The following is a 72,089-nucleotide window of genomic DNA, read 5'->3' on the forward strand; positions in this document are numbered from 1 at the left end:
GGTGACGCACACTTGTCGAGGACAAGTGGGAGATTGTTGGGAAATGTGTCCTCAACAATAGTGCGATCATATGATTTAAATATCATTATTAAATCTCATTTTAAGAATACAATTGGGAAGTAATATTGTTACTGTCAACTGGTCAACATATATCGGTAATGATTGGCTGACTAGAGTTTGACATTACTGTCGTGCGACGGTGGTGACCAGTTGATCCCCTTAGGTCATACCTATAGGGAAATACTCTTAATTGATTATTTAATTAATCGAATACTGATACGAGTTAATTAAATTGCTTAAAATTGACGGATGATTTTGTGAGTATAATTTACGTATCTTATTGTAAATATGATTAAATAAGACACGGTCCAAGTAATCGAATTATTTTATTACTTGGATGAAATTATTGTTTACAGAAACAATTGAAACGGAATGAATAATTTATTATAAATACAGATTGTTGTAGTTTATAATTTGGAAATATTTTTGGTACAAGTAATTACGAATTACTAGTCGATTTTGTAAATGACATATTTTATGAGTATGTTGATTTTTAATATGTTAAAAATACATTACATTGTGACATTTCATGTAACATGTCACATGTGACAAATTTGACAAATGACAAAAATAAAATGGATTCTCCATTTTATGTCTTAAAACCGAAAATGTGGGTGGGCATATAGTTTATATTGTGTTATTTATTTTAAATGAAAACACAATCATAACAATAGGTAGTTGGCTTTGCATGCTTGGTCTCTTGTGAAGAGCAAAAATGAAAGCTATTGGGCAACCTACCCAATGCCATTATTTCGGCCATATGAAGAGAAAAGAAAGAGTTTTTCTTTTCCTAATCAATTCATTCATTCTTCATCTTATTTTCTAGTGTAAGAAAATCTATATGCTCTCTACAATCTTATGAGATTTCTAGAGAAATAAAATCACAAAATTCCTCCTCTCTCCACCGAAATATGTGAGAGTACAAAAACATTTTTTGTGTTATATTTTAAGTAAGACTAATTTTAATACTAGATCATATTATATTAGTCTTTAAGATGTATTCCTTGGGTATATGCTTTTGGGAGGGATTCTACACTTGAATCCTTGTTCTTCCATTTGGAAAGCTCAAGAACAAAAGAGAAGGAGATCTCTTTTGTGCCCATAAAACCGAATCATCCATTGTAAGAATATGATTTCTTCTCCTTTTGTTTATTTGTTTGCATGCATAAAATCCGTATTTAATTTTATGACAAATTAATTTTAACATATATGAGTATGTTAAATATGTATATAGATCTACTTTTCCTTCACCCCTAACAGTTCTTACCCGGGTTTCATTTTATTAGACACATATTAAAATCATTATTGTTCATTAGTTAGGCCTGAAGATCGTTTGGCACTGATACCACTTTATAACACCCCTATTTATCTAAGAGCCTTAACTAGGCCTTCCTAGGTAAATGAGACTGTTACCATCTCGGAATGTCCGAGGTAGTGAATAAACGAATTTAGCAAACCAAGGCAATTTAAATAAATTAAACTCAAATGTCTTATACATATTTTCCTTTTCTTCTAAAAAAAAAATACAATACAATCTTGCAGCGAAATTTAAAAGACAACTTGTGGTGATAAGTAACTAAATAGTAAGCTGAAGCTAAGTCGTCCAGTCCATATCCTCACACGCCGCCTCCCAAGCTCCTAGCCAACTATTCTCAAGTACCTGTCAAGTCTGCTTCCCAGTTATGGTTCATCACAGGTGTTCACAAATACACTGTCAACCACGAGGTTAAGTAGGAATAAACTAAACAACTATAATTAATCAATATAAAACACAACCAACCGATCCCCAGACATTGTCAACTCATCAAACTATACCGTAACTAACTCAATGATTTCACTGGCATTAGCACAACTCCCTTAACACCTTGCCATGCTCAACTCAACTGGTAGTGGTACTCTCATACCATGCTCAACTGGCAGTCATACCCATTGTACTATGCACATCTGGCAGTAACAAATCTCTTGTTATGCACAACTGGCAGTAACATCTCTCCCGCTATGCACAACTTATCACAATACTCGTATGACTTATCAATAATAATCGCAACAGTATAAATAACAGTGACATCCATCTCAACATTTAATATAATACTCTTAACCACAATTATTTATAAAACTTATCTCAGACATAACTCCGTCATATAAGAACATAACAGCAGGTTGAGTAGGATATTCCTACCTTTTCACAAATTCGAGCGCGTAAGCCATATCAATAATAATCCTCTACTAAAAGCATATCTACAATATAAAGCATATCAATATCAATTAATAATTAAACTAAATAATTCTAAACTATCTAGTCATTCATTAAACTATCGTAATTAATTACTTAAAGTCATGGTCATAAACCAATTAATTATGATTGTGTATCCTAGCAATCATTACGTCAATTCCATATAAGATCCATCACAAACTAGTAAACTAGCTCACACACACCTCCTAAAATACAAGGCCCTGAACGCACGTACCCCAACTTCTAGATGCACATTCAATCTCGCTCAATTATACCCTTACCGTATATATGGCGGCCTGCCCGAAATCAGTACACCATCCAAACCCGATAATCATGACTCGAAATTACTAAAGACTGGACAGAACCGCTACCTTTACTCACCCATAATTTAACACCCAAAACAGAGGATAGTAGCTGGTCCCGCTCCGACAACAATGAAACGACTTGTTAATACTACCACTATGTTTCCAATTATGAAAACAAGGGCCTGGCATAAGATTCGGAAATCATCTTTGTAAATAGAAAACGTAAACATCCATGAGAACTCGCCGTTACGGCGCAAAACAGAGCACGACGTGCTACTTCTGTCCAGCCATCTTCCGAACTATTAAACACTGTATAAAACCCCTCAAAGACGCCTTAACTACCACCCTAAGACCATCCATTGACTCACTATCAAGCCTACCCAAACCTGACCCAAAACGGCTCAAAAGCGAGCCTATAAGAAGAACAATAACATGATGATTCTATGTCGAAGTCGTACAACAATAGAGCAGCCTACTACCCTATTCTTTATGTTTCCAATGGCACAAACAAGCCTCTATGGCTAATTATTATCGACTCAAAGCAGACCTTAAACTATCTTAAACAACCTGTTAGATTAGGTGTGACATAACTATCAATTGTGACGTAAAACAATTTGATAATCTATATAAAAACATATAGTTTTCGAAACGTAGTACCTTCGTTGCTTAAAGAAAAAGTGGATGGAAATTAAGACTTAAAGCACGACTAGGCTAGCAGCAGATTGAGGATGATGACTCTCTTGTCCTCTCGTTAGTAGTCGGCACGCCGTTCTATACCTTATAACATTTATTTGGCAATTTTGGGGAAACAAATACGGGGGAAGGGGTTGAACTTATATAACCTAGGCTTAGTTAATATTTTATTGTTAACTAATATTCCATGATAATTATTATAATATTATATAATACAAGTATTACTATTATCCATCATCTTTATCAATTTGGTATCGTTTTCTATTCACCACTTAATAACTGATTTATTATATCGTATAACCTCATACCGAATAATTCTATTATTTATTTATTATTCCGTCTCATAACATAAACACATTAATTATAAATAATATTTATAAAATATAAAATGCTCATTTATTATTTATAAAACACATTTCCACTATTGACTAGCCACTGACCATGTCACTAAAATATCGGGTATTACAACCTTACTACTCTTTTAAAAATAATACTCTCTCCATTACTTTATATATGACGTTTTCGTTTTACGAGTTAAGCCTTTGACTTTCAATTATATAAAAATATAATCTAGAAAAAATTATGAAAATTATATCATTATATTTGTCATAAAATTTCCTTTCAAAAGAGTATGAATCCCTTATTTACTAAATGAATCGAATTCTCACATTCCCCTCCCCCCCCCCCCCCCCAAAAGAGCATCTTTTAAGGAAGGTAACTAAAATTATGTGCGTTTACTAAAAAAGGAAACTAATAATTACATTTTTATAACATTAAATGATTATCTTTTAATTAAAAATTAATCTTTTCATCAAATTATATTATTTTCACCTCTAACTCCAAACTATAAGATCTTAATGAAAATATAAATAAAATTTATATAAACCTATAAATTGCTAAATCTTTTATTGATACTATTATTTAAGAATGACTAATACATGCTACATAAAAAAAAAACATAATCGAATCACTGTTATTACTTTCGTGACAAAAAAACTTTGAGATGACTAAAAAATTGATTTCATTAGCTTTGTGGGTAAAAAAAAATATTTTGTTTTAAAATACATTTCAGCAAAAAATAATCTCTTGATTAATAGTCAACAAATCAAAATACAATAATGAGAAATATGGACAATTAATGAAATATTACTATTTTATAAGTTTTTTATTTATAAAAAAATACTATATATACCGTGCATTTATTACACGGGGTCTAAAGTAGTATCATATTATTAACTTATATATTTTGAGAGATATTGAAGAGAGAAGTGAGTGTCTCGAAATGTGAGAATGACATATACTCCCTCATATTCTCAATAACTCTCCCTATTCATAGAGGACACGAGAATTAGAGGAGGGAGTATTATATGGTAAAGTATTATAGTGGGGGTAGGAGATTGGAGAGAGTGAAGGTATTGTGTAATATTATTGTGGGGTGAACTGATTTAAATAAGTATTATTGTGGGGTAAGATGATTAAAATAAGATAAAGTATGAATATTGTGGGGTATTGTTGTGGGGTGTGGTGATTAAAATAAGTATAAAAGTTTGTCAAATAAGGAAATAGGGAAAGTATTGTGAATAGACGAAAAAAGAAATAGGGAGAGTTATTGAGAATATGAGGGCGTATAAAATAATGGAGGGAGTATTAAATTTTATTTGTTTAGTTATTAGATTCTATAAAATCTTTATCTAAAAAACCACGCATTTGCGCAGGATTCACACTAGTTATTGATTATAGCCTTAAGGTTGCACTCATATCCCATCCATTTCTTTAGCTTTGTTAAATATTTCTCATAAAAATATGTGAATAATTGAATTAAATAGAGGAAATATATATGATAAATCTTAATATATATATATATATATATATATATATATATATATATATATATATATATATATATATATATATATATATATATATATATATATATATATATATATATATATATATATATATACACACACACATTAACTAATAATAAGAACTAATATTCTTTTTTCAACAACGTAATTAATCAATAAAATTGAGATTCTTGAATTTATATTTTAGGATCTTACAAATCACAATGACAATATGTTGGTCCTGATGGATGCATAGAGTTGCCATGTAAGGTTGCTACGGATGATGCAAGGAAAGGTATCAATCGACAATTAGTCTTGCTTGTGACGGATAGTATCCGTCACAAGCTTGCGACGGATTGAATAGTATTGTATTGTGTGTAAATGGTTAAAAACTCACCCATGAATAGTGTGTAGGTCTTAGGCGGCATAATTAGTGTAGGAAAGAGAGTCACTTGAAAAGTGAGGATTGAATTGACAATTTTAATTAAAAAAACCCATTTTATTATTTTTCCAAGGCTTGCTCTTTACCACATAATTTGTGGTTAGTTGAAAATGCACATTAAAGTTAATCAATCATCCATTTCATCTTTCCGTTCATTTTCATCTCCTTTTTCTCTCTTTTCAAATTCCAAAATTCAAAACCTACCTCCAAAACTCCGTACGACCCATCTTCACCTTACAAATCAACTACAAACCCAAAAATTAACACAATAATTGCAAACAAGGCAAAAAAAAGTGGCAGCAAAAAGAAAATCCATTTTTTCAAAACCTAGATCATAAACCCAAACCCCATGTTCATCTTCTTCCTTACAATTTAATAAAAAAAACCACAATAATATCACTTTTAATGCAAGCAACAAGGAGGACACCGCCAATTATTTAATTTTTAGATTAACGTTTGAAGTTTTTTTTTTTTGCTACGATAAATATCTTGTCGTGTTGTTGTCTTTTTTTTTTTTATCAAAAATTGTGACAAATTCCATGATTGTTACAATTTTTAGCTTGATTTTTTATACATTTTTAGTTCATTTTTACATTTTGAATTTTGGTAAATTCACTTGGCATTCCTAGTGTTGAATTTTTATTGGTGATTGTTACCAAATTTTGTTTGCGAGATTACATTTCTTTTAGGAAAAATCTATACTTTCTGATCGAAATGACAAAATCACCTTCACAAAATTCGAAAAACAGCAAACATCCTATAAGTTATGCTGGTACTTCGGATTTCTTTATTCGCCCTCTGAATAAGGGTCCAAGTAGCGTAGATAAGGGTATAGCAAAAAGTGTTAATGAGATAGTTGGTCTTCAACCGTATTATTTAACTGCAAGTGTTGGGGATTTGGAGATTCAGGTTATATCAGTACTGTAGGAGACTACTAGGCTGAAGCCAATTGCGGAGGAAACATCTCAGCTACTTCGGTTAGCCAAAGAGGAAGTGAAATCAGAACTTAATTTTTGGAAGAATTCGGTGTATTGCTTCATTTTTGGAGCTAATCCTCCATTGAAAACTATAGAGGGTTCATTCATCGAATTTGGGCTAACATATGAGGTAGTTTATATTTCATTCCTTCCCTCTGGAGTATTTATGGTTCATTTTAAAGGCCGAATTGCAAAAGAAAATCGTAATACCCCCATTTACCAAGGAGCCTTAACAAGACCATCCCTAGCAGATACAGGCATTACCATCTCGGTTGCCCGAGGAATAGTATATTATAACGTTAATAAAAGAACTATTAAAGTTTATTTATAGTTTAAACTCCACAAAAGAAAGATACAACTGATGAATAAAACAACTACAGTGAGACTACTCCATGCCAACACTCAGTGAAAGACTTGTTGATGCGAGTCCGTTTCGTGTTCACAAATTAAGATGTGGTCGTTGGGTCACGGTCGAATCAAAACACAATTTATAGCTTCACAAACAACTCTACAATTAGTAAAGAGGCAAGTAAAGGTCGGATCCCAAGAGACGGGTATTGAAATGAGATTTCTATTGCAACTAGTGGTGTCTAAGGGGTGTCACAAATTGGGTTGATGTAGAAGGTCACTAAACTAAAATAACAATGAAAATAAACAAGCAAGATGAATTAAAGGGGTGTAAACAATTGATGAAGACGCTCGGATTTGCTTGACACGGGACGGGCGGGTTTGCCTGAAGACGGACGGATTTCAGTCCAGAAAATTTTGCTTGTTTTCCTCAGCTGCAAAGACGGACGTCTTTCTTTTAAGATGGGCGCATTCTTCAAGACGGGCGGATTTACTGCTCGGGGCGCCGGATTCGATCACGATCAAGAAATTTTCAAAATTCAGCTCGATTGGGACGGGCGTCTTTTGCATAATACGCTCGGATTATCGAAGACGGGCGGATTCGATGGAATCCGCTCGGATTCTTCCCCCAATGTACACGGATTGATTCCATCCATGCAAAATGCATTTCCCTTACCATTCTTCCATTCTTTCTTCAAGTCTTGTGTTCTTCATTGTGGGGGCACTACTAGGCATGGATAGCCTAGGCAATTGTCATCCCCACACTAAGCTAAAAGCACTACACATCAATTGAAATTGTTAGTCCCTCCCTCACTTCTCTCAAACATGACAATTATTTTGATCAAGGTAAATAAAAATCCAAAGATGACAAAAAATGCAATACAAGAATTGAAATGTAAGTTAGGAAGTTAGAAATATTTACAAGTGGTGGTTTAGGGAGGACTCCACCAAACTCTCATTCTTGATGAGATGTCAAGGGGGCATGTCCAAGGTGTTGTTGATGTTGCTCAACACCTTGAAGAAGTAATCAAAGGCTTGTTCATTATCATGGTAGAGGTCTTCAATAGACCTTGGCCTTTGTTGTTGATCTTGATCGATGGCATTACCAATGTAGGGATTAAAAATCCCTTCAAATTCGTCGTCCCAAAGACCACAAACTTCATTAAGTTGATCATTGAAAATCTCTTGCTTAGATGGAGACAACTCTCCCAATTTCTTCTCTTGGCCAATGAGGCCATCCTCTTCTTCCTTGATTGATTTTGATAAGCTTTGCAAGCTCTCTTTCTCACAATTTACTTGCTCTTTGAATGGAGCATCTTCAATTTTCTTCTTCCATTGGAGTTCCGATTTCTTCCTCTCATCCTTTCGGCTATAATGATCAATCATGAAACATGGTTCATGCAAACGAGGAGCTCTCATAGTCTTGTCAAGATTAAAAGTTATGCTTTCATCTCCCACTTCTAGAGTGAGCTCACCATGTTTCACATCAATCACCGCACCCGCGGTGTGTAGGAAAGGTCTTCTTAGGATGATTGGAATGTTGGAATCTTCCTCCATATCAACAATGACAAAGTCCACCGGGATGAAAAACTTCCCAATTCGCACGGGGACATCTTCCCATATCCCTAACGGTGTCTTCGTCGATCTATCGGCCATTTTGAGTGTGATGTTGGTGCATTTAAGCTCTCCCATCCCCAACCTTTTACTCACCGAGTACGGCATGACACTCACACTAGCCCCTAGATCACATAAGGCTTTGTTGATCGTCGTGTCGCCAATGGTACACGGTATTGAGAAACTTCCCGGATCCTTTAACTTTGGAGGTGAACTCCCTTGAAGTATTGCACTACTCACCTTAGTGAAGGCGATAGTCTCAAGTTTCAGGATCGACTTCTTCTTTGTGAGGATATCTTTCATGTATTTCGCATAGGCCGGCACGTGATTGATTAATTCCGTGAAAGGAATTGAGACTTCCAAATTCTTCACAATTTCCATGAACTTTCCAAGTTGATCATCAAATTTGGGCTTGGCTTGACGACTTGGAAAAGGGAGTCTAATCACAATGGGCTCCTTCTCCTTGGCCTTGTCTTCATTTTTCTTTGAACTTTCTTCTTTTGATGATTCTCCATCTTTGGAGTTTTGCACAATTTCTTCCTTTTCACTAGTTTCCACAACTTCATCCTCAACTTGCTTCTTCGGTGCTTCATACCTTGTACCACTTCTCAAGTGAATGGCACTAACCGGTTCATGTCTAGGGGGATTACTTTGAGGTGGTAATTGCCCCTTTTGTCTTTGTGAGCTTGAAGACGCTAGTTGAGTCAATTGTGTTTCTAACATCTTGGTGTGAGCTAGAATGTTGTTGATGGTGGTTTCCTTTGCTTGGCTATCTTTTTGCATTTGAGTGAAAAATTCTTGTTGATTCTTTTGCATTTGGAGGACCGCTTTTTGGACATCGAAACCTTGGTCATTTTGGTGATTGTATGGATTTTGATTTTGGTAACCTTGGTTTTGATTGTAAAAGGGTCTTTGATTTTGGTTTCTCATGGGTGGTGGAGTGTATGTTGTTTGAGGGTTTTGAACATTTTGGCTTTTGTATGAGAGATTTGGATGGAATTTGGTGTTTTCATTGTAAAAGTTGGAATAAGGGGTACCACTCTTGTATGCTTGGAAAGCATTCACTTGTTCATTTGTTCCCCTACATTCACCTTGGTCATGTCCCAAAGTTCCACAATTCTCACATATCCCACTTGGGATTGATGAGGATGCCGTCATGGCATTAACATGATGCTTTGATGATTGTGAGTTTTCCTCAAGTCTAGCCATAGCTTGTTCAAACTTCAAGTTGATTGTGTCAATGTGAGCACTAAGTTGAGCACCCAATTGAGTAACGGAGTCCACTTCATGCTTTCCTCCTCTAGTAGCCTTGCGAGGTCTACTATATTGTGAGTTATGGACCGCCATTTCCTCAATCTTGTTCCATGTTTGATTGTCATCAACTTCGGTGAACATTCCATTTGATCCCATATTGAGAATGTTCCTAGAATCTTCATATAAACCATTCCAAAATTGTTGTACCAAAAACCATTCGCTAAGTCCATGGTGAGGACATGAGCGACAAATTCCCTTAAACCGCTCCCAAGCTTCATACAAAGACTCTTCATCCCTTTGCTTAAAACCCATAATTTGAGCTCTTAGCATGTTAGTCTTTTCCGGTGGGTAGAATTTTTTGTAGAAAGCTAGAGCCAACTTCTTCCAAGAATCTATTCCGAGGGTGGCCTTATCAAGGCCCTTCAACCATTGCTTCGTGGTGACGATTAAAGAAAAAGGAAATAAGACCCATCTAATTTGGTCTTGAGTCACGCCCGTTTGAGAGATTGCATCACAATAGTCGCAAAAGGTTTCCATATGAGAATGAGGGTCCTCACTTGGCATCCCCCCAAATTGGCTCCTCTCAACTAATTGGATGAAGGCGGACTTGGCAATAAAATTTCCGGTTAGATGTTGCGGTGTAGGAATACCATTTGGTAGATTCTCCTCGGTGGGTACGGAGTGTGACGAGAATTTAGGCATTGTAGGTGGATTTTGTGGGGTATTGTGTAATGGGTTCTCTTCCCCTTCTATTGCGAAAGGATTGACAAACTCACTAGTGGGTTGAACAACTTCACTAATACCTCTTAAATTCCTCCTAACAAGTCTCCTATTGTTCGTCAAGGTTCTTTCGATTTCACGGTCAAAAGGTAACCAATCACCTTGTAACCTTCCAGACATGCAAAATATCAAACAACTCGAAAACAATTAGAACAAACCTTGAGGAGTTTTACTTCCCCAAGGCGAAGAAAGACACAACTAATAACAATAAAAAGAAATCTAAATCAAGTAAACACCGTCCCCGGCAACGGCGCCATTTTTGATGCGAGTCCGTTTCGTGTTCACAAATTAAGATGTGGTCGTTGGGTCACGGTCGAATCAAAACACAATTTATAGCTTCACAAACAACTCTACAATTAGTAAAGAGGCAAGTAAAGGTCGGATCCCAAGGGACGGTTATTGAAATGAGATTTCTATTGCAACTAGTGGTGTCTAAGGGGTGTCACAAATTGGGTTGATGTAGAAGGTCACTAAACTAAAATAGCAATGAAAATAAACAAGCAAGATGAATTAAAGGGGTGTAAACAATTGATTAAAGGCACTAGGGTGTCATGGGATCATAGGGGAATCATGGGATATGATCATACAAACATGTTCTCAAATTATAAGCAAGCAATTATTGTTGTGATGGATTGAGTTGGGTTATATCTTACAATCCTAGGAAAGTTTGGGTCCCGGAGCCGAATCGATTAGATTGTACAACACCTACAAGTCGACTTAATCTTCCCTACTCAACAACATGCATGGTCTAATGAGACTCGAGTTGGGTTATGTCTTACAAGTCTCATTGAAAAGATAGAAGATGATAGTAAATGCAAGGATTCATAGGCTTAGCATTTCATCAAATATAACATGTGCATGAGTTGAGATCAAAACAAGCAAGCAAATAAAACATGAAAGCATATTAAATTAAGCATGAATCATTCCCCATGTTGGTTTCCCCTAATCACCCATTAACCCTAGCTAAGAGACTACTCACTCATTATCATGTTGATCATGCTAGCAAGGTTGTCAATCATACCAACAATATGAAACATGATGAATAAATGAAAGTAATTAACAATAATTAAAAAGCGATTAAGAGATTATACCTACTAATGATTCCAATAATAAAGCAAAGATAAAAGAAGTACTTGAATGCTTGATTGAGAGGTTGTCAATCTCCCAACAATAACCCAAATAATCTTCAATAACCCAAAATAAAGGATGAACAAAAGAGAGATTAAAGAACTAAAACTTGGATTAAAACTTGATTAATACTTGATTACAATATTAAAGAGAGATTTGATTGATATTAACTACACTAATTATTGATAAGAAGAACATGCTCCTCTAATTAGACTAATGGGGTATTTATAGTGGAAATTAGGGAGGATGCATTAGGGTTAACGAAGGGCTAAACTAGTAATTACACTTTTTAGATTGAGCAAGGAGGAGCCGGTATTTTTCGAGAGAAGGACTTCTTTCTTTGTAGCTTGGAGAAGAGAATTCGTGCTGGAGCCGAATCCGGGCGGAATAAGGTCGGGACGGGCGGAATCTGGCGTTGGAATCCGAGCGGATTCAAGGGAATCCGGTCGGATTGTGGAGGTGGAATCCGAGCGGATTAGAGCAAAGCCGCTCGGATTGTGCGGCAATGGGGACGGACGGATTGGTGACAATCCGCTCGGATTGTCACTCAGCAACATATCTTCTTCTTTTCTTCCCTTTTCTTCATAAATTCCTTGGGGATTTCCTTGGGGACTCAAGGATCCTTTCTCAACATTGCTCTTCTACTATAATATGTACAAAGGCCTTCTAATCTTGTCTCTCCTTGATGCTCGGTCATTGAATTCGATCAATTTAGTCTCGTTTTGCCATGAAAATGCAAGATTCTTATTCCTTCCCTACCAAGGGATCAAAATCTCAATGAATATGCAAAACAAAGAACTAAAGATAAGAAATGACCCAAATATGCACTAAAAAGCATGGGAACAAGGCTAATTCGGGGGCTAAATATGCGCTAATTATGGTCACATCAAATATCCCCAAACCGAACCTTTGCTCGTCCCGAGTAAAGAGGTGACAAAGACTAGGACCAATACTAACCTATCCTAATAATATAGCCGATATGAGACAATTAGCGGGTCTCACTCCGCCCCTTCAACTCATAACAAGACAACCATGAGGTAGGATGCCTTCTTGCAAGGCAAGGTGGGTCTTGCCAAAATGGCGACACATCCCAACATTAAGCACACAAAAACACATAACGGATGCATCTACAAAAAGAATAGCCACTTCCTCATCAAGTGGCGGAGGCACTAAAGAGGAACAAATTTAAGAGCATGTAATCCTTCACAAATACTAGTTCAACAAATTACTATGTCTAAGAGGATGGCACTAAATCACCTCCAAATGGTGTTAAACTAGACTACTTTCCTCCTCAATTTCCAAATGCTTTCGGCAAGAGCGATCGGATAGTGGTGGAATGATGATCAATATGATGCTAGTAGCATATGACATGACAAGTCTCGAATTCTCTACAAAAGTAAAGGTCATGGATCATCCCAAACTCGACCAAGTGGCTTGGCAAAAGGCTTTTTGGGAATGAAATGCTCAAATCTTTATTCACAACGGGTGGATATGACTAGTATTCAAAATTGACCTCATTTCACTTTCACATTTCAAAAATTTAAGATGGGGTTTGTCCCTTCCGGGCTAGTGTCCTTTGCTTTCGCCAATCGCTTATTAGGCAACCGGTTAACCTCTAGACAATAGCTTTTCGGGGTGATAGTCACTCTGTCTCTGGGCGGACGAATTCACAACCGTATGGGGGCTCAATTCAATGGATCCCGCACCAAAGCACATCGAAGTGGTACGCCTCCATCAAAACAACTTAAATTTCTCAATTTTCAACAATTCATAACATTTGAGGTTTCCTTGGCATTACATTACTTCCACATGACAAAATTTCTTTGAAATGAGCACTTCAAGCTTATTGATAGAAAATATTTTTGGGTTGCCTTACCACAAGGTCAAACAAGGTCACCTAGACAAGTTAACCAAGTCCACATCGCATCACGGGGTTGGATAGGTGACTCACATGCAAACCCTTGACTAGACTTTGGGTCATGGGTCAAAAGACACTAGTATGACACTATCTAGGGTGTTTTACAACCATTCTAATAGGCGAAGTCTTAAGTTGAACAAGTATTTGTAATGGCTCAGTTGCTCTTGTCAAAATTCCTAAATAGGCATTTTTCAAAACATTTCTAACATGCAACTACATGCCATGATGCAACTAATATAAACATCCTAATGCAAGTGATTCTATCAACTAATATGTCAGATAAACTAAATGCAAGTCCTAAGTTCACATTGTTATACCGCATCAATCAAAATAAAGCCACATAGTCATCAACATAAAGAGGAAAAAGGAGATTGGAAAGATCATACCATGCGGTCTTCAATATCCTCATGTCTCGGATGTGGCGTAGTCAATCAATGTGAACAAGGATAGAACAAACACAATATATACAAGACAATATATACAAGACTACAAAAATAAATAAACATGTTTTTGGGTTTTCAATTTTCAAATTTTTATGATTTTTGAGATTTTTCAATTTTTTGGATTTTTGAATAAGAGTTAAATGTTAGAATTCCCATCCCCACACTAATATGGGCATTGTCCTCAATGACCAAAATGATGGAAATTATGCAAAGATGATGTATGATTTCTATACTAAATGCAATCTATACTAAGCTACACTACATGATGCATGGTTTTTGTTATGACGGAGAGGATAATTTAGATTACCTCCCGTTGTGTATGCATTAACTTCCCCAAACCGAGTGAGACACTATTGCTAATGTCCAAGGATGGGTGTAGTTCATGCACACACTATGCTATGCATGAAACTAATTTGTCATTTTGGATTTTGAAAATGGGAACAATAAAATGAGAACACCTCAATGGTACCGAGGCGTGAGTCCTCTAATGGTGCTAGGACTACTCCAACAATGATCAAAATTATATTTAAAACAAAGAGAGAAATAGACAAACCATGAGAGGGTAGGAGTCTCCAAGGCTTGCTAATCTTCCATCATGTTATCACCATCACTTTCCTCATTAGAAGTGGCCACATTGCCACTTCCCTTGTCATTTGCTTCTTCACTTTCTTCCTCATCTTCCTCATCATCATCTTCACCATCCTTTTCTCCTTCACTTGCTTCTTCATCAATGTTGTCATCAACTTCTTCATCATTACCAACAACCTCATTGTCACCCAAAACGACCCTAGATGCACCCGAAAATAGGACTTCTCTATCCGCCCAACTAGGCAAAGGACAAGATGGATCAAGTAGTCCTTGCCTAGCTAAGTGTAGGAGGGGTGGATATTGAGCCAAGTAAGCATTTTTCCGATCTTCAAAGGCTTGCTTGTGCATTGCTTGCATGAGAAGAGTCACATAGTCTTTTGTAGCTTCAACTCCTTCCGGCTTGAACTCTTCATACTCAAATGGGTAAGGTGGTATGACAATGGAAGAGGAGGGCATTTCAAGATCACCCTTTTGTTGTTGAATAATATACTCGGCCTCTTTAGAAAGGGGAAGTAGATAATTGGTCCGGTGGACGCTTAGACGACAAATCTTCAAAGTCAAGGTGAACGATCAAGCTTCACTAGTGAGCCATCCATACTTAGTGTCAAGGGGGTTATGGGCAACCCACTTAAACTTGTGTATCATAGTATGCATATCAACAAGATGGCCACCCTCCTTTGCTTTGTACTTGTTATCCTTATTGAAGTTAGGATCAAAGTGCTTAGCTAGGATAGTGACTAGGCCGCCATTGACAATAACGGTTGTACCCTTCTTCCCACAATCAATGTTGAGCCATCTATCTACCAAGAGCCTCAAAGAATTGTAAGGCTTGGTGTGTACTCTTCCAATGTTCAAAGCCGATTCAAGGAGAATAAAATCAAGTTTGGTGAAATGATTGGTATCTTTCCTTGCAATTATGGTGTTACCCACGACCTTGTGCCATACTCTTATGCCCGGATGGTGGACCAAAAGAGCACGACTCGCATGAAAATCCTCAAATTTCTTCCCGGAGATTGCCTCCCTAAGAGGTTCGGGGTCATACTTTCCATAATTCTTAAAATAACGCGGTTCATCACTAAGACCCAAAATTTCACTCAATTCCCTAAAGGTAATGCGTCTACTAACATTAGCTAGACGAAACTCGAGATTCTCCCTATTCTCAACTTTGGTGACTTTCAAGGAACTCAAAAATTCCAAGGTAAGGGAGGGGTATGTCAATTCCTTTGTTTCAAACAATTTCTTCAACCCCATGGCATTGAAAAAGGCTCTAGTTTGCTCAAGAACACCCAATTTTTCTAAGGTATCTTCACATATAAATTTGGTGGATTGTAATGACTTCATAGCAAACTTGACAAAGGTATTTCTATGGGTATCGGAAATAAAAGTTACCTCCGGATAATGCAAAAGTTGATCAATTTCCGGAGTAGAAGGTGTTGTAGCTCCCATAGAAGGTTGTTGTTGTTGTTGCACTTCCAAGTTTGGTGTTGTACCACCATAGCCAATGCTTTCTTTATTTGAAGAGCCTTTTGCCTTTGTGAGAGTGCCTTAGCCTTTGGTGCCTTTGTTGCCTTTGTTGCTCCCTTAGTCCTTGCCATTGATGAACTAACCAAGAAAAGAATGAAAAATCTTCAATTTGTAGTATACCCAAATCGATTTGAAGGTGAAAGGCTTTACCTTTATGAAATCAAAAATCGACTCAAAGGTTGAAGATTTTGTGCTTGGTTTTGATTTTTATTGAGGAAGGAGTGATTGATTTGTTGTTGGAAGGATGATTTGATTTGTTTTTGGTGAATGTTGTTTAGGGTTTTTGTTTTTGTGATGGAGAGGATGAGGGTTTTGATGTTGTGGGTAGTGTTTATGAATGAATGAATGAAGGTGGGAGGGGTTTTAAAGAGACCGAAATTTTCAAATCTGCAGGGGCAATCCGTGCGGATTCTGCCCAATCCGTGCGGATTCTGCTCTTTCTGGGCTTTAGAAAACTCGCCTAAAGACGGGCGAATTCTGATGAAGACGCTCGGATTTGCTTGACACGGGACGGGCGGATTTGCCTGAAGACGGACGGATTTCAGTCCAGAAAATTTTGCTTGTTTTCCTCAGCTGCAAAGACGGACGTCTTTCTTTCAAGACGGGCGCATTCTTCAAGACGGGCGGATTTCTGCTCAGGACGCCCGGATTCGATCCAATCAAGAAATTTTCAAAATTCAGCTCGATTCAGGACGGGCGTCTTTTACATAATACGCTCGGATTATCAAGACGGGCGGATTCGATGGAATCCGCTCGACATCAAGACGGGCGGATTCAGTGGAATACGCTCGGATTCTTCCCCTGTGTACACGGATTCAGTTCCATCCCTGCAAAATGCATTTCCCTTACCATTCTTCCATTCTTTCTTCAAGTCTTGTGTTCTTCATTGTGGGGGCACTACTAGGCATGGATAGCCTAGGCAATTGTCATCCCCACACTAAGCTAAAAGCACTACACATCAATTGAAATTGTTAGTCCCTCCCCCACTTCTCTCAAACATGACAATTATTTTGATCAAGGTAAATAAAAATCCAAAGATGACAAAAAATGCAATACAAGAATTGAAATGTAAGTTAGGGAGTTAGAAATATTTACAAGTGGTGCTTTAGGGAGGACTCCACCAAACTTTCATTCTTGATGAGATGTCAAGGGGGCATGTCTAAGGTGTTGTTGATGTTGCTCAACACCTTGAAGAAGTAATCAAAGGCTTGTTCATTATCATGGTAGAGGTCTTCAATAGACCTTGGCCTTTGTTTTTGGTCTTGATCGATGGCATTACCAATGTAGGGATTAAAAATCCCTTCAAATTCGTCGTCCCAAAGACCACAAACTTCATTAAGTTGATCATTGAAAATCTATTGCTTAGATGGAGACAACTCTCCCAATTTCTTCTCTTGGCCAATGAGGCCATCCTCTTCTTCCTTGATTGATTTTGATGAGCTTTGCAAGCTCTCTTTGTCACAATTCACTTGCTCTTTGAATGGAGCATCTTCAATTTTCTTCTTCCATTGGAGTTCCGATTTCTTCCTTTCATCCTTTCGGCTATAATGATCAATCATGAAACATGGTTCATGCAAACGAGGAGCTCTCATAGTCTTGTCAAGATTAAAAGTTATGCTTTCATCTCCCACTTCTAGAGTGAGCTCACCATGTTTCACATCAATCACCGCACCCGCGGTGTGTAGGAAAGGTCTTCCTAGGATGATTGGAATGTTGGAATCTTCCTCCATATCAACAATGACAAAGTCCACCGGGATGAAAAACTTCCCAATTCGCACGGGGAAATCTTCCCATATCCCTAACGGTGTCTTCGTCGATCTATCGGCCATTTGGAGTGTGATGTTGGTGCATTTAAGCTCTCCCATCCCCAACCTTTTACTTACCGAGTACGGCATGACACTCACACTAGCCCCTAGATCACATAAGGCTTTGTTGATCGTCGTGTCGCCAATGGTACACGGTATTGAGAAGCTTCCCGGATCCTTTAACTTTGGAGGTGAACTCCCTTGAAGTATTGCACTACTCACCTTAGTGAAGGCGATAGTCTCAAGTTTCCGGATCGACTTCTTCTTTGTGAGGATATCTTTCATGTATTTCGCATAGGCCGGCACGTGATTGATTAATTCCGTGAAAGGAATTGAGACTTCCAAATTATTCACAATTTCCATGAACTTTCCAAGTTGATCATCAAATTTGGGCTTGGCTTGACGACTTGGAAAAGGGAGTCTAATCACAATGGGCTCCTTCTCCTTGGCCTTGTCTTCATTTTTCTTTGAACTTTCTTCTTTTGATGATTCTCCATCTTTGGAGTTTTGCACAATTTCTTCCTTTTCACTAGTTTCCACAACTTCATCCTCAACTTGCTTCTTCGGTGCTTCATACCTTGTACCACTTCTCAAGTGAATGGCACTAACCGTTTCATATCTAGGGGGATTACTTCGAGGTGGTAATTGCCCCTTTTGTCTTTGTGAGCTTGAAGACGCTAGTTGAGTCAATTGTGTTTCCAACATCTTGGTGTGAGCTAGAATGTTGTTGATAGTGGTTTCCTTTGCTTGGCTATCTTTTTGCATTTGAGTGAAAAATTCTTGTTGATTCTTTTGCATTTGGAGGACCGCTTTTTGGACATCGAAACCTTGGTCATTTTGGTGATTGTATGGATTTTGATTTTGGTAACCTTGGTTTTGATTGTAAAAGGGTCTTTGATTTTTGTTTCTCATGGGTGGTGGAGTGTATGTTGTTTTAGGGTTTTGAACATTTTGGCTTTTGTATGAGAGATTTGGATGGAATTTGGTGTTTTCATTGTAAAAGTTGGAATAAGGGGTACCACTCTTGTATGCTTGGAAAGCATTCACTTGTTCATTTGTTCCCCTACATTCACCTTGGTCATGTCCCAAAGTTCCACAATTCTCACATATCCCACTTGGGATTGATGAGGATGCCGTCATGGCATTAGCATGATGCTTTGATGATTGTGAGTTTTCCTCAAGTCTAGCCATAGCTTGTTCAAACTTCAAGTTGATTGTGTCAATGTGAGCACTAAGTTGAGCACCCAATTGAGTAACGGAGTCCACTTCATGCTTTCCTCCTCTAGTAGCCTTGCGAGGTCTACTATATTGTGAGTTATGGACCGCCATTTCCTCAATCTTGTTCCATGTTTGATTGTCATCAACTTCGGTGAACATTCCATTTGATCCCATATTGAGAATGTTCCTAAAATCTTCATATAAACCATTCCAAAATTGTTGTACCAAAAACCATTCGCTAAGTCCATGGTGAGGACATGAGCGACAAATTACCTTAAACCGCTCCCAAGCTTCATACAAAGACTCTTCATCCCTTTGCTTAAAACCCGTAATTTGAGCTCTTAGCATGTTAGTCTTTTCCGGTGGGTAGAATTTTTTGTAGAAAGCTAGAGCCAACTTCTTCCAAGAATCTATTCCGAGGGTGGCCTTATCAAGGCCCTTCAACCATTGCTTCGCGGTGCCGATTAAAGAAAAAGGAAATAAGACCCATCTAATTTGGTCTTGAGTCACGCCCGTTTGAGAGATTGCATCACAATAGTCGCAAAAGGTTTCCATATGAGAATGAGGGTCCTCACTAGGCATCCCCCCAAGTTGGCTCCTCTCAACTAATTGGATGAAGGCGGACTTGGCAATAAAATTTCCGGTTAGATGTTGCGGTGTAGGAATACCATTTGGTAGATTCTCCTCGGTGGGTACGGAGTGTGACGAGAATTTAGGCATTGTAGGTGGATTTTGTGGGGTATTGTGTAATGGGTTCTCTTCCCCTTCTATTGCGAAAGGATTGACAAACTCACTAGTGGGTTGAACAACTTCACTAATACCTCTTAAATTCTTCCTAACAAGTCTCCTATTGTTCGTCAAGGTTCTTTCGATTTCACGGTCAAAAGGTAAAAAATCACCTTGTAACCTTCTAGACATGCAAAATATCAAACAACTCGAAAACAATTAGAACAAACCTTGAGGAGTTTTACTTCCCCAAGGCGAAGAAAGACACAACTAATAACAATAAAAAGAAATCTAAATCAAGTAAACACCGTCCCCGGCAACGGCGCCATTTTTGATGCGAGTCCGTTTCGTGTTCACAAATTAAGATGTGGTCGTTGGGTCACGGTCGAATCAAAACACAATTTATAGCTTCACAAACAACTCTACAATTAGTAAAGAGGCAAGTAAAGGTCGGATCCCAAGGGACGGTTATTAAAATGAGATTTCTATTGCAACTAGTGGTGTCTAAGGGGTGTCACAAATTGGGTTGATGTAGAAGGTCACTAAACTAAAATAGCAATGAAAATAAACAAGCAAGATGAATTAAAGGGGTGTAAACAATTGATTAAAGGCACTAGGGTGTCATGGGATCATAGGGGAATCATGGAATATGATCATACAAACATGTTCTCAAATTATAAGCAAGCAATTATTGTTGTGATGGATTGAGTTGGGTTATATCTTACAATCCAAGGAAAGTTTGGGTCCCGGAGCCGAATCGATTAGATTGTACAACACCTACAAGTCGACTTAATCTTCCCTACTCAACAACATGCATGGTCTAATGAGACTCGAGTTGGGTTATGTCTTACAAGTCTCATTGAAAAGATAGAAGATGATAGTAAATGCAAGGATTCATAGGCTTAGCATTTCATCAAATATAACATGTGCATGAGTTGAGATCAAAACAAGCAAGCAAATAAAACATGAAAGCATATTAAATTAAGCATGAATCATTCCCCATGTTGGTTTCCCCTAATCACCCATTAACCCTAGCTAAGAGACTACTCACTCATTATCATGTTGATCATGCTAGCAAGATTGTCAATCATACCAACAATATGAAACATGATGAATAAATGAAAGTAATTAACAATAATTAAAAAGGGATTAAAAGATTATACCTACTAATGATTCCAATAATAAAGCAAAGATAAAAGAAGTACTTGAATGCTTGATTGAGAGGTTGTCAATCTCCCAACAATAACCCAAATAATCTTCAATTACCCAAAATAAAGGATGAACAAAAGAGAGATTAAAGAACTAAAACTTGGATTAAAACTTGATTAATACTTAATTACAATATTAAAGAGAGATTTGATTGATATTAAGTACACTAATTATTGATAAGAAGAACATGCTCCTCTAATTAGACTAATGGGGTATTTATAGTGGAAATTAGGGAGGATGCATTAGGGTTACCTAAGGGCTAAACTAGTAATTAAACTTTTTAGATTGAGCAAGGAGGAGCCGGTATTTTTCGAGAGAAGGGCTTCTTTCTTTGTAGCTTGGAGAAGAGAATTCGTGCTGGAGCCGAATCCAGGCGGAATAAGGTCGGGACGGGCGGAATCTGGCGTTGGAATCCGAGCGGATTCAAGGGAATCCGGTCGGATTGTGGAGGTGGAATCCGAGCGGATTAGAGCAAAGCCGCTCGGATTGTGCAGCTGTGGGACGGACGGATTGGTGACAATCCGCTCGGATTGTCACTCAGCAACATATCTTCTTCTTTTCTTCCCTTTTCTTCATAAATTCCTTGGGGACTCAAGGATCCTTTCTCAACATTGCTCTTCTACTATAATATGTACAAAGGCCTTCTAATCTTGTCTCTCCTTGATGCTCGGTCATTGAATTCGATCCATTTAGTCTCGTTTTGCCATGAAAATGCAAGATTCTTACTCCTTTCCTACCAAGGGATCAAAATCTCAAAGAATATGCAAAACAAAGAACTAAAGATAAGAAATGACCCAAATATGCACTAAAAAGCATGGGAACAAGGCTAATTCGGGGGCTAAATATGCGCTAATTATGGTCACATCAAGTATCCCCAAACCGAACCTTTGCTCGTCCCGAGTAAAGAGGTGACAAAGACTAGGACCAATACTAACCTATCCTAATAATATAGCCGATATGAGACAATTAGCGGGTCTCACTCCGCCCCTTCAACTCACAACAAGACAACCATGAGGTAGGATGCCTTCTTGCAAGGCAAGGTGGGTCTTGCCAAAATGGCGACACATCCAAACATTAAGCACACAAAAACACATAACGGATGCATCTACAAAAAGAATAGCCACTTGCTCATCAAGTGGCGGAGGCACTAAAGAGGAACAAATTTAAGAGCATGTAATCCTTCACAAATACTAGTTCAACAAATTACTAAGTCTAAGAGGATGGCACTAAATCACCTCCAAATGGTGTTAAACTAGACTACTTTCGTCCTCAATTTCCAAATACTTTCGTCAAGAGCGATCGGATGGTGGTGGAATGATGATCCCTATGATGCTAGTAGCATATGACATGACAAGTCTCGAATTCTCTACAAAAGTAAAGGTCATGGATCGTCCCAAACTCGACCAAGTGGCTTGGAAAAAGGCTTTTTGGGAATGAAATGCTCAAATCTTTATTCACAACGGGTGGATATGACTAGTATTCAAAATTGACCTCATTTCACTTTCACATTTCAAAAATTTAAGATGGGATTTGTCCCTTCCGGGCTAGTGTCCTTTGCTTTCGCCAATCGCTTATTAGGCAACCGGTTAACCTCTAGACAATAGCTTTTCGGGGTGATAGTCACTCTGTCTCTAGGCGGCCGAATTCACAACCGTATGGGGGCCCAATTCAATGGATCCCGCACCAAAGCACATCGAAGTGGTACGCCTCCATCAAAACAACTTAAATTTCTCAACTTTCAACAATTCATAACATTTGAGGTTTCCTTGGCATTACATTACTTCCACATGACAAAATTTCTTTGAAATGAGCACTTCAAGCTTATTGATAGAAAATATTTTTGGGTTGCCTTACCACAAGGTCAAACAAGGTCACCTAGACAAGTTAACCAAGTCCACATCGCATCACGGGGTTGGATAGGTGACTCACATGCAAACCCTTGACTAGGATTTGGGTCATGGGTCAAAAGACACTAGTATGACACTATCTAGGGTGTTTTACAACCATTCTAGTAGGCGAAGTCTTAAGTTGAACAAGTATTTGTAATGGCTTAGTTGCTCTTGTCAAAATTCCTAAATAGGCATTTTTCAAAACATTTCTAACATGCAACTACATGCCATGATGCAACTAATATAAACATCCTAATACAAGTGATTCTATCAACTAATATGTCATATAAACTAAATGCAAGTCCTAAGTTCACATTGTTATACCGCATCAATCAAAATAAAGCCACATAGTCATCAACATAAAGAGGAAAAAGGAGATTGGAAAGATCATACCATGCGGTCTTCAATATCCTCATGTCTCGGATGTGGCGCAGTCAATCAATGTGAACAAGGATAGAACAAACACAATATATACAAGACAATATATACAAGACTACAAAAAGAAATAAACATGTTTTTGGGTTTTCAATTTTCAAATTTTTATGATTTTTGAGATTTTTCAATTTTTTGGATTTTTGAATAAGAGTTAAATGTTAGAACTAAAGATAAGAAATGACCCAAATATGCACTAAAAAGCATGGGAACAAAGCTAATTCGGGGGCTAAATATGCGCTAATTATGGTCACATCACTTGTCCCTCCAACGCACCAGATAAGCTCCACGTATCAACACCTGCTAAAACTGACTTCTCACCATAAAAGATCATTGTAGACACATAACAAGAAAAAAACACAAACAAAACCACAGAAGGTCAGTAACTGAAGATCAACATACAAAACATAGTTCAACAAGCACAAACCTCCAACTCCAATAATCCATCAATCACCCGACTAATCCGAAGGTATAGTCCTACCGGAATATCCATCGCAACAGATATTCAACACCGTCAGTGGGGACCGCAGCCGTACTACCTAAGCCCCGCTCAAAATCATATAGCGAATAACCCATGTCCAGTAATGTGCACATCCCCCTTGTGACAGGTGTTGGGGCTGGTGTCCTCTACAAGTAGTGCAATAACATTTAAATCTCTAAAAGGATCAAAGGGTATACTTTTGTATTATAATCAGTTGGTCCACGTTTATCAATAACGGTTGGCTTGCTAGATAAGTTTGACGTTATTGTCATACAGATGGCGGTGATCAACTGGTCCCTAAAAGTCACACCTATATGATACGTTTAAGAGATGTGACGGTATGAAAATACAGTCATGTTGATGCCAGAAAATTGACTAAGCAGTTAGTCCGAGTTATTTGACTAATAATTAGTCAAAATGCGATGTTGAGATAATTATTTAATACGGATTAAATAATAATGGCTAAGGCGAATTAAGCAGTTAATTCGTAAATTAAATATAAACGATTATATTTAATTAATGTATATTGAATATAATTATACAATATTGTCATTGTCGGACAAGTATTAATATATCGACTGAGTCATGTTACTAGTTGATATTTTTAATAACCGATAACCGAAGACGATTTATAATAAAATCGCGTCATATACATTTAGCGAGTTTCGAGTCGGACCACGAGTTAAATGAGGAGAAATTGGAAAGCCCACTCCCTCCCCATTGCTAGCCCACGGCCGAACCAAAAGAGAACAAAAGGAGAGTTTTCTCTCCTTTTGACCTAAGCAATTCGTTTGCAAAAATATTAGGGTTTTGAGAACACTTTTCTCTCAATAACCTAGATCTCACATCTACCAAAACTCACGCAAAATTCTCTCGATATTGCAAGGCAATTAGAGAATACATTCTAGCACAAGGGCATAGTCTCAGACGGTCTTGGGTGCAACAATTAGGAGGAAATCTACGTTGATTTCTATTCATTTTGCCGAATTGCACTAGGACCCGAGGTTGATTCTTTACCTTTATCGTTTCTATTGTATTTTCGTTTATGACCATAAATCACATGTCAATTTTGCGTTATAGTCCTAAAATTTAAGGGTTTTATACGGATATTACCCTACAAGTGGTATCAGAGCGAGGCCACGTAAAATTTTCTTTGTGATTTTCATAAAACGATTTGAATCGATATTTTTAGCCTTGAAAACCGTGACCTGTTCTTCACGGCTGCTTTCTGTTTTTTTTGTGCTTTGAAAACCGTGACTGCTGTACAACGCTCTTTAATTTTTTTTTTCGTCTTTGTTGTAAACAGTCAGCCGGACTGTTCAGGTCTGATCGATCGATCGAGGACTGTTAGTGTCTCGATCGATTGGTCTTGTTTTCGATTTGATTTTGCATATTGTTATTATCATTGATCTTTTTAGCAATATGTTATGGTTTTGACAATTGTAGATTTAATTTTATACGGATAATGTCTAAATTACAATTGTTTTTTTTGTCAAATCGATTTTTTTGGGGTTTGTTGCTCTCGGTTTGAGCATCTATAAAATAAAATAAAAAAATTCCCCTTGCCGTGCTGAAAAGAAAAAAAAAAAAAAAAATTTGTGTTTTTATTTTCTTTTTCGGCCATAATGTGCATAATACGGATTTTGTGCATTTGCTTGATAGTGGAACGGTTCACTCACGTACCATTTAGTTACTTTAAAGCGATTTTAAAGTAACGGATTGTAATGAATTAAAATTAAGTTGATTAAAGCGGTTTTATCACATAATTTTAATTATCTTTGGTGGTTTGGATAAATTTAACATAATTACGGAATTATGTCACGAATAAATTTTTTTTAGTTGATGCATTTTTATTTATCGTTATTTTGAATGCCTTGTATGTTTAAATTACGTATTTAATTTTACAAACAGTTGTAACTTAGTGTGACCTTAGTAGAACGTGTTACCGTAATGATGGAACACGGTCTTGGTTGTATTTTGAGATCTCGTATCTCCATTTTGATTTTTCCCTCGTAATTACAGTTATTATTTAGAATGTAAATAGGTTTATTTTTGTAAATTTTAATTGTAATTTTGAGAAGACCAAAGATGGAGATCGGATGCTCACTCCCGCTACATGGACAAAGATGGAACATCAAGACAAGCTTCTCGGGTCCAACGGTGGATTCCAAAGTTGTATTATGTTCTTTTTACTAGGATAGGCCACACTAGGACTTTTTATTTACGTTTTGCATTCTTTTATTTATTTTATCGTAACGATAGATTGCATCATATTCCGCCTAAAAACCAAACCACCTAATATTTGCATGAAAACTGACTCATATAGAGGTCACGCGTTAGTTTTCTATGACATTCTTATGTCACACGATCTTTTTTTTAAGCCATCGCCTAAGTTAATTCATTCACGTAATGCTAGTTATTCGTTCACTTAAAATGAATTAAAACTAAGTTGATGGGATCTTCCTCGTATAACCAAAAATTGAGAATAGTCTTTATAGGTCAAACTCCAATGAATCCCTTCTTCGTCGGTAGGCATAATATGACCCCTTCTACGTCGGGTAAGTTGGAACCGATTGACCTATTTTATCTCAACACTATGGTCACTCGTACGATCCTGTGATTATGGTGGACTATAGATAGGATTTACGGAAATCTATCGACCAAGAGTTTTTACGGAAGAACTAGCTAAACAGTTGGCTTATCAATTTACAGAAATTGAGTCTTGGGATCACTTGTATTATTCTTGAGGGAGATCAATTATGCAAGTGCAATGAGTCTACACGATTAAAATGAATTTTAATAGACCTAAATCACCTCGATGAGTTGCTTATTTCGTTTTTGTTTTCCTTTCTTTTTCAGTGTAGATCACGAACTTTTAAACTGCTAATAACAATATGGTCAAGTCCTACTAACGACCCAATGCCAAGTGCCACATTGGACCGTGAGTCCCGGCTTCGGATCTTCATGAATCGGATGAATCGCTACTCGATCAAGAATGATGGATCAAACTTCGCGGACCGGGAGGCGGCATTACGGAATGCCGCCGCCGACGACGGAAGCTCAAATATCTAATAGAGCCCATCCCGCCAAACCCAGGTCCCACGGCTAGAGCTAACGAGATCGCCAAGTTTAACGATTTCTGTATGGAAGCGGGTGCGGTGAAGAACGTACTCATTTTTGCAATGGAACCCAATTTGCAGAAACGCTTCATAGCCCAAGGTGCAAACAAGATTTTCACCACGCTCACTAAGGAATTCTCGAAAGCACCGAGAATCGTGACCTATGAGCATACCACTCGCTTCTTTGATGCGAGACTCCGAGAAGGGCCAACTGGTTAGCCCACACATTCTCAAAGATGATTGAGAATGTCGAGAGACCGGAGGCGCTTGATTGTAAAATCAGCGAGAACATTGTGATTGACCGCATGCTTCATTCACTCCACGATGGTTTTGCGCTCTTTAGAGCCAATTACTATATGAATGATTTGAAGAAAAGTCCCCATGAATCGCACTCCCTTCTCGTACGGACCAGAAGGACATGAAGTTCAGTGGGAGCATGAAACAAGATGTTCTCGTTGTGACAAACAAGGGCAAGGGTAAGGGCAAAGCTCAAGCGACCCTAGCAAGAGGCAAACCGAAGTTCAAGAAGTCGGGGTCGGGTAAGAGTGGGCCTTGTGAGGCAAGTAACTCATCAGGCACGACAAAGAGCAAAACCGATAACATGGAATGCCATCATTGCCACAAGACTGGGCATTGGAGGCGTACATGTCCTGTTTACCATGAGGACATAAAAGCAGGTCGCGTTAAACCTGTTGGTATGTCTTCATCCTTTTGTACTTTTATTCATATGATTGAGATTAACCACGCAAGTTACGGAACTTGGGTACTAGATACTGGTTGTGGTTCTCATCTGTGTAATCATGTGCAGGGGCTCCGGAACATCGAACCCCTCGTAAAGGGTGAGGTGGACCTGCGTATCGGGAATGGAGCACGATTGGCTGCCGTCTCGAGGGAAACATACGTGATCCAGCTTCCTAGCGGATTTGAGTTATTTTTATATAACTGCTATTATGTACCCAGTCTTTCTAAAACATTATTTCAGTTTCTGCACTTGACAATCTTGGTTTTTCATTTGTAATAGAGAATAATAATTGCATTTTCTCATTACACGATATGATTTTTGACAAGGCAGTCTCCATGAATGGAATTTATGTTATAGATCAGACCACCGAAATATTATACGTAATGAATAAAAAGTTAAAGGTTGGTGACAAAGATCAAACGTATCTATGGCACTGCCGTATGGGACACATTAATGAGAAACGCGTAAAACAGCTCATAAAGAATGGAGCTATCTGGGCCTTTGATTTTCAATCATTTGGCACGTGTGAATCATGTCTCATCGGTAAGATGACTCGAATTTCCTTCAAAGGTGTTGGAATGCGCGCTGCTGACCTATTAGGACTCATACATACGGATGTGTGTGGGCCTATGTCAATCACCGCACGAGAAGGCTATAGGTATTTCATCACTTTCACGGACGATTTAAGTAGAGATGGCTATGTCTACTTAATGAAGCACAAAAGTGAATCCTTTGAGAAATTCAAGGAATACCAGAATCGGGTACAGAACCTACTGGGAAGAAAGATTAAAACACTGCGCTCAGACCGTGGTGGCGAGTATCTTTCTCACGAGTTTGATCAACACCTTAAGGACTGTGGGATTGCCCTACAGTTAACTCCACCTGGAACACCTCAGTTGAATGGTGTGTCCGAACGGAGAAATCGAACACTACTTGATATGGTTCGATCCATGATGAGTCACACCGTGTTGCCTGACTCATTATGGGGTTATGCTCTTCTCTTCATCACCGCTCTAATACTTAACCGAAGTCCGTCTAAAGCTGTTGACAAGACTCCATATGAACTATGGAAGGGAACGGTCCCTGACTTGTCCTTTATACGGGTTTGGGGCTGCGAGGCTTATGTCAAGTGGAGACACGAGGATAAGCTCAGCCCGCGATCGGTCAAGACATACTTTATAGGTTATCCTAAACGAACACTTGGTCATTACTTCTATTCGCCAACCGAACAACGTGTATTTGTTGCGGCTAGTGCGACATTCTTAGAGAAGGACTTTCTCGAGAATGCAAAGAGTGATAGAACCTTCGACCTGTCGGAGATTCCAGAACCAAATACCGAGCAACCATTGGAGGAACCAGTTCCTTCAATCCCGGCTGCGGTTAATATTCCTGGGGAACCTAGGAGGTCGGGTAGAGTCTCTATTCCTCCGGACAGATACATTGGTATGGTCGAGGAACATGACATAGATGACATTCTACTCCTGATTGGGAATGACATACCTCTCTTAACTTCGGTAAAAGTATGGTTGAAGAACCATTTCCAGATGAAAGATCTGGGTGAGGCACAAAGAATTTTGGGCATCCGTATCTATAGAGATAGATCACGTCGGATGTTATCTCTCGGTCAGAGTCTTACATAGACAAGATCCTAGAGAGATTCAAAGATGACTAACTCCAAAAGGGGTTTCTTCCTATGGCTCCGGGGGTGCATTTGAGCAAGTCTCGTGCACCGAGAGACACCGGAAGAGAAAGAGCGCATGACACGGATTCCTTATGCCTCGGCTATAGGATCAATCATGTATGCCATGATATGCACACGTCCCGACGTGGCATATGCATTGAGTATGACAAGTCGATTCCAACAAAGATCCAGGTGTATCACATTGGATGGCTCAAAAGAACATTCTTAAGTACCTACGGAGGACTAAAGATTGGGCATTGACTTATGGATCGAGATGACTCGAAATCTCGATGCGGATTCGTTTTTACTCTTAATGGCGCCGCAATCACCGGAAGAGTTCCAAACAAAGTGTTACAAAGATATTCTACGACGAGTCCGAGTACTATGTCGCGTCTAGACATGTACAACGGAAAGCTCATCTAATCCGAGATTACGTGGAGCAAAAGGAAGTAGTGATAGAAAACATTGCTACACATGATAATATAGCAGATTCTCTCACTAAACCATTACGACAAGATAAGCATGAAGGGCATGTTAATTCCATGGGAATTAAACGTGTTCCTGAGTTGTAGTACTCTTTTATGGATTAGATTCATTTTCTTGTGTACTCTATACGACATCATCGTTTTGATATTTATATATTTTGTTTTTCATGTGGAATTGTACGACAATTTTGAACACCACAAAGTGAACTGAACAAACATTGTAATTTTAGTCCTTAATTGCCCACGTGAGCTGATAACTCAAGGTAATTATTTTGTGACGTTGGTTGATGGTGGGTTCAACGAGCCATAAGTCATACGTTTGACTGACCAATCACAGAGGCGGGTTATACGGATATCTCATAGGACACAATTATGACATCGACGTGGAGTCCTAAATGTCTTATAACATTCGGTGCCAGGTCGTGGATAGGACCTCCATGGTGATCCTAAGAGTCGATTCTTTTGACTATCGACTGTCTCTTGAGACTAAGGCAGATTTTGGGTGACTTTGGTTTCTTTCTCACGGTCATCCGTAACAGGGGGCCAAGTAGATTTTTTCTGGGTCATTTCATGTTGTGCTTAGTTCGGAAGGAGTCGAGTTGAAGGAAATATTCAGCCTTTATCAGGTACTCGATATTTCTCAGGGCCACAAGGGGCGAATCAAGGGCGTGAAGCCATTCCCGACGATGACTCCACTCAGCTATGGACGCACCCGCTTACAAACACAATGATACTATTACACAATTACACAATCAGAGATACCATGCACCACACATGACAACCAATCGTCAGTACTAAGTAGGAAAACCTACCTTTAGCAATCAGCAGCCAACAACGCATACATCCATAAGAAGGCAAGACAACCTCCATCAACACCTATCACAACCAGTAGGAAAAACCCCTATAACTAACAACCATAACTACAACGAAACTTAGGTATGATGATGATGACTTACCTATGCTCGACATTCCGGCGACAAGACCGCGACCCGACTCAAATCTCCGTCCCCATGGTATTTCCAAGTGTAAGGGATCTCAAGAAGTTAAAAAATGGTGAGGGAGAAGGTGTATCGTCGATTAGGTTTTGGGAGAAAATAAAATGAAAACTGATTTGGGTTTACGACTTTACGATTTATAACTTAACGCTAAACTCGCCATACTCGATCGAATATGGAACCTACTCGATCGAGTATGGAACCTACTCAATCGAGTGGCCTCTACTCAATCAAGTAGCCTACGCTAGATCGAGTTGTCCACTCCTAAAGGTAACCAAATTCCAAGTCCATTTGTATAAAAGGTTCCAAGGGGTCTAACATGTGTCTAAGGTCAGTCTACAGGTAGTCAACGGGTCTCTTACAGGGCGGGTATTACAGTCTTCCTCCCTTAAAAAGGAACTTCGTCCCCGAAGTTCAACTCATCACCTCCTGCAAACCAAAAGTGTATCCTAAGCCAAGATAACTAACAACAACCCAACCCGACAAGAACCACTATAACCATACCCAAACATACCACTCAACCTCCCATGTCGACTTATCATCATCATCCTCTCTTGCGAACATAACTATCAAAACACAACTCCATCATGAGTCATCATCCAAATGCTGACAATCGAAAATATACATAGATACAACCAATTACTTCCATTTTACTAAGAAGATTCAACACCAAACAAGTTCAACACAATTAAATTGCTCAACATAAGCAGATTCAGCACCATACAACACCAAACAATTTCAACGCAATTAAATTGCTCAACATAATTCATATCTCCATAATAATGCAACAACTAAAATTACTCCACAATTGATTAAATCATTTAAACAGCATTTTGATTAATTAAAAGAAATAACAATTAGATTACTGATAAATTACTTAAAGGATGATGTTTTTGGTATTTTTTCACGCGCGACATTACTCTTCCCCTCTTAAAAGGAACTGCGTCCCCGAATTTCACCCTTAAGATGAGTTATATTACGATAAAACGAAAACCATCACCTATCCTTGACATTACAAGAAATGCATTCAAGTGGGCATATAAGATGAAAATAAACAACACAAAAATGAATATGTCATGCCCAGCAATATCACTTGATATATAGAAATTAAAAGTAATCCGTCTATGTAACATCATGATATCATTGCATTCAACATAGCGCCAACATAATCAATCCCAAAATGATTACCAATATATTATATAAACTTATCAACCTCATAGAATGACAATTAAAGAAGATTAGTAACCGCATAGCATTAATATTACTGCATACTTCCTAGATACAAACCATACACAAGTATAAAACACAAGGTAATAATCAACGATCATGATAACGACATATAACATCAACAAATATTCTCCCATGACCCCAAGTAAAACGGGAAAAATGGTCTCTAAGTACATGCAGGGGCACTTGATCAAGTTGTAATACTACGGTTTTCTATGTCTATGGGTACTCTATCGAGTAAGAATGTTTTTACGCAAAATAGTAGGTGACATGATGGGTAGTCGATCGAGTACGTGTGACACTCGATCGAGTAAGAGGCACTCGATCGAGTAAGTCACTTACTCGATCGAGTAAGTCACTTACTCGATCGAGTAAGTGTGTCTTACGGGTTATTTTAGCCGGATTTTGTTAGCAACGCGTGATTAATATAAAAAATTTCCGTCATTCTCTTTAATCACTTTTTCACCTTTCTAAAACCTTTCAAAAGAAAAAAAGTTACGTAGTTCTCTCTCGTCGCGTTGTTAGCAAATCTCAAGGGCTAGGATCGTCGGATTGTCTTGTTCTTTACACTGTTGTGATCATCGTCTCAAGGGTAAGCTTCTTGTATAATTTTTATAACGTTTCGTTGAGTTTGGTTAAAACCCTAATTGGTAGTTTTAGGGGTTTTGGGTGTATTGTGTGGTTTTGGTGGTAATTATATGTATATGTGTTATAGGAGGAGGATTCGTAGAGGAACGTTATCGATTAGTCATTTGACGGTCTTGTGGTTGCTATTACAGGTAGGGTTTCCTACTCGATTGTTTACATGGAATGGTTGATAATTGATCGTTGTTGTTAATTTACATCATATCGGATTCGGATTTGGTGACTGTTGATTGTATAGTTGGTTGTATATCTGTCTGTGGTTTGCGAGGTGCATCCTCGGCTGAGTGGAGTCACTTGCGGGAGTGGCTTCACGCCCTTGATTCGCCTTCTGTGGAACCCACCACAAAAGGGATGTGCACATTTAGGAACTTGGGTTTATCGCTTGGATGAGATGAGCGGGCTTATGTGGGAACGACTGCAGTCCCCCACTGGCGGTGTGGAATACTTGTTGCGATGGGTATTTCAGCGGGACTACACACTTTAGTGTGTAGTCAGGTGTGTGGAGTTGTGAAGGAGATTGGTTGGTTAGTTTGGATTGTATATTATTTCACTCTATTGTTTTATGTAATCGATCGACCCCGTTTAATTGTTTTAAAAACTGTGGTAATCCATTCAGGGATGGTGAGTAGTTATTGAGCAAGTATGAGTTGATGCACATGGGATAGCTGGGTTGTGTCGCCACGAGCTGTTTTGAAGTCTTCCGCTGTGTCATAAATATTCTTTTACATTATTTCAGTTGGTTTGACAGTTTTGAGAAATAGTTGTATTTACTTTATCAGTTTTGGTTTTTGGACTTGTATCGCTTTAAACATATTTAATAAAGTAGGTTTCTTTATTGTCTATTTCATATACATTGCATCGGGTAACCGAGATGATAGCTCTTCCATGGTTTAAGTGGTCCTGGTAAGGCACTTGGGGTATGGGGGTGTTACAAAGTGGTATCAAAGCGACGATTTTGGAACCTGTAACTAATGAACCCAATGAACTTAGGGAGTCAAAATAAAATGAACCCGTGTAGGAGTTGCTAGGAGCTAATGCAAAAACTTGGGAGACGTCCTAAAGTCGCGTTCTCGCCCTACAACTTTAAACCGGACACTGTGGGGTGTGTCTTGGGATTGTTATGTGTTTATCTAAGTATGTTGCATATCTATATAGAAATGTGTTGTATGAATTGGTGGATGAATGCATGTGGAGGATGGAGAATGTTGTCGAAAAAGGTGCTAAGTAATATGAGTTTATGTGTTAATTTGAATGGTGGAAATGGCATGATAAGTGATTTCTAATGTGGCTTATTAGAAACATGTGAAATAAGGTGTTTTTTGTTATGTATACACATATGTTATCGCTTTATATATATCTATAGTTGGTTGGAAAGTGTTAAGATAAGCATGCGAGTAGTATACTAGTCAGCATGACTCGATTGAGTGGGGGGCACTCGATCGAGTAGGTGAGTGACTCAATCGAGTGGGTGTGACTCGATCGAGTGGGGTTGTTTTTCGTTTCTGGACAGTGTACTGTTTTTGGGCACTCGATCGAGTAAGTAGGGGGACTCCCTCCCCATTGCTAGCCCACGGCCGAACCAAAAGAGAACAAAAGGAGAGTTTTCTCTCCTTTTGACCTAAGCAATTCATTTGCAAAAATATTAGGGTTTTGAGAACACTTTTCTCTCAATAACCTAGATCTCACATCTACCAAAACTCACACAAAATTCTCTCGATATTGCAAGGCAATTAGAGAATACATTCTAGCACAAGGGCATAGTCTCAGACGGTCTTGGGTGCAACAATTAGGAGGAAATCTACGTTGATTTCTATTCATTTTGCCGAATTGCACTAGGACCCGAGGTTGATTCTTTACCTTTATCGTTTCTATTGTATTTTCGTTTATGACCATAAATCACATGTCAATTTTGCGTTATAGTCCTAAAATTTAAGGGTTTTATACGGATATTACCCTACAAGTGGTATCAGAGCGAGGCCACGTAAAATTTTCTTTGTGATTTTCATAAAACGATTTGAATCGATATTTTTAGCCTTGAAAACCGTGACCTGTTCTTCACGGCTGCTTTCTTTTTTTTGTGCTTTGAAAACCGTGACCTGTTGTACACTGCTCTTTAATTTTTTTTTCGTGCTGTTGTAAACAGTCAGCCGGACTGTTCAGGTCTGATCAGTCGATCGAGGATTGTTAGTGTCTCAATCGATTGGTCTTGTTTTCGATTTGATTTTGCATATTGTTATTATCATTGATCTTTTTAGCAATATGTTATGGTTTTGACAATTGTAGATTTAATTTTATACGGATAATGTCTAAATTACAATTGTGTTTTTTGTCAAATCGATTTTTTTGGGGTTTGTTGCTCTCGGTTTGAGCTTCTATAAAATAAAAAAAAAATTTCCCCTTGCCGTGCTGAAAAGAAAAAAATAAAAAAATAAAAATTTTGTGTTTTTATTTTCTTTTTCGGCCATAATGTGCATAATACGGATTTTGTGCATTTGCTTGATAGTGAAACGGTTCACTCACGTACCATTTAGTTACTTTAAAGCGATTTTAAAGTAACGGATTGTAATGAATTAAAATTAAGTTGATTAAAGCGGTTTTATCACATAATTTTAATTATCTTTGGTGGTTTGGATAAATTTAACATAATTACGGAATTATGTCACGAATAAATTTTTTTTAGTTGATGCATTTTTATTTATCGTTATTTTAAATGCCTTGTATGTTTAAATTACGTATTTAATTTTACAAACAGTTGTAACTTAGTGTGGCCTTAGTAGAACGTGTTACCGTAATGATGGAACACGGTCTTGGTTGTATTTTGAGATCTCGTATCTCCATTTTGATTTTTCCCTCGTAATTACAGTTATTATTTAGAATGTAAATAGGTTTATTTTTGTAAATTTTAATTGTAATTTTGAGAAGACCAAAGATGGAGATCGGATGCTCACTCCCGCTACATGGATAAAGATGGAACATCAAGACAAGCTTCTCGGGTCCAACGGTGGATTCCAAAGTTGTATTATGTTCTTTTTACTAGGATAGGCCACACTAGGACTTTTTATTTACGTTTTGCATTCTTTTATTTATTTTATCGTAACGATAGATTGCATCATATTCCGCCTAAAAACCAAACCACCTAATATTTGCATGAAAACTGACTCATATAGAGGTCACGCGTTAGTTTTCTATGACATTCTTATGTCACACGATCTTTTTTTTAAGCCATCGCCTAAGTTAATTCATTCACGTAATGCTAGTTATTCGTTCACTTAAAATGAATTAAAACTAAGTTGATGGGATCTTCCTCGTATAACCAAAAATTGAGAATAGTCTTTATAGGTCAAACTCCAATGAATCCCTTCTTCGTCGGTAGGCATAATATGACCCCTTCTACGTCGGGTAAGTTGGAACCGATTGACCTATTTTATCTCAACACTATGGTCACTCGTACGATCCTGTGATTATGGTGGACTATATATAGGATTTACGGAAATCTATCGACCAAGAGTTTTTACGGAAGAACTAGCTAAACAGTTGGCTTATCAATTTACAGAAATTGAGTCTTGGGATCACTTGTATTATTCTTGAAGGAGATCAATTATGCAAGTGCAATGAGTCTACACGATTAAAATGAATTTTAATAGACCTAAATCACCTCGATGAGTTGCTTATTTCGTTTTTGTTTTCCTTTCTTTTTCAGTGTAGATCACGAACTTTTAAACTGCTAATAACAATATGGCTAGTCCTACTAACGACCCAATGCCAAGTGCCACATTGGACCGTGAGTCCTGGCTTCGGATCTTCATGTATCAGATGAATCAGTCTACTCGACTGAAGAATGATGGATCAAACTTCGCGGACTGGGAGGCGGCATTACGGAATGCTGCCGCTACTGACGGGAAGCTCAAATATCTAATAGAGCCCATCCTGCCAAACCCAGGTCCCACGGCTAGAGCTAACGAGATCGCCAAGTTTAATTATTTCTGTATGGAAGCGGGTGCGGTGAAGAACGTACTCATTTTTGCAATGGAACCCAATTTGCAGAAACGCTTCATAGCCCAAGGTGCAAACAAGATTTTCACCACGCTCACTAAGGAATTCTCGAAACCACCGAGAATCGTGACCTATGAGCATACCACTCGCTTCTTTGATGCGAGACTCCAGAAGGGCCAACCGGTTAGCCCACACATTCTCAACATGATTGAGAATGTCGAGAGACTGGAGGCGCTTGATTGTAAAATCAGCGAGAACATTGTGATTGACCGCATGCTTCATTCACTCCACGATGGTTTTGCGCTCTTTAGAGCTAATTACTATATGAATGATTTGAAGAAAAGTCCCCATGAATCGCACTCCCTTCTCGTATGCACCGAGAAGGACATGAAGTTCAGTGGGAGCATGAAACAAGATGTTCTCGTTGTAACAAACAAGGGCAAGGGTAAGGGCAAAGCTCAAGCAGACCTAGCAGTAGGCAAACCGAAGTTCAAGAAGTCAGGGTCAGGTAAGAGTGGGCCTGGTGAGGCAAGTAACTCATCAGGCACGACAAAGAGCAAAACCGATAACATGGAATGCCATCATTGCCACAAGACTGGGCATTGGAGGCGTACATGTCCTATTTACCATGAGGACATAAAAGCAGGTCGCGTTAAACCTGTTGGTATGTCTTCATCCTTTTGTACTTTTATTCATATGATTGAGATTAACCACGCAAGTTACGGAACTTGGGTACTAGATACTGGTTTTGGTTCTCATCTGTGTAATCATGTGCAGGGGCTCCGGAACATCGAACCCCTCGTAAAGGGTGAGGTGGACCTGCGTATCGGGAATGGAGCACGATTGGCTGCCGTCTCGAGGGAAACATACGTGATCCAGCTTCCTAGCGGATTTGAGTTATTTTTATATAACTGCTATTATGTACCCAGTCTTTCTAAAACATTATTTCAGTTTCTGCACTTGACAAACTTGGTTTTTCATTTGTAATAGAGAATAATAATTGCATTTTCTCATTACACGATATGATTTTTGGCTTGCAGTCTCCATGAATGGAATTTATGTTATAGATCAGACCACCGAAATATTATACGTAATGAATAAAAAGTTAAAGGTTGGTGACAAAGATCAAACGTATCTATGGCACTGCCGTATGGGACACATTAATGAGAAACGCGTAAAACAGCTCATAAAGAATGGAGCTATCTCGGCCTTTGATTTTCAATCATTTGGCACGTGTGAATCATGTCTCATCGGTAAGATGACTCGAATTTCCTTCAAAGGTTTTGGAATGCGCGCTGCTGACCTATTAGGACTCAGACATACGGATGTGTGTGGGCCTATGTCAATCACCGCACGAGAAGGCTATAGGTATTTCATCAATTTCACGGACGATTTAAGTAGAGATGGCTATGTCTACTTAATAAAGCAAAAAAGTGAATCCTTTGAGAAATTCAAGGAATACCAGAATCGGGTACAGAACCTACTGGGAAGAAAGATTAAAACACTGCGCTCAGACCGTGGTGGCGAGTATCTTTCTCACGAGTTTGATCAACACCTTAAGGACTGTGGGATTGCCCTACAGTTAACTCCACCTGGAACACCTCAGTTGAATGGTGTGTCCGAACGGAGAAATCGAACACTACTTGATATGGTTCGATCCATGATGAGTCACACCGTGTTGCCTGACTCATTATGGGGTTATGCTCTTCTGTCGGCTGCTCTAATACTTAACCGAAGTCCGTCTAAAGCTGTTGACAAGACTCCATATGAACTATGGAAGGGAACGGTCCCTGACTTGTCCTTTATACGGGTTTGGGGCTGCGAGGCTTATGTCAAGTGGAGATACGAGGATAAGCTCAGCCCGCGATCGGTCAAGACATACTTTATAGGTTATCCTAAAGGAACACTTGGTCATTACTTCTATTCGCCAACCGAACAACGTGTATTTGTTGCGGCTAGTGCGACATTCTTAGAGAAGGACTTTCTTGAGAATGCAAAGAGTGATAGAACCTTCGACTTGTCGGAGATTCCAGAACCAAATACCGAGCAACCATTGGAGGAACCAGTTCCTTCAGTCCCGGCTGCGGTTAATATTCCTGGGGAACCTAGGAGGTCGGGTAGAGTCTCTATTCCTCCGGACAGATACATTGGTATGGTCGAGGAACATGACATAGATGACATTCTACTCCTGATTGGGAATGACATACCTCTCTTAACTTCGGTAAAAGTATGGTTGAAGAACCATTTCCAGATGAAAGATCTGGGTGAGGCACAAAGAATTTTGGGCATCCGTATCTATCGAGATAGATCACGTCGGATGTTATCTCTCGCCAGAGTCTTACATAGACAAGATCCTAGAGAGATTCAGCATGACTAACTCCAAAAAGGGGTTTCTTCCTATGGCTCCAGGGGTGCATTTGAGCAAGTCTCAGGCACCAGAGACACCGGAAGAGAAAGAGCGCATGACACGGATTCCTTATGCCTCAGCTATAGGATCAATCATGTATGCCATGATATGCTGATGTGACCATAATTGGCACATATTTAGCCCCCGAATTACCCTTGTTTCCATGCTTTTTAGTGCTTATTTGGGTCATTTCTTATCTTTAGTTCTTTGTTTTGCATATTCCTTGAGATTTTGATCCCTTGGCAGGAAAGGAGTAAGAATCTTGCATTTTCATGGCAAATCAAGACTAAATTGATCAAATTCAATGACCAAGCATCAAGGAGGGACAAGATTAGAAGGCCTTTGTACATATCATGGTAGAAGAGCAATGTTGAGAAAAGATCCTTGAGTCCCCAAGGAAATCCCCAAGGAATTTATGAAGAAAAGGGAAGAAAAGAAGGAGTTACCACGCTGACTGACAATCCGAGCGGATTGTCAACAATCCGCCCGTCCCGCCCTTGCACAATCCGAAGCGTCCCAGCTGAATCCGCTCGGATTCCCCTCAAAGAATCCGCTCGGATTCCCCTCAAAGAATCCGCCCGGATTCCCCAGAATCCGCTCGGATTCCATCGCCCAAATCCGGCCGTCCCGACCTTAATCCGCCCGGATTCCTTCACAGCACGGTTTGTCTTCTTCAAGCTACAAAAAGAGAAGCCCTTCTCTCCAAAAATACCGGCTTCTCCTTGCTCAACTTAAAAAGTGTAATTACTAGTTTAGCCCTTAGTTAACCCTAATGCATCCTCCCTAATTTTCACTATAAATACCCCATTAGTCTAATTAGAGGAGCATGTTCTGCTTATCAATAATTAGTGTAGTTAATATCAATCAAATCTCTCTTCAATATTGTAATCAAGTATTAATCAAGTTTTAATCCAAGTTTTAGTTCTTTAATCTCTCTTTTGTTCATCCTTTATTTTGGGTAATTGAAGATTATTTGGGTTATTATTGGGAGATTGACAACCTCTCAATCTAGCATTCAAGTACTTCTATTATTCTTGCTTTACTATTGGAATCACTAGTAGGTATAATCTCTTAATCCCTTTTTAATTATTGTTAATTACTTCCATTTATTCATCATGTTTCACTATGTTGGTATGATTGGCAACCTTGCTAGCATGTTCAAAATGATGATGAGTGAGTAGTCTCTTAGCTAGGGTTAATGGGTGATTAGGGGAAACCAACATGGGGAATGATTCATGCTTAAATTAATATGCTTTCATGTTTTATTTGCTTGCTTGTTTTGATCTCAACTCATGCACACGTTATGTTTGATGAAATGCTAAGCCTATGAATCCTTGCATTTACTATCATCTCCTATCTTTTCAATGAGGCTTGTAAGACATAACCCAACTTGAGTCTCATTAGACCATGCATGTTGTTGAGTAGGGAAGATTAAGTCGACTTGTAGGTGTTGTACAATCTAATCGATTCGGCTCCGGGACCCAAACTTTCCTAGGATTGTAAGATATAACCCAACTCAATCCATCACAACAATAATTGCTTGCTTATAATTTGAGAACATGTTTGTATGATCATATCCCATGATTCCCCTATGATCCCATGACACCCTAGTGCCTTTAATCAATTGTTTACACCCCCTTTAATTTATCTTGCTTGTTTATTTTCATTGTTATTCTAGTTTAGTAACCTTCTACATCAACCCAATTTGTGACACCCCTTAGACACCACTAGTTACAATAGAAATCTCATTTCATCTCCCGTCCCTTGGGATCCGACCTTTACTTGCCTCTTTACTAATTGTAGAGTTGCTTGTTAAGCTATAAATTGTATTTTGATTCGACCGTGACCAACGACCACATCTATTTATTTGTGAATACGAAACGGACCGATCAAAAAATGGCGTCGTTGCCGGGGACGGTGTTTGTTTGATTTAGATTTCCTTTTTGTTATTAGTTGTGTCTTTATTCGCCTTGAGGAAGTAAAACTCCTCAAGGTTTGTTCTAATTATTTTTGAGTTGTTTGATATTTTGCATGTCTAGAAGGTTACAAAGTGAATTGTTACCTTTTGACCGTGAAATCGAAAGAACCTTGACGAACAATAGGAGACTTGTTAGGAGGAATTTGAGAGGTGTTGGTGAAGTTGTTCAACCCATTAGTGAGTTTGTCAATCCTTTCGCAATAGAAGGAGAAGAAAACCCATTACACAATACCCCACAAAATCCACCTACAATGCCAAAATTCTCGTCACACTCCGTACCCACCGAGGAGAATCTACCAAATGGTACTCCTACACCGCAACATCTCACCGGAAATTTTATTGCCAAGTCCGCCTTCATCCAACTAGTTGAGAGGAGCCAATTTGGGGGGATGCCTAGTAAGGACCCTCATTCTCATATGGAAACCTTTTGTGATTATTGTGATGCTATCTCTCAAACGGGCGTGACTCAAGACCAAATTAGATGGGTCTTATTTCCTTTTTCCTTAATCGGCACCGCAAAGCAATGGTTGAAGGGCCTTAATAAGGCCACCCTTGGAATAGATTCTTGGAAGAAGTTGGCTCTAGCTTTCTACAAAAAATTCTACCCACCGGAAAAGACCAACATGCTAAGAGCTCAAATTACGGGTTTTAAGCAAAGGGATGAAGAGTCTTTGTATGAAGCTTGGGAGCGGTTCAAGGGAATTTGTCGCTCATGTCCTCACCATGGACTTAGCGAATGGTTTTTGGTGCAACAATTTTGGAATGGTTTATATGAAGATTCTAGGAACATTCTCAATATGGGATCCAATGGAATGTTCACCGAAGTTGATGACAATCAAACATGGAACAAGATTGAGGAAATGGCGGTCCATAACTCACAATATAGTAGACCTCGCAAGGCTACTAGAGGAGGAAAGCATGAAGTGGACTCCGTTACTCAATTGGGTGCTCAACTTAGTGCTCACATTGACACAATCAACTTGAAGTTTGAACAAGCTATGGCTAGACTTGAGGAAAACTCAAAATCATCGAAGCATCATGTCAATGCCATGACGGCATCCTCATCAATCCCAAGCGGGATATGTGAGAATTGTGGAACTTTGGGTCATGACTCAAGTGAGTGTAGGGGAACAACCGAACAAGTGAATGCTTTCCAAGCTTACAAAAGTGGTACCCCTTATTCAAATTTTTACAATGAAAACACCAAGTTCCATCCAAATCTCTCATACAAAAGCCAAAATGTTCAAAACCCTCAAACAACATACACTCCACCACCCATGAGAAACCAAAATCAAAGACCCTTTTACAATCAAAACCAAGGTTACCAAAATCAAAATCCATACAATCACAAAAGTGACCAAGGTTTTGATGTCCAAAAAGCGGTCCTCCAAATGCAAAAGAATCAACAAGAATTTTTCACCCAAATGCAAAAAGATAGCCAAGCAAAAGAAACCACCATCAACAACATTCTAGCTCACACCAAGATGTTGGAAACACAATTGACTCAACTAGCATCTTCAAGCTCACAAAGACAAAAGGGGCAATTACCACCTCAAAGTAATCCCCTAGACATGAAACGTTAGTGCCATTCACTTGAGAAGTGGTACAAGGTATGAAGCAATCAAGAAGCAAGTTGAGGATGAAGTTGTGGAAGCTAGTGAAAAGGAAGAAATTGTGCAAAACTCCAAAGATGGAGAATCATCAAAAGAAGAAAGTTCAAAGAAAAATGAAGACAAGGCCAAAGAGAAGGAGCCCATTGTGATTAGACTTCCTTTTCCAAGTCGTCAAGCCAAGCCCAAATTTGATGATCAACTTGGAAAGTTCATGGAAATTGCGAAGAATTTAGAAGTCTCAATTCCTTTCACGGAATTAATCAATCACGTTCAGGCCTATGCAAAGTACATGAAAGATATCCTCACAAAGAAGAAGTCGATCCGGAAACTTGAGACTATCGCCTTCACTAAGGTGAGTAGTGCAATACTTCAAGGGAGTTCACCTCCAAAGTTAAAGGATCCGGGAAGCTTCTCAATACCGTGTACCATTGGCGACACGACGATCAACAAAGCCTTATGTGATCTAGGGGCTAGTGTAAGTGTCATGCCGTACTCGGTAAGTAAAAGGTTGGGAATGGGAGAGCTTAAATGCACCAACATCACACTCCAAATGGCCGATAGATCGACGAAGACACCATTAGGGATATGGGAAGATGTCCCCGTGCGAATTGGGAAGTTTTTCATCCCGGTGGACTTTGTCATTGTTGATATGGAGGAAGATTCCAACATTCCAATCATCCTAGGAAGACCTTTCCTACACACCGCGGGTGCGGTGATTGATGTGAAACATGGAAAGCTCACTCTAGAAGTGGGAGATGAAAGCATAACTTTTAATCTTGACAAGACCATGAGAGCTCCTCGTTTGCATGAGCCATGTTTCATGATTGATCATTATAGCCGAAAAGATGAAAGGAAGAAATCGGAACTCCAATGGAGGAAGAAAATTGAAGATGCTCCATTCAAAGGACAAGTAAATTGTGACAAGGAGAGCTTGCAAGGCTCATCAAAATAAACCAAGGAAGAAGAGGATGGCCTCATTGGCCAAGGGAAGAAATTGGGAGAGTTGTCTCCATCTAAGCAAGAGATTTTCACTGATCAACTTAATGAAGTTTGTGGTCTTTGGGACGACGAGTTTGAAGGGATTTTTAATCCCTACATTGGGCATGCCATCGATCATGATCAACAACAAGGGCCACGGTCTATTGAGGACCTCTACCATAATAATGAACAAGCTTTTGATTACTTCTTCAAGGTGTTGAGCAACATCAACAACACCTTGAACATGCCCCCTTGACATCTCATCAAGAATGAGAGTTTGGTGGAGTCCTCCCTAAACCACCACTTGTAAATATTTCTAACTCCCTAACTTGCATTTAAATTCTTGTATTGTATTTTTGTCATTTTTGGATTTTTATTTACTTTGATCAAAATAATTGTCATGTAAGAGAGAAGTGAGGGAGGGACTAACAACTTCAATTGATGTGTAGTGCTTTACCTTAGTGTGGGGATGGCAATTGCCTAGGCTATCCATGCCTTAGTAATGCCCCCACAATGAAGAACACAAGCCTTGAAAGAAAGAATGGAGGAATGATAAAGGGAATGCGCTGTGCACGGGTGGAACTGAATCCGTGCACATAGGGGAAGAATCCGAGCGGATTCCCAAGAATCCGCCCGTCTTATGCAATCCGAGCGTCCTGCGAAAAAGACGCCCGTCTTGAATCGAGCTGAATTTTGGAATTTTCTTGATCATCAAAGAATCCGAGCGGATTCCAAAAAATCCGCCCGTCTTGAAGAATCCGCCGTCTTGTAAAAAAGACGCCCGTCTTTGCAAACTGAAGAAAACAAGCAAAAATCTCTGGATCAAATCCGTCCGTCTTTGAAGAAATCCGCCCGTCCGTGTTCAAGAAATCCGAGCGGATTGTACCAAATCCACCCGTCTTTAGGCGAGCTTTTGCAAAGATTGAAGAAGCAGAATCCGCACGGATTGAGCCTAATCCGCACGGATTGCCCCTGCAGTTTTGAAAAATTTCGGCCTCTTTATAACCCCTCCCACCTTCATTCATTCATTCATTCATTCATAAACACTACCCACAACATCAAAACCCTCATCCTCTCCATCATAAAAACAAAAACCCTCAACAACATTCAACAAAAACAAATCAAACCATCCTTCCAACAACAAATTAATCACTCCTTCTTCAACAAAAATCAAAACCAAGAACAAAATCTTCAACCTTTGAGTCGATTTTTGTTTTCATAAAGGCAAAGCCTTTCACCTTCAAATCGATTTGGGCATACTACAAAGTGAAGATTTTTCATTCTTTTCTTGGTTAGTTAATCAATGGCAAGGACTAAGGGACCAACAAAGGCAACAAAGGCACCAAAGGCTAAGGCTCTCTCACAAAGGCAAAAGGCTCTTCAAACAAAGAAAGCTTTGGCTATGGTGGTGGCAACACCAAACATGGAAGTGCAACAACAACAACAACCTTCTATGGGACCATCAACATCTTCTACTCCGGTAATTAATCAACTTTTGCATTATCCGGAGGTAACTTTTATTTCCGATACCCATAGAAATACCTTTGTCAAGTTTGCTATGAAATCTATTCAATCCACCAAATTCATATGTGAAGATGCCTTGGAAAAATTTGATGTTCTTGAACAAACAAAAGCCTTTTTCAAAGCCATGGGGTTGAAGAAATTGTTTGAAACAAAGGAATTGACATACCCCTCCCTTGTCTTGGAATTTTTAAGTTCTTTGAAATCACCAAAGTTGAGAATAGAGAAAATATCGAGTTTCGTCTAGCTAATGTTAGTAGACGCATTACCTTTAAGGAATTGGGTGAAATTTTGGGTCTTAGTGATGAATCGAGTTATTTCAAGAGTTATGGAAAGTATGACCCCGAACCTCTTTGGGAGGCAACCTCCGGGAAGAAATTTGAGGACTTTCATGCATGTCGTGCTCTCTTGGTCCATCATCCGGGCATAAGAGTATGGCACAAGGTTGTGGGAAATACCATAATTGCTAGGAAAGACACCAATCATTTCACAAGACTCGATTTTATTCTCCTTGAATCGGCTTTGAATATCGGAAGAATTCACACCAAGCCTTACAATTCTTTGAGGCTATTGGTTGATAGATGGCTTAATGTTGATAATGGGAAGAAGGGCACGACCGTTATTGTCAATGGCGGCCTAGTCACGGTCCTAGCTAAGCACTTTGATCCTAATTTCAATAAGGATAAGAAGTACAAAGCAAAGGAAGGTGGCCATCTTATTGATATGCATATTATGATTCACAAGTTCAAGTGGGTTGCCCATAACCCCCTTGACACTAAGTATGGATGGCTAACTAGTGAAGCTAGATCGTTCACCTTGCCCTCGAAGATTTGTCGCCTAAGCGTCCACCGGACCAATTATCTACTTCCCCTTTCTGAAGAAGCCGAATATATCATTCAAAAACAAAAGGGTGATCTTGAAACCCCCTCCTCTTCCATTGTCATACCACCTTACCCCTTTGAGTATGAAGAGTTCAAGCCGGAAGGAATTGAAATTGGGAAAGACTATGTGACTCTTCTCATGCAAGCAATGCACAAGCAAGCCCATGAAGATCGGAAAAATGCGTATTTGGCTCAATATCCACCCCTCCTACATCTAGCTAGGCAAGGACTCCTTGATCCATCTTGTCCTTTGCCTAGTTGGGCGGATAGAGAAGTCTTATTTCCGGGTGCATCTAGGGACGTGGTGGGAGATAATGAGGTTGTTGGAAATGATGAAGAAGTTGATGATAATATTGAGGAAGAAGCAATGGAAGGAGAAAGAAATGGTGAAGATGATAATGAGCAAGATGAGGAAGAAAGTGAAGAAGCAAATGACAAGGAAAGCGGCAATGTGACCACTTCTCATGAGGGAAGTGGTGATGATGATAGCATGATGGAAGACTAGCAAGCCTTGGAGACTCCTACACTCCCATGGTTTGTCTATATCTCTTTGTATTTTATTTCATTTTGATCATTGTTGGTTTAGTCCTAGCAACATCAAAGGACTCACACCTCGGTACCATTGAGGTGTTCTTATTGTTCCCATTTGTAAAATCCAAAATGACAAAACTAGTTTCATGCATAGCATAGTGTGTGCATGAACTATACCCATCCTTGGACATTAGCAATAGTGTCTCACTCGGTTTGGGGATGTTAATGCATACACAACGGGAGGTAATATAAATTATCCTCTCCGTCATAACAAAAACCATGCATCATGTAGTGTAGCTTAGTATAGAATTGCATTTAGTATAGAAATCATGCATCATCTTTGCATAATTTCCATCATTTTGGCCATTGAGGACAATGCCCATATTAGTGTGGGGATGGGAATTCTAACATTTAACTCTTATTCAAAAACCCATAAAAATTGAAAAAATTAAAAATCCAAAAACAAGTTCATTTCCTTTGTATATATTGTCTTGTATATATTGTGTTTGTTTTATCCTTGTTCACATTGATCGACTACGCCACATCCGAGACATGAGGATATTGAAGACCGCATGGTATGATCTTTCCAATCTCCTTTTTCCTCTTTATGTTAATGACTATGTGGCTTTATTTTGATTGATGCGGTATAAACAATGTGAACTTAGGATTGCATTTAGATTAAATGTCATATTAGTTGGTATAATCACTTGCATTAGGATGTTGATATGTTAGTTGCATCATGGCATGTAGTTGCATGTTAGAAAATTTTTGCGAAACCGTCTACTTGAGAAACTTGACAAGTGTATATAGGCCCTAGTAGATGCTTTTTCTTCTTAAGACTTTGCTTGTTAGAATGCTTGTAAAACACCCTAGGATGTGTCATGCTAGTATCATTTGACCCATGGATTAAGGCCGAGTCAAGAGTACCTTGTGGTGTGATAACTCCTTGGCTACCGTTTATTCCAAGGTGACCCTTGAAACCATGCATACATCCATCATCCATGTTCTACCATATATTTTTGTCATCAAAGGGAATGGGCACAAAAAGAAATCAATTTGAGTTCAAAGAAATGAAAAGTGAAAGAAAGTTTGCAAAAAAATGCATCAAAAGAAAAGAGGAGCAAAAATAGACTCCTAAGCTTCAAATACAAGGCACCCTCGTTACTAATTGGGGTGACTTTGAAAATATTCAAAAAGAAATGCAAAAAGTTGTCAAGTATTGAAATGCCAAAAATAAAAAAGAAATGGCAAAGAAAGTGTTCTCAAATGTCAAATGCCAAAAGAAATTGGGGGGAAAACAAAAACAAAAGCAAAATCCCAAAGTGAAACTCAAATATCTATTGATCCCTTTCATCCATCATATCCATTTTTGTGCATGGTAGAGAGGGGACGACCCTTCTTCTTGTCTAGGTAAGAGGGGGAATTCCGCGATCCTCCAGTGTTTCTAACACCATAGGGAGTCTACTCTTGACAAAAGCATTTAACGATTGAGGACAAAGGTACCCTAGCTTGACACATTTTGGAGGTGATTTATTGGTATCCTTCTAGGCTTAGTAGTTTGAACAAATTGCATCTATGAAGGATTGTGTACCCTTGAATTGCTTCCCTTGTAGATAATTTCCGCCACTTGATGAGGGAGTGGCTATTCTTTTTGTAGATGCATCCATTATGTGTTTTTGTGTGCTTAATGTTTGGATGTGTCGCCATTTTGGCAAGACCCACCTTGCCTTGCAAGAAGGCATCCTACCTCATGGTTGTCTTGTTGTGAGTTGAAGGGGCGGAGTGAGACCCGCTAATTGTCTCATATCGGCTATATTATTAGGATAGGTTAGTATTGGTCCTAGTCTTTGTCACCTCTTTACTCGGGACGAGCAAAGGTTCGGTTTGGGGATATTTGATGTGACCATAATTGGCGCATATTTAGCCCCCGAATTACCCTTGCTTCCATGCTTTTTAGTGCTTATTTGGGTCATTTCTTATCTTTAGTTCTTTGTTTTGCATATTCTTTGAGATTTTGATCCCTTGGTAGGAAAGGAGTAAGAATCTTGCATTTTCATGGCAAATCAAGACTAAATTGATCAAATTCAATGACCAAGCATCAAGGAGGGACAAGATTAGAAGGCCTTTGTACATATCATGGTAGAGCAATGTTGAGAAAAGATCCTTGAGTCCCCAAGGAAATCCCCAAGGAATTTATGAAGAAAAGGGAAGAAAAGAAGGAGTTACCACGCTGACTGACAATCCGAGCGGATTTTCAACAATCCGCCCGTCCTGCCCTTGCACAATCCGAGCGTCCCAGTGAATCCGCTCGGATTCCCCTCAAGAATCCCGGATTCCCCAGAATCCGCTCGGATTCCATCGCCCAAATCCGGCCGTCCCGACCTTAATCCGCCCAGATTCCTTCACAGCACGGGTTGTCTTCTTCAAGCTACGAAAACAGAAGCCCTTCTCTCCAAAAATACCGTCTTCTCCTTGCTCAACTTAAAAAGAGTAACTACTAGTTTAGCCCTTAGTTAACCCTAATGCATCCTCCCTAATTTTCACTATAAATACCCCATTAGTCTAATTAGAGGAGCATGTTCTTCTTATCAATAATTAGTGTAGTTAATATCAATCAAATCTCTCTTCAATATTGTAATCAAGTATTAATCAAGTTTTAATCCAAGTTTTAGTTCTTTAATCTCTCTTTTGTTCATCCTTTATTTTGGGTAATTGAAGATTATTTGGGTTATTATTGGGAGATTGACAACCTCTCAATCTAGCATTCAAGTACTTCTATTATTCTTGCTTTACTATTGGAATCATTAGTAGGTATAATCTCTTAATCCCTTTTTAATTATTGATAATTACTTCCATTTATTCATCATGTTTCACTATGTTGGTATGATTGACAACCTTGCTAGCATGTTCAAAATGATGATGAGTGCGTAGTCTCTTAGCTAGGGTTAATGGGTGATTAGGGGAAACCAACATGGGGAATGATTCATGCTTAAATTAATATGCTTTCATGTTTTATTTGCTTGCTTGTTTTGATCTCAACTCATGCACACGTTATGTTTGATGAAATGCTAAGCCTATGAATCCTTGCATTTACTATCATCTCCTATCTTTTCAATGAGGCTTGTAAGACATAACCCAACTCGAGTCTCATTAGACCATGCATGTTGTTGAGTAGGGAAGATTAAGTCGACTTGTAGGTGTTGTACAATCTAATCGATTCGGCTCGGGGACCCAAACTTTCCTAGGATTGTAAGATATAACCCAACTCAATCCATCACAACAATAATTGCTTGCTTATAATTTGAGAACATGTTTGTATGATCATATCCCATGATTTCCCTATGATCCCATGACACCCTAGTGCCTTTAATCAATTGTTTACACCCCCTTTAATTTATCTTGCTTGTTTATTTTCATTGTTATTCTAGTTTAGTAACCTTCTACATCAACCCAATTTGTGACACCCCTTAGACACCACTAGTTACAATAGAAATCTCATTTCATCTCCAGTCCCTTGGGATCCGACCTTTACTTGCCTCTTTACTAATTGTAGAGTTGCTTGTTAAGCTATAAATTGTGTTTTGATTCGACCGTGACCAACGACCACATCTATTTATTTGTGAATACGAAACGGACCGATCATATGCACACGTCCCGACATGGCATATGCATTGAGTATGACAAGTCGATTCCAACAGCATCCAGGTGTATAACATTGGATGGCTGTCAAGAACATTCTTAAGTACCTACGGAGGACTAAAGATTGGGCATTGACTTATGGATCGAGATGACTCGAAATCTCAGTCTGGATTCGTTTTTACTCTTAATGGCGCTGCGATCACCGGAAGAGTTCCAAACAAAGTGTTACAAAGAGATTCTACGACCGAGTCCGAGTACTATGTCGCGTCTAGACATGTACAACGGAAAGCTCATCTAATCCGAGATTACGTGGAGCAAAAGGAAGTAGTGATAGAAAAGATTGCTACACATGATAATATAGCAGATCCTCTCACTAAACCATTACGACAAGATAAGCATGAAGGGCATGTTAATTCCATGGGAATTAAACGTGTTCCTGAGTTGTAGTACTCTTTTATGGATTAGATTCATTTTCTTGTGTACTCTGTACGACATCATCGTTTTGATATTTATATATTTTGTTTTTCATGTGGAATTGTACGACAATTTTGAACACCACAAAGTGAACTGAACAAACATTATAATTTTAGTCCTTAATTGCCCACGTGAGCTGATAACTCAAGGTAATTATTTTGTGACGTTGGTTGATGGTGGGTTCAACGAGCCATAAGTCATACGTTTGACTGACCAATCACAGAGGCGGGTTATACGGATATCTCGTAGGACACAATTGTGACATCGACGTGGAGTCCTAAATGTTTTATAACATTCGGTGCCAGGTCGTGGATAGGACCTCCATGGTGATCCTAAGCGTCGATTCTTTTGACTATCGACTGTCTCTTGAGACTAAGGCAGATTTTGGGTGACTTTGGTTTCTTTCTCACGGTCATCCGTAACAGGGGGCCAAGTAGATTTTTTCTGGGTCATTTCATGCTGTGCTTAGTTCGGAAGGAGTCGAGTTGAAGGAAATATTCAGCCTTTATCAGGTACTCGATATTTCTCAGGGCCACTCGAGGATTCAGCACCATACAACACCAAACAATTTCAACGCAATTAAATTGCTCAACATAATTCATATCTCCATAATAATGCAACAACTAAAATTACTCCACAATTGATTAAATCATTTAAACAGCATTTTGATTAATTAAAAGAAATAACAATTAGATTACTGATAAATTACTTAAAGGATGATGTTTTTAGTATTTTTTCACGCGCGACATTACTCTTCCCCTCTTAAAAGGAACTGCGTCCCCGAAGTTCACCCTTAAGATGAGTTATATTACGATAAAACGAAAACCATCACCTATCCTTGACATTACAAGAAATGCATTCAAGTGGGCATATAAGATGAAAATAAACAACACAAAAATGAATATGTCATGCCCAGCAATATCACTTGATATATAGAAATTAAAAGTAATCCGTCTATGTAACATCATGATATCATTGCAGTCAACATAGCGCCAACATAATCAATCCCAAAATGATTACCAATATATTATATAAACTTATCAACCTCATAGAATGACAATTAAAGAAGATTAGTAACCGCATAGCATTAATATGACTGCATACTTCCTAGATACAAACCATACACAAGTATAAAACACAAGGTAATAATCAACGATCATGATAACGTCATATAACATCAACAAATATTCTCCCATGACCCCAAGTAAAACGGGAAAAATGGTCTCTAAGTACATGCAGGGGCACTTGATCAAGTTGTAATACTACTGTTTTCTATGTATATGGGTACTCTATCGAGTAAGAATGTTTTTACGCAAAATAGTAGGTGACATGATGGGTAGTCGATCGAGTACGTGTGACACTCGATCGAGTAAGAGGCACTCGATCGAGTAAGTCACTTACTAGATCGAGTAAGTCACTTACTCGATCGAGTAAGTGCGTCTTACGGGTTATTTTAGCCGGATTTTGTTAGCAACGCGTGATTAATATTAAAAATTTCCGTCATTCTCTTTAATAACTTTTTCACCTTTCTAAAACCTTTCAAAAGAAAAAAAGTTACGTAGTTCTCTCTCGTCGCGTTGTTAGCAAATCTCAAGGGCTAGGATCGTCGGATTGTCTTGTTCTTTACACTTTTGTGATCATCGTCTCAAGGGTAAGCTTCTTGTATAATTTTTATAACGTTTCGTTGAGTTTGGTTAAAACCCTAATTGGTAGTTTTAGGGGTTTTGGGTGTATTGTGTGGTTTTGGTGGTAATTATATGTATATGTGTTATAGGAGGAGGATTCGTAGAGGAACGTTACTGATTAGCTGCTGTGACGGTCTTGTGGTTGCTATTACAGGTAGGGTTTCCCTACTCAGTATTGTTTACATGGAATGGTTGATAATTGATCGTTGTTGTTAATTTACATCATATCGGATTCGGATTTGGTGACTGTTGATTGTATAGTTGGTTGTATATCTGTCTGTGGTTTGCGAGGTGCATCCTCGGCTGAGTGGAGTCACTTGCGGGAGTGGCTTCACGCCCTTGATTCGCCTTCTGTGGAACCCACCACAAAAGGGATGTGCACATTTAGGAACTTGGGTTTATCGCTTGGATGAGATGAGCGGGCTTATGTGGGAACGACTGCAGTCCCCCACTGGCGGTGTGGAATACTTGTTGCGATGGGTATTCTGGCAGGACTACACACTTTAGTGTGTAGTCAGGTGTGTGGAGTTGTGAAGGAGATTGGTTGGTTAGTTTGGATTGTATATTATTTCAGCTCTATTGTTTTATGTAATCAGTACTGACCCCGTTTAATTGTTTTAAAAACTGTGGTAATCCATTCAGGGATGGTGAGTAGTTATTGAGCAAGTATGAGTTGATGCACATGGGATAGCTGGGTTGTGTCGCCACGAGCTGTTTTGAAGTCTTCCGCTGTGTCATAAATATTCTTTTACAATATTTCAGTTGGTTTGACAGTTTTGAGAAACAGTTGTATTTACTTTATCAGTTTTGGTTTTTGGACATGTATCGCTTTAAACATATTTAATAAAGTAGGTTTCTTTATTGTCTATTTCATATACATTGCATCGGGTAACCGAGATGATAGCTCTTCCATGGTTTAAGTGGTCCTGGTAAGGCACTTGGGGTATGGGGGTGTTACAAAGTGGTATCAAAGCGACGATTTTGGAACCTGTAACTAATGAACCCAATGAACTTAGGGAGTCAAAATAAAATGAACCCGTGTAGGAGTTGCTAGGAGCTAATGCAAAAACTTGGGAGACATCCTAAAGTCGCGTTCTCCCCCTACAACTTTAAACCGGACACTATGGGGTGTGTCTTGGGATTGTTATGTGTTTATCTAAGTATGTTGCATATCTATATAGAAATGTGTTCTATGAATTGGTGGATGAATGCATGTGGAGGATGGAGAATGTTGTCGAAAAAGGTGCTAAGTAATATGAGTTTATGTGTTAATTTGAATGGTGGAAATGGCATGATAAGTGATTTCTAATGTGGCTTATTAGAAACATGTGAAATAAGGTGTTTTTTGTTATGTATACACATATGTTATCGCTTTATATATATCTATAGTTGGTTGGAAAGTGTTAAGATAAGCATGCGAGTAGTATACTAGTCAGCATGACTCGATTGAGTGGGGGGCACTCGATCGAGTAGGTGAGTGACTCAATCGAGTGGGTGTGACTCGATCGAGTGGGGTTGTTTTTTGTTTCTGGACAGTGTACTGTTTTTGGGCACTCGATCGAGTAAGTAGGGGGACTCGATCGAGTAGGGTCAACTCGATCGAGTGGATTTGAGGCTCGATCGAGTACCTTTTGTTAGGCTTTCTGGTCAGGTTCTGGAGTCGAGGCACTCGATCGAGTAAGTGGGCAACTCGATCGAGTGGCCTCAACTCGATCGAGAAGGTGGTGTTGCTCGATCGACTAGGTTATGCACAGGTTATTTACGTGTTTGAGTTGTGGGATGTGTGTTTATGTTTACCTTTTCTCTTATATAGTTTCAAGATGCCGCCAAAGAGAAATGCGTTGTATGTTAGGGCTGAGAATATGAGTATTGATGAGATAGTTAAGATGTTGGAGCACCAGGACGCGCTCAAGATGACCTGAAGAAGTTTGGGAAGGATAAGGAGGCTGGGGTGGATTTTGCAAAGATGAGTATCAACATCGCACGGTTTAACCCAAAAGAGTACATGGGTACAGGTGCGCCAATCTTGCTTGATAATTGTCACAGAGAGATGGTGAATATACTTAATGTGGTTCATTGCCCTGGGACTTTAGAGTGGAACAAGCTGCGTTCTACTTGAGAGATGCAGCCGAAGAGTGGTGGGATAAGGTTAGGGAGAGTGCTCCAGAGCTATATGTGAAACAGGGGCTATCTGATATACCTTGGACTGAGTTCAAGAAAGCTATACGACGAGAGTTTATGCCGTAACATGTGCGTAGTAAGTTGAGAGAGGAGTTTGATGATTTCAAGATGACTGCGGATATGACGGTGGTTGAGTACTATCACAAGTTCAATGAGAAGTCTAGATATGCTGAGGACCTGGGGCTGAGTCAAGAGAACTTGGTGTTGAGGTATGAGAAGGGCCTTACACCTAAGATCATGGAGAAGCTGCCGATAGGAGTCCTTACTGATGTTAATGAGGTATATGAGCGCGCTGGGAAAGCTGAGAGGTTGGTTGAGATGGCTAAGGAGAATAGGGAGAGAGGTTGTGAGAAGAGGAAGGCTGAGAGTGAAGGTGGTGGTCAATCTAGTTACAAGAGGGGCGGCCATAACCAGGTGAGAACTTACTCTTCGGGGTCGGGGTTCGGTGGTGGAGCTTATTTTGGGCGTGGCCGAGATGGTGGTAGTAGCAGCTGGGGAATATCTTGCTTTAATGTGGCGGTATGGGCCACAAGAGACATGAGTGCAATAGTGCTGTGGGGAGGGGTTTTCAGAGACCTTCACAGGGGAGTTTTTCTCAGGGTCCATCTCAGAGCTATGCTAGTAACAGGCCGGGTCATGGAACAATCAGGGTGGTCAGAGTAACAACAACGGTGGGGCTAACCGCAATGGCGGTAATTCATATCAGAGATCAGCGAGGAAAAACAACCAGGGGTCGGCTGCTAAATCGTCTACTTCTGCTAGTACTGTGCAGGGCGGTGGAGAGAAGATGAGTGGCAAACTTTTCATGATGGAGAAGAAAGCAGCTGAGGATGATGCTCACGTAATCACGGGTACTTTTCTTTTTAATGGAGCCTTTACCTTTGTTTTGTTTGATACGGGGGCGTCACAATATTTTGTATCATCGAGTCATGCTAAGCTTTTTGGTTTGAGAGAGTTTGAGTCTGTAAAAGTGGAAGTCTTTACACCGTCGAGGGAGTCTTTATCTTGTGGGAGGTTATATTGTTAGAGTATGTGTCCTAAACAATAGTGCGATCACATGTTTAAATCTCAAATTAAGAATACGTAAAGGATGATTCAATTATATAGTCAACTGATCAATATTAATCGGTAACGATTGGCTGACTAGAGTTTGACGTTACTGTCGTTTGACGGTGGTGATCAGTTGATCCCTTTAGGTCACACCTATAGGAACGAGCCCCAATATTAAACTAATTATTGGTATAAGATACAGTTTAATTAGTCCCTTGACAAACTGACTAAAAGTTAGTGGATTAATATAATTTAGAGAGATTGAGTTGAGAACTCGTGTCGGTTAAAGTTATTATTTAATTATACAAGAATTAAATAAATAATAATAGGTAGAGACAGATTTTATTAATTAATTGCTAATTAATAAAATCGTACTAATTGACTAATTGGGTTAGTATTAGTACATGTTATATTTACGTATAATTGTATGCGTGCATATAAGAGTGTTATTAAACAAACAAATTGGGAACCACTTAATCATGTAAGATAATAAAGTGAGTGACTTACACATATTTATAAGACAAATATTAAAATCAAAATGGACCCATAAAGTCCATTATGAACCGTGTAAGAGGGAGTTGAGTGAGAATTTTGAAGACATCATCATTAGTCCTAATGCATGCTTTTCTCTTCCCAATTTCTTTTTACTTTTTGTCTAACCTATGCACATACTTGCATTAAAAATACAAATTGTTGTCTCTTTTAAGTGCCTTGGCCGGATCATTGAAGCCTTGATGGGACTTCATTTTTCTCATTTTTCTTAAGCTAATTGTAGAGTAAGAATGTGAGATTTTCCACTCTAAAATTACACAAAAATATTAGAAACTCATCACTAAGGGTTAGTAATATAAATGTAATATTTACATAATAATAATACAAATGGTTAGTAGCATTTGTATATGCATAATTCAAGGGAAATATTTGTAGATCTAGTAAATTCTACAAATATTATTTGGGTAAGTTCTTGGGTGCATCACTAAGAAGGATCTCTACACTTGAGATCTCGGTTTGGAGGATCATCCTAATGTATATAGCTCAAGATCTAGATTTGGAAGGAGTCCAAATCTATTGCCCTTAATTCGTCCCACATATGATGTAAGAAAATTCGTTTTTCTTATTCTTTTGTTATGCATGCAACTACATCCATGAGATAAATTAATGAGTAATTTATAAAATAAATTAGATGAGTCTAATAAGGGGTATATGAACCTAACAATTAGCATCGGAGCTTTGGTGTTGCATGCATAATCGGTTTGGTTTTTCCGAGTTATAAGTAACTTAATTAAAACTAATAATTTGTGATTTATTAGATAAATTCATGAAAAATTTTTGCATGTAATATATTCTGATTCTAAAGTATTTTTAGGTCATTTTGATGATTTAAGTATGATTATTACTTATTTTAATGATTTTTAGTAAAATAATTACATGTTTATGAGTAAAATGAACTTTTTGTACTAAAAATAGTTAAACTTCACTACTGGCCGTGATTTTTTAGTATGACCTCACATGAATATTTTATGTATTGTATGTAAAATTTAGTATTAATGTGATTAATATTTCATTATTTATGATTTTTATTTGATAAAAATGGTATAAATGGAGGTTAAATGACTAAAAATAGTTAAACTTTAAAACAGGCCATGAAATTTTAATATGATATCACATGCATATTTTACAGATAGTATGTAAAATTTTAGATAAATGTGATTTATCATGCATGATTTATAATTTTAATGGTTAAAATGATATAAATAGTGATTATTTTTTTTAGCAAAAATAGCTAAAATGAATTTTATGGCATGAAATTTTTTTCTAATGTTGTATATTTGATATGAACATTATATCTAAGGTTGCATGATTAATTTTGATTTATTTAATATGTTTATTGATTTTTATCTGATAAAATCAATAAAAGGGCAACTTTATTAGTCATAAAAATTAATTCGTAATTTTTGGTTGAAATTTTGCCATTTCTAGGTTCTGGAAATTATTTAAGAATGTTCAAAAATTTTATTTTGATTTTTTCATAATTTTTATGTTTAATTTGGAACTAAATGGTAAAAATTATGATTTATAAGATTTATTAATTAAATAAATTATAAATTTTGTGGTCAAATTTTTGTTAAGTTTTTGGAATCTTGATAATATTCCAGTATATACAAAAATGTGATTTTGAAATTTTCAAAATTTTATGATTTATTGGGAATTATTTCATAATTGTTATGATTATAAGAAGTTTAATAAGCAATAATAGAAAACCAAGTTGAATGAATGTCAAAAATTGAGTAAAGACTAATTTTTGAGTCCTAAGAGAGTTGGGATATTTAACTTGGGTTTAAATTTGATTTAAGTATTGATTTGTGATTTTAATAAGTTATTATCACGCATTTCCATAAAATTGGATTATATAAGATATAAGGTATAAATAGGGCGATTTGGCACATTAAGTTGACATGTTAGATCATATAATAATGCTGCATTTTTCATTGATGAATGTCATATTTTATTTATATAATTTTGGATTATGTAATTTTATCTTAGTATTGCTTTAGTTTTTAATTGATATTATCCATAATGAAAGGGAATATCGATTTGGTTGTAATTTTAATGTGATTTCTCAGCACCGTTTTGTAATTTAATAGTTTTAAATTTTTATTACAAATGTATAATAGGAATAGCCATGTATTTTTATTATTATTTTTTAATTCCGGAGTTTCCTAAAGACGGAGCCATTCGGAAAGGAATTCCGATCAAGACGGTGTTTTTCCTTGGGAGGCGTATCACATGAAGTTCAAGGGACCAAAGGAGTTGGTTTCCGAATATGTAATAGATTATTTAATTTTCTATTTAAGGTAGGCCATACTAGGAAATTTATTTATTGCTTATGCATTTTTCATTATATGTTGCATGCATTGTCAAATCGCCATAAACAACACATGCATATCATATCGAGTAATCGACCATGTCAATTATAATTATCGATAATTCAACTTTTAGCTCACTTTAAATTGATAGATAATAAATTGACAAGACCTTTACTTTTAAAAGATTGAGACTTAGCCTTACCAAATAGTAGGAGCCCATGAATCTCAATTTCATATAGGTACAATACGGTATTTAAATATTATACCGGGGTGCTTGCTTTGACGTTGGGTAAGTGGGTAATAAATAGTTATTACACTTCGAAAATTTGGTTGATCTCAACGAAGGTATTTTGCGACCGTAGCCGCAATAGGTTCGGGCTAAAGATGAACTTAACGTAAATTCATCGACCGAGAGTTCTAATTGTAGAATCCATTAAGTGGGTTAACCTACCAAGTTGTATTAGTAAAGGTTGTAGAGGGACCGTTGTCCCACAATTGAGCTAGTATGGATTTGGATCTCGGAATCATTTATATAATTGGGTGGAGGTCGTTATATAAATGCTAGAACATGCTAAAATGTTTTAGATATAATGATGAATGTTTAATTTTCCCACTATTTCGTTGTTTTTAATGTTGTTTAATTTCATCACTCCTACTCATATGCGATATCATTCGATTGTAACACGAGTCTCCGCTAAACCACTATTACTAAATGACAAAGAATCTCTTTCTAAAAATTAACTGTATCATAGATTGTGTACTAACTCCGTAGGAATCGTTCTATTTCATAGAACTCGATAGGAATTGTCCTATGCAAATATAAGATTAGCATCTTAAAATCTTAACATACCTATGTATGATTTCTTGGGAAGAAATATGACTAGAGGTAATGATTAGTCAAAATAGGTTTTGATAGTTCTTCTATGCATCCATGGTTCAAAAGTCTTATTGCTCAACCTAAACACTTGTCATCAAGCACTTAAGTTGTTAAAAATATGACAATGTGAAATTGGTAAATTGATTTGTCAAAAATTTTGATTGACCAAATACCACGGTAGAGTTCATCTTTGCGAAGGATTAACTAGGAATTTACATGAAGATAAGTCTTCATCAAGTAGATATTCTTAAAGTGAGTGGGAGCAATATGAAGTAAAGTTCCTATCTTAATTGTTTAAGGATAGAACTAGGCTCGAAAGAGAAGGTGTTAGAAACCCCAAATAAGTAATGATCAAGGAAGTTGGTTGTGTGACTCCAACATATTCTTTCTTGAATATCTATGACGTTGACATTGCATTATAACCAAATACCAGATCATGAGTATTTGATACAAATTTGTGAATTTCATAATATTTGGCATTATCATGTGACGACTAGCAAGAATAAGATCAGAAATTTGCATGAATGGAACTAGGGTAGTTGCCATTTCATCCATGGACATATAAGTGTTATAGTGTACTCATTTTAGTTTTGTATTTAGAAATGTACCTCAATAATTGTTATGATGTACACCAATTCTAAATAAGAATATAATTCAAGTTTTGTACAAAACGCAAAGGGTTTCTCAATTATACAATTAAAACAAGCATTGTGCCCTAACATACCACGACTAAGTTTATGGTGAGACCATACAAATTAAGGTAATTATATTCAAACTAAAAATAAATGTCATATAAGACTCAAATTGGTGATCCCAAATTATTTCTTATTTCTTGATTGAAAGTCGCATTAAAACTAGTTTTTACTAGTACCCCACACCATTTGATTGTGAATCTCATGAAATGTGCGAATCTTCTATTCAAAGCAAGATGTTTCGTGACTTTTCTTGAAAAGTATAGCGAATAGAATAAGATATTCGCCCCATCTACACTTTGAAGTGTATGGTCGAATACAATTTCAATCAGAAAAGGTTATTATTTCTTCATCTCTTTTACCAACGAACTAGGTAGATACTTGGTATCCACTTAATGAGGCAAGAAGAGAAATTCTTTGAATAAGTTTAATGAATGTTTAAAACGTATTAAAACCTAGAGATTATAAAACCAAAGTATTAATACTTTGCTAAAATAGGGAACAATAAAGTGACGACTTTTATACGCACCAAAAGAAGTGTGATATGGTATCACAAGTTCACTTTCATTATGATATGATTAAATCTTTACTACAAAGTTGGAAGTAGTTTCTATAAAAATTTGTCTAATATTTATTCCACTAAAACCAAAACATAGTTAAAGCAATCAAGTACAAATCATATGAGATATGGTTAGGCATGGTACCTAAATTGTAGATTATTTCGATAGTAAACATGTGCTTATTTTTCCTACAAGATCACGAGAACGAAGGGTTTGTGGCTCGTGATGCTGTCTATTAAAGAAATGAGGAGTATTTCTTAAAGATAGAGTGAGAGAAAATGTTCAAGAACTACAAACTGAGAATAAGACGTAGGAAGATGTTCCTTCTTAGTCAAAATCAGTAATTACTGATTCGAAACCTAAGTGGACAGGAGTCATGTTATTTTTTTAAAGTAACAAACCTGTAACTTATTAAGATGCTTTATCTAGTTTCAACTCCGCAAAAGTCCAAAATGAGAATAAACATGAAAATGTTTATTTAGCCTGGTTGGTTGGTGGCAAAGAGTTTTTCACGCAACAACAACGCTTCATTGAATTCGGATATAATTTGATATAGTTGGATTTTAAAATCATCTTGCATGAGTTTTGCAAATTGCAACTATCCTAAGCTAGGATGCAAACTTAAGAAGAAATCATAAGTAGATGTCAAGAGTTGAATTTTGTGTTTTGGTCATGAGTCATATGATAAACTTTTCTCGAATTGTCGAGTAGTTCTGTTTATATATGGAGTTTAGTGGGAGTAATGTGGTGTTACTAGTCTTATGTTTAAGGGACATATTGATCATTTTGAATGATGAAAGACTTAGGAGAAGAATAATACATCTCTAAGGTATCTAGACCTATAAAGATAGTTCTAAGAGGATAATAGCGTTGAATGAATATTCTTATGTTAATAAGAATCTTGACAAGTTCAAAAGTATTGAACATGTTGAAATTGAATCCACATGCTTTCGCTGCGTGATTAATTCATTACGCTAAGATTTATCACCATTCTTAAATTTCGTATACTTGGAGTATGACGAAAGGTTACAAATCGAATCTTTGAGATAAGTCTCTATATAGCCGTATAGTTCATTAGTTAGTACTCAGGAAGTACTAAATATATGAAGCTAAGCATTTAGAAATGAGATAGATTTATGTGCAAGGAGTTACACAAAACCATATTCTAAACACATAATGATTAGAGAACCATCTTGGCTATATTAATTAAGGAGGATATCTGCTAGAAACATCCTAGGCAGTTGAACAATGACATATACACAACAGAAATTGAGTACACTTGCAATAATGAGATATGCAAGTAAGAGGGGATCATATTAGGATTCGGTTTAATGAATTGGAAGAACAATGGTAGTTCGTTCCAATAACCGAAGTTCCTATCCCTACAGACTGTGAGGACAGTGGGAGTTATTCAAAGGTAACAGAGCCTATGTCCAGATTGGAGCTTGACACGTACTCAAAGAAGTTCTTACAATACAAGATTATTCACAAGAATGGGAAATAGTATATAGTAAGGTTAGGGTAAGTGCAAAGTGTTGCTAAAACTTGCTAACCAAGGCTTTTTCATAGGCTAAGCATGATAAGTCATGCCATTGCAATTGAGTTGAGATGTATAGTTATATACAATATTAAGTATGAATTATAGATTATGGAGTAATTCATATGGTATCAATTTTATATATGTGATAATGCATTCATCGTTTGAGTTTTATTAAAAACTCTTTTATTACTTTGTTATATCCAAATAGGTTGTAAGGACAACGTTGGACCCTATTAAAGTGAACTGGATTAACATAGTACTGGCCCCTAGTTGCTTATATGAGGTGACGTCTCGAAGTGACTAGAATGTGATACGATTGATGGCAAGTTCAAGTGCTATAGAGTCATATGGGATGACTAGTCGATCACATAGGCAGACTGTATGAGACATTATGTCGGGCAGTGACCGCTTATAGAGTTCTGGTAATTTTTATAAATCCTGGTCGTGGCGAGAGCTACTATAGTATTCTTATTAGTCGATCCTTTGACTAGAGACTGTTCGCCCAAGTTGGCACAGTTTCTGATTGACTTTGATTTATGCTCTACGACTGTCGTAACTGAAGTCAAATGGGTATCTTTTGGGTCATGATGAACAGTGGTTATACGAAGGGAATAGTGTGATAGTAATTGTCCACCCCCTTCTCAGGGTTATCTAAAATCTCAGGGCAACTCAAGGAGCAGTGAACTGAAAATGCGTGGCCACGCTCGGAAGATATCTATGGTAGATTATTCCAGTCAGACAGTTACTCTCCAGATCGAGGAAACAACTCAAGATATGATCAAATGCAAGTACGACCTGCAAGACACCTTGCATTGAGTGGGAGATTGTAATAAGACAAGAGAATTGGTGACGCACACTTGTCTCGGATAAGTGGGAGATTGTTGGAGTATGTGTCCTCAACAATAGTGCGATCACATATTTAAATCTCAAATTAAGAATACATAAGGGATGATTAAATTATATAGTCAACTGATCAATATTAATCGGTAACAATTGGCTGACTAGAGTTTGAGGTTACTATCGTTTGACGCTGGTGATCAGTTGATCCCTTTAGGTCACACCTATAGGAACGAGCCCCAATATTAAACTAATTATTTGTATAAGATACAGTTTAATTAGTCCCTTGATAAACTGACTAAAAGTTAGTGGATTAATATAATTTAGAGAGTTTGAATTGAGAACTCGCGTCGGTTAAAGTTATTATATAATTATACAAGTATTAAATAAATAATAATAGGTAGAGACGGATTTTATTAGTTAATTGTTAATTAATAAAATCGTACTAATTGACTAATTGGGTTAGTATTAGTACGTGTTATATTTACGTATAATTGTATGCGTACATAATTTAATCAGAGTGTTATTAAACAAACAAATTGGTAACCACTTAATCATGTAAGATAATTAAGTGAGTGACTTACACATATTTGTAAGACAAATATTAAAATCAAAATAGACCCATAAAGTCCATTATGAACCGTGTAAGAGGGAGTTGAGTGAAGATTTTGAAGACATCATCATTAGTCCTAATGCATGTTTTTCTCTTCCCAATTTCTTTTTACTTTTTGTCTAACCTATGCACATGCTTCCATTAAAAACAGAAATTGTTGTCTTGTTTGAGTGTCTTGGCCGGATCATTGAATCCTTGATGGGACTTCATTTTTCTCATTTTTCTTAAGCTAATTGTAGAGTAAGAATGTGAGATTTTCCTCTCTAAAATTACACAAAAATATTAGAAACTCATCACTAAGGGTTAGTAATATAAATCTAATATTTACATCATAATAATACTAATGGTTAGTAGCATTTGTATATGCATAATTCAAGAGTAATATTTGTAGATCTAGTAAATTCTACAAATATTATTTGGTTAAGTTCTTGGGTGCATCAATAAGAAGGATCTCTACACTTGAGATCTCGGTTTGGAGGATCATCCTAATGTATATAGCTCAAGATCTAGATTTGGAAGGAGTCCCAATCTAGTGCCCTTAATTCGTCCCACATATGATGTAAGAAAATTCATTTTTCTTATTCTTTTGTTATGCGTGCAACTTGATCCATGAGATAAATTAATGAGTAATTTGTAAAATGAATTAGATGACTCTAATGAGGGGTATATGAACCTAACATATATAAGGATGTATCTATGTAGTTGGGCAGGTTGACCTACCAGTAGACTTTTTAAAGTTTCCTTTGGATGGTTTTGAGATTACAGTTGGTATGGACTGGCTGGGTAAGTACAAGGCTAGGATAGACTGTCACCAAAAGAGAGTCTCTTTGAGAGGTCCTAAGAGAGTTAGTGTGTCTTATCGTGGGTTTGTTTTCAAACCCAAAGTCAAGTTGATTGCAGCAGTGATATTGAAGTCTTATCTGAGGAAGGGGTGTCCGTTGATCCTATGCCATGTGAGAGACCATATTATGGTGGGTTTGACAGTTGATCAGATACCAGTGGTGGGAGACTTTCCAGATGTTTTTACGGAAGAGATACCAGTTTTACCACCAAAGAGGGAGATAGATTTCAGTGTGGAGTTATCACCAGTGACGGGACCAATCTCTAAGGCCCCGTACCGCATGGATCCTAAGGAGTTGGAGGAGCTGAAGAAACAGCTGGATGATTTGATTGATAAGGGATACATTAAACCTAGTGTATCACCGTGGGGAGCACCAGTTCTGTTCGTGAAAAAGAAAGATGGGAGTTTGAGGTTGTGCATCGATTACAGAGAGTTGAACAGGGTTACAGTAAATAATAAGTATCCTTTGCCAAGGATAGATGATTTGTTTGACCAGTTGAATGAGGCAGCAGTCTTTTCTACGATCGATTTGAGGTAAGGTTACCATCAGGTGAAGATTCGGGATGAGGACATACCGAAGACAGCTTTTACATCAAGGTATGGTCACTATGAGTATGTTGTGATGCCGTTTGGGTTATCTAATGCACCTGCAGTGTTTATGGATTTGATGAACCGGGTCTTCAGTCAGTTTTTGGATCGGTTTGTTGTGGCCTTCATCGATGATATCTTAGTCGATTCTAAGACTAAGGAGGAGCATGAGGAGCACTTGAGGTTAGTGTTGTAGACTTTACGTGATAATCAGCTGTATGCAAAGTTGTCCAAGTGTGAGTTCCGGCTCGAGGAGGTTGCTTTTTTGGGGCATGTGATATCTAAGAAGGGTGTAGCTGTATGACACGTCAGTCGTATACCTGTCCAAAATACCAACTGGCTCTAACTAATATAGCTAGGGAAGTCGGGTCCATCTCCACAGGGAGATGGGAAGATGTCAGCTTTGTCTAAGTTCGTCTCGGTAACCAAAATGGGGGGGTTTTAAATGATTGATTCTAAACTAATGAGAGTGAGGAAAAGAGTAAAGCAGAGAAAATAAGGAGGAAAAACAGAGGAAAATCAAATAAAAGAGAGAAATATGCTAGGAATCGGTCTACCGTGGCTGCTACACTATCGGATCAACTGAGTCGATTAAAATATTGATAAGAAGAGCGAGGTCGTCACCTTTCGGTCCTTAAACCTACGATTATACCCTTTCGGTCTCTAATCGCCCTAGGGTCTTCCTAACTTAGCTTTCGCCCTAATTAGGTGTCACCTATTTTAACTAAGCAAGCCTTCCCTTCCAATCTTTAGATCCTGGTCGGGGGTAACTAATTAATCGGTCTCCTGCATGCATTCATTCAACCTAAACACAATTATATTGCTTAATACAATTCTTATCGCGAGGCTAATCTAATCATGTCGATCCTAACATGTTTCTACCACGGTTTCCCTAATCCTAACATATTAAAGGAATTAGCTACGCCTCATCATTGAATTGACAATAACAACATATAACTAATTAACACTAAACATTATAGCAAACTAATAAAAATCGAAATAAGTAGAGATGAAATAACAGGGAAGAACACAACACAATAACAATAATAATAATAATTGTAATTAAAAGAATAAAGAAGAATGATAATACCAATCGTAATTCGATTCCGAGTAGCAAAGTATAGAGTAAAAATGTATATCTGATTCAAGAATATTCAACTGAAGAGAAGAGAAGAGAGGAGAGGAGTTACGTTGTTCACTCCTCTAGTTTTATACGAAAAATCCACTCTAAACCTAATCTATGGACTAATTACAAAAGCCCATACGAAATTAGGCGGAAAATAAACAAAAGCAGGACAAACCACTCGATCGAGTGCAATTAAACCACTCGATCGAGCAACTGAGCACAAAACCTCTCGATCGAGTGGAATTAAACCACTCGATCGAGTACTTCTCGCAATGTCTTATCTTGTATAAACTTGGACTGCTCGATCGAGCAACTTGGAGCATATAAAGCATTCGATCGAGCAATAAATCACTCGATCGAGCTGTTTGAGCACGTTAAACCTTGAAATACTTCCCGAATCCAGCTCACGCGTCTTCCAAATATTATATTTCCAGGCTCCGGCTCCTCGTTCTCCATAAATGCATGCAAATGGGACGAATTAAGGCTCGATTTAGCTCCTCTTTGGTTAATTCCTGCAAATTACATAAAACGAACCAAAGTAGAATATTCGAGGGTATTTGTAGCTATATGCTACATAAAAAATATTGAAATGCGTGTAAAAATGAGGTAAAAACCGTATATAAAGTACACGCATCAAATCTCCCCAAACCAAACCTTTGCTTGTCCCCAAGCAAAAATGAATACAACTAAGAAAGAACAATGGAACGGGACCAACGTATCAGCTACAAATCACCTACCAAAACCAATTTAATGCAACAAAATGACAGAGTGGCAAATGAGAAATGCAAACGAGTTAAACGAATGTTCCAAACTTACTGAACCGTCGACCTTGCAAGATTCAAAAGATATCGGACTCTTACAGGTCGCTCGTCACTCAAAATTAGGCACAAGGTGAGTATATATGTGAAAGATAGACAGAAGTAAAGACACTCACCTAACTCGACCTATAAGAACATGCATGCAGTTAACATGAATAAAGTCTCTACAACCGTACATATGCATTCCAACCATACTAATGACCAAGACACATGCCGAGGACTTACATTTGGGTAAGTGAGGTAATGGGTAAGAAGGGGCTAAAATGAATTTGGATATGTGGAGTTAATAGCCAGGCTAGCAACAACGAATCCAAATATAACTGCATCCATCTTCATACTCAATATAACAAAATAAAACGGTGCAAATTCCATGCACTAAACTCACTAAACACCGATACTTGTCAACTCCCCATAAAGTATAGATGAAACATGGGAGTAAAAATTATTCATACAATTTCTCGTTCTTTTTTTTTTCATGACTTATTTTTTTCTTTTCTTCTTTTCGTCTTCTTTCGTTTCCTCTCTTTTTTTTCTTTTTCGTTTCATTTTTTTTTTCAACAATTCTTTTTCTTTCATTCCCTTCAGTTCTTCCACCATCTTCTGAAATCAGATAAAATAACCATATTGCAATAAAGCATTTCAACAACTACTCGTCACTAGCTCGGCTAGGTTAGGAAGTATTATAGAGAGTAGCTGATAGGACAAAAAGGCAATTTGGCTATGTGGGGCTCATGGGTAGAATGAAATAAAGGGAACTGCCTCTCCTAACATGTGTCACCATCCACAGACCGAATGCATACAGGTATTAAGAAGACTGGACTCATGCTTATGCAAATTGATGTTACATGCCTTAAAGAGAGTACTACTCACATCCTAAATGAAACCGGCCATGAATGTCACCGGTTTATAAAGCTCTAACCTCAGAATGTAATGTAGCTTGCCGATATGATGAATCAAGTCTATTCGTTCAGATAAGAGAGAAACAAAAACTCGTAGATCATGCACATAATCATGCCAACTAAATGTCAAGAATATGCAAGGCTCAAGTAAAGATTCAATGTAGCGTCAAAGTTCAAACGTTCCGACTCAAATTAAACGTGAATTTTTTTGTATTTTTGAAATTTTTTCTAGATTTTTTGAATTTTATGATTTTTTTGAATTAATTAAAACAACAATGCATGCGAAAATAATTAAACGTGCAAGAAAACATGCAGACAGACATAGATATGGATGCATACCTCCCCAAACCAAACCGTACAATGCCCTGATTGTACTAAAAATAGGGAAAGAAATGCAAACTAAAGAAAAAAGGAGAAGTGGAGTCGGAAAACTTACAAAACGTCATAAGGAGGGACCTCCCCAAACCGACCATGAACATGGGAGGTCAAAGAAAGTCAAGCAGTAGCTCAATAGACGTAAAACAGCCGCTGGAAGACGAAACTATTGGATCGAGCAGCTTGGAATGGCTCGATCGAGTAAACTGGAATATGGAAGGACTCGATCGAGCAGAAAACTAGTCGATCGAGTAACCGTGATTTCTGCTTCGGTCGATCGAGTAAGTAAATCACTCGATCGAGTGACAATTACCTCAAAAAGCGCTCGATCGAGTAGAAAACTACTCGATCGAGTGAAGTAACCTGCAAAACACGCATTTCAAAGCAAAGAAGGGCATAAAAAGTTCGTAAAACAGCGTCTAAAGTTCAACAAAAAGCTAAAGAAAAAAAAAAGTTCAACAAAAGTACAATAAAACAGTCCGGGCTGCCTCCCGGAGAGCGCTGGTTTATGAGGTCCCGCACGACCTTTATGGCATCAATTAATTGGCGCGTCTAGCTCGTTGAAGTACAAGACTTCAACCCGTTTGTCTGCTTCATTTGCCTCGTGATAATGCTTCACGTATTGCCCATTCACCTTGAACCTATTACCTTCGGAATCTTCGAGCTCCACGGATCCAAACTTGGTAACATCTGTCACCGTATAAGGACCACTCCACCTGGACTTCAGCTTTCCAGGAAACAATCTCAATCGGGCATTAAACAGCAGCACCTTTTGCCCAACGTGGAACTCCCGAGGTAGAATTCTCTTGTCGTGCCATCTCTTCGTCTTTTCTTTGTATATGCGCGAGCTATCATAGGCATTTAGCCTAAACTCTTCCAACTCGTCTAGCTGCAAAAGACGATTCTGACCACACAACTTAGGATCAAAGTTAAGCTCTCGAATTGCCCACCAAGCCTTACATTCCAACTCAACAGGTAAGTGACATGACTTCCCATAAACTAACCTTTAAGGTGATGTACCAATTGGTGTCTTAAAGGCAGTTCTGTAAGCCCATAATGTGTCCTCTAACTTAAGGCTCCAATCCTTCCGTGATTTCGAAACTACCTTAGACAAGATCTCTTTCAGCTCGCGGTTAGAGACCTCAACCTGACCACTAGTTTGGGGATGATACCCCAAACCACGCCGGTGTTGGACACCGACTTTAGACAGAATAGATGTTAGATTCTTCTCCTTAAAGTGCATTCCCCCATCACTAATGACGATCCTAGGGACACCAAATCGGGGAAATATGACCTTTTTGAACATTTTTATCACGGTCTTGGCATCACAATGGGGTGAAGCAATTGCCTCAACCCATTTGGACACATAATCTACAGCCACTAAGATGTACCTGTTACCTTTACTAGACGGGAACGGTCCTTGGAAATCAATGCCCCAGACATCGAAAACCTCAACCTCTAGGATGCCGTTTTGTGGCATCTCATGTCTCTTTGAAATGTTCCCTGATCGTTGGCAAGCATCACAAGCTGAAACAAAAGACTTAGCATCGCAAAAACAAAGAGGGCCGAAAAACCAGATCAAGTACCTTAGCCACGGTACGCGATGGGCCGTGGTGACCACCATAGGAAGAGGAGTGACAGCCTTCTAGGACTATTTTGGCCTCCCACTGCGGAATACATCGTCTGTAGAGACCGTCTGCACATTCCTTAAATAAATAAGGATCATCCCAGAAATACTGCTTAGCGTTATACAGAAAACGCTTCCTCTGCTGATGAGAAAGGTTAGGCGGCAGCTTGCCACTAACAACGAAGTTAGCTATATCTGCATACCAAGGTTCTTGGTCAACAATAGACGATATAAGAGCAATTAAAGTATCGTCAGGGAAAGAGTCATCAATAGGTAGAGAATCTTCCCCTTCTTGTCGCATCAGTCGCGACAAGTGATCAGCTACAACGTTCTCAGCTCCTTTCTTATCCTTGATCTGCAAATCAAACTCCTGAAGAAGGAGTATCCATCTCAATAGCCGTGGTTTAGCCTCCTTCTTAGCAAGAAGATGCCTCAAAGCTGCATGGTCAGTAAAAACAGTAACTTCTGACCCAACTAAATAAGAACGAAACTTCTCTAAGGCAGAAACTACAGCTAGCAGCTCTTTTTCAGTGGTAGTTTACTTCACTTGAGCCTCATCCAGAGTTCGGGTCGCATAGTAAATCGCGTTCAAAGCTTTGTCTTTCCTCTGGCCTAGCACCGCTCCTAGTGCATAGTCACTGGCATCACACATTATCTCAAACGGCAAGTCCCAGTCGGGAGGCTGTATGATCGGCGCAGAGACTAAAGCCTGCTTTAACCTGTGAAAAGCAGAAAGACACTCATCAGTAAACACAAAAGGGGCATCCTTAAGTAGCAGTTGTGTAAGTGGTTTAGCAATTTTTGAGAAGTCCTTGATAAACCGGCGATAAAAGCCGGCGTGACCAAGGAAACTCCTCACCCCCTTAACATTAACAGGAGGTGGTAATTGCTGAATCACTTCCATCTTAGCTTTATCAACTTCTATTCCCCTATCAGAAACTAAGTGCCCTAAGACAACTCCCTCGTTGACCATGACGTGGCACTTCTCCCAGTTAAGCATGAGATTAACCTTAATGCAGCGCTGCAACACTTTATCAAGGTTAGACAGACAGTTAGAAAAATCACTTCCATAAACACTGAAATCGTCCATGAAAACTTCCATAATAGACTCAATATACTCTGAAAATATCCCCATCATACACCTTTGAAAGGTGGCAGGGGCATTACATAAACCAAAAGGCATCCTGCGATAAGCAAACACGCCCTGAGGACAAGTAAATGTAGTCTTAGCCTGATTGTCTGGGTGAATGGGGATCTGAAAGAACCCTAAATACCCGTCTAAATAGCAGAAAAATTTATGAGATGCTAACCTTTCTACCATTTGATCAATAAAAGGAAGGGGAAAGTGATCTTTCTTGGTGGCGGCATTGAGCTGTCTGTAATCTATATACATCCGCCAACCAGTCACTACTCGAGTATGTATTAATTCATCCTTATCATTCTTAACTACAGTTGTCCCTCCTTTCTTCGGGACCACTTGTACTGGACTCACCCATTTAGAATTGCCAACAGAATATATAATACTTGCGTCTAGCAGCTTCATTACCTCAGCCATCACAACATCCTGCATCTTCTCGTCATCGGCGGCCACCTGTCTGCGCAGGTTTGTGATCTTCTTCCAGCTCTATCCTGTGCATACAGATATCGGGACTAATCCCCTTGATATCATCTAGTGAATAACCCATTGCTTTCCTGTTTTTCTTAAGGACAGCTAACAAAGAAGTCAGCTGATCATCATCAAGCTTAGCACTAACAATGACTGGATATTACTCAGTATCGTCTAAGAAAACATATTTTAGATGACAAGGAAGAGGCTTACGTTCCGGTACCTTTACCTCAATGGAACAAAGAGTGCTAATCATCTGTTCCACTTGCTCTCCCTCACGCTCATCTAAATCATCTACAATAAATTCCAACACAGTGCCATCGTCGTCTGGGCTATCTGCACACTCATCAAAAAGCATAAGAGCTTCTAGTGGGTCCTTCATAAAAGAACCCGACCAGAAGTCATAAATAGACTCGTCAATAATATCAACCGAATAACAAGTATCCTCTATCATTGGTCGAGCCAAAGTACTTTGGCGATCAAA

The 72,089-nt window shown here is 38.2% G+C and overlaps 3 non-coding genes across 3 annotated transcripts; 2 read left to right on the forward strand and 1 right to left on the reverse strand.

The window, feature by feature from the left end:
• Nucleotides 1–9,996: 9,996 nt before the first annotated feature.
• Nucleotides 9,997–10,103, forward strand: LOC141619061 (small nucleolar RNA R71). The gene has a single exon (XR_012531579.1). It is a non-coding gene; the product is annotated as a small nucleolar RNA R71 (small nucleolar RNA).
• Nucleotides 10,104–19,418: 9,315 nt separating this feature from the next.
• LOC141618817 (small nucleolar RNA R71) lies at nucleotides 19,419–19,525 on the forward strand. The gene has a single exon (XR_012531506.1). It is a non-coding gene; the product is annotated as a small nucleolar RNA R71 (small nucleolar RNA).
• A 22,284-nt stretch (nucleotides 19,526–41,809) lies between these two features.
• Nucleotides 41,810–41,916, reverse strand: LOC141618148 (small nucleolar RNA R71). The gene has a single exon (XR_012531317.1). It is a non-coding gene; the product is annotated as a small nucleolar RNA R71 (small nucleolar RNA).
• Between the last annotated feature and the right edge of the window lie 30,173 nt (nucleotides 41,917–72,089).

This window comes from Silene latifolia, chromosome 1, assembly GCF_048544455.1.
Source record: "Silene latifolia isolate original U9 population chromosome 1, ASM4854445v1, whole genome shotgun sequence".
Classification (NCBI taxonomy): domain Eukaryota; kingdom Viridiplantae; phylum Streptophyta; class Magnoliopsida; order Caryophyllales; family Caryophyllaceae; genus Silene; species Silene latifolia.